General features: G+C 36.5%; 1 non-coding gene across 1 annotated transcript; it reads left to right on the top strand.

The window, feature by feature from the left end:
- The first annotated feature begins 47,632 nt into the window (after nt 1–47,632).
- LOC116274377 lies at nt 47,633–47,829 on the top strand. The gene has a single exon (XR_004183000.1). It is a non-coding gene; the product is annotated as a U2 spliceosomal RNA (small nuclear RNA).
- Nucleotides 47,830–72,089: the final 24,260 nt, after the last annotated feature.

The raw sequence follows: 72,089 nt of genomic DNA, 5'->3' as shown, positions 1-72,089 counted from the left end.
CTACAGGGTAAAAATACTGTTAAAAATAAAATAAAATAAATGTCATTTTTACTTTTATCATCAAGCATTTGGATCAAATTATTTTAACTTACTTAGTATTGCTTCATGGAAATAGATGTTGTATCCTAATCAGAACTTTAAAGTATTTTCTTGAATAGGCTGAGAAATTGTTTCACATTCAAGATTTAGAGTTATTTATTTTCACTTATTTGAGGAAAATTTCTAAAATTCCCACCCGATCGAGGGAAAAATTGAAATTTTAAAATGTCATACTTTATTAGCCAGGTGTAGTGGTGCTCACATGTAATCCCATCTACTCAAGAGGCTGAGGCAGAATTGCTTGAACCCAGGAGGCAGAGGTTGCAGTGAGCCGAGATCAAACCACTGCACTCCAGCCCAGGCGGCGACACGGTGAGACTCCATCTCAAAAAATAAAAATAAATAAATACATACATATATAAATAAATTTAAAAGTCATGATTTATTTTTAGCCCAAAACTAGAGTAAGACTGAAAACTGTCCACAAGTTCAGAGTGAAATTTCTTATTGGCAACTGGAGTAGATCTCATTTTATTCAAAGTTTGATTTCTAGGAGTTAAAAATACATATTTAAAAAAGTCTTCGGATAGGAAGAAGAAAGAAAATACCTGTACAAGTTTTCTACTGAGATATTTGTTTATCTGTACTTAGAGGTAAAAAGAATCATGTTAGGAAATAGGTGAATGTAAATCAAAATGTTCTCTTAATTTTTCTGATTTTCAGTATTGCCTAGTCAACTACACTTTAGAAATTATTATTTATCTGTCTTTGGAATTATATTTTTATGCAGTGATAGATAATTGAAGGAAGATGTTAATAAGTGTTGGTTTTTATGTTACAACATTTCCCACTTGTTTGTCCACTTTTCCAAGTGAAGGAAAGGTAAATATTAGGGGCAAATGGTGATAGAACTGTTGACACACTAACATTTTGAAACATGTTCACTGATGCCGTTGCAATGACAGGCCCATGTTAGAGTGAAGAATGGAGATGGCTCAAAGCCACCTCTCCCTTTTATCTCTTGCCTGCTTTTGTGGGTCTTTTCTAGATGCTAGGAATAAAGTAGGGGGAAACATTAAAAGCAGACATGACATTTTCTCTTGTACTGTTGACATTTTAAAAAACATATCTAAATACTTCCTTAGTCAGAAAATCATATGCTAAAATTAAAGCACAAAATGCCACAAAGTGACTACACAAAAAGTATAGGGTCTGGTTTTCTTCGTATGCCAAATATCATTGAATATGGGTAAAACTTGCTGCATGCTTAGATTTTTACACTTTCTGTAAAACCATCTCCTCGAGAAAAGATGGGCTGTCCACAGTGAAATGCCTGGTTAAGTGTTTTAACTATTTTTAAGTTGTTGGTAACAAGCCTGATTTCCATTAATTTATGTTGACTGCTTTTATCTACCAGGCATTGTGCTAATCGAGCATATTTAATATATAACACCACTTGCTCTCTTCATAAAGCTAATTTTTAATATTGGGGAAAGAATGAAAATAATTTTATTAAAATGAGACAGGCATTAATTAATAGATTAGTTAGTAGGTGATTCCTTAGAGAAAATTATCACACGTCTTCATTTACTTTATTACGCTGTCGTTGTTTCAATTAGCATAGAAGGTAGCATTCTAAGATGCCCTTTCCCAGAATTCACAGGCCCTGCCAGGCACTCTTTTTCTCTCAGTTTTTCAATCAGATGATAATTTAGGTACTGCTTGAAGGAATTTTGAAGATAAAAGTAATATCCCAAAACAGTTGACTTTAAGACAGGGAAATTAGCTGGGTTGGCCTGACCTAATTACATGAGCTCTTTAAAAGCAGGGAGTTTTCTCTGTCTGGTCACAGAGGAGTATGTCAAACAACTGTGCTCTGCTGTTATGAATTGCCTATAGCCACGAATGGAAAGTGGCCTCTAGGAGCTGAGAGTTGTCCCTTGTTTACAGCTGCTGAGAATATGAAAACCCATCCTACAATCACAAGGAAATCAGGAAATCATTATTCTATCAATAGTCACAAAGAATTGGTTGTTCTACCAATAACCAATAAGCTTGGTAGAGGACTTCATGTCCCAGATGACTAGAGCCTCAGCCAGCACCCTGATGTAAGTCTGATGATACCCTGAAGCCACACCTTGCCTAGATTGGTAACCTACAAAAACTTTGAGATAACAAATTTGCACTGCTTTCAGAGGTTATTTTTTTTTCTTTACAATTTGATACTCAACAATAGAGAATGAATACAGTTAAATTTTAAGAAATAATACTGATGAAAATATATACCTGGCATCAATTCTGATTTTCTTGAGGTAAAAGCGTAAATCATTCATAAAAGAGAAACTAATTGAAATTTTGCATTATTAGCATAAACAATAAAATTTACAGAACTTATAAAGTGTCAACCTAAAAAGTATCTTTGTATATATCATTACACAGATAATTTTATTATGTATAGCATATTAAAGATAAATATTTGTAAAGATACAAATATTACATAGAGCATATTAAAATGACAAGATATAAAATGCATCTATTTCTTTTTAAAATGGTCCAACCTGATCCTGTTTTCAAAACTACACAATCTAAGTTGGTGTAATGATGTGGACTCAGTATCTTTGCTTTCTACCACATATTTCTAATGTCAACTTTCTAATTCTCTTTGAATAAAAAATTATGTGGCCTAATTGAGCACCAAGTAGATGTGTCAGCCTTTAGGCAATGGAGTTTAAGTGGAGAGGTCATGATTTTTGGTGTTAGAAACTTTGAAATTGTACAAATTAAATTAATATGTGCTCCAGTTTTCTTATACTTAAAAAAAAACTTCCAGAACTATTTTTCAATTTGTTAGATAAGACAAATAATACCTAGAGTTCTGCTTGTTAGTGAATATGAGACTCAATAGATGGGATGAACATGCATGGCTAAAAAATAACATGAATTAGATTTAAAATGTAACCTCATTAAAAAAACAACAATACTAAAAAGACCCGGTATTGTGGACCCCTCTTTCTTGAATCTCACACTCATTTATGTCTGTTCATTCATACTTTTACAATCCTAATATATAATTTATCAGCTCATATCTGCATTACTACAGCCTCCTATGTCATCTCTCTACCTCAGTTCATATCGAATATACTCTGTCCTAACCTCAGCTATAAATGTCCACACACTTCTGTATTTTAATAGGAATTTTTTGTGAAAATGTCTATAGTTGTTTTGAAAAGTGTGTCTTAGCTTTCAAAAAGCTCCCAAAATCTCAATGAGTGCTTAATATGAAAACTAAGCAGTGGTTGGATACGGCGGCTCACGCCTGTAATACCAGAACTTTGGGAAAGCGAGGCTGGCAGATCACCTGAAGTCAGGAGTTCGAGACCAGCCTGGCAAACATGGTGAAACCCCATCTCTATTGAAAATAGAAAATTAGCTAGGCATGGTGATGCATGCCTATAATCCCAGCTACTGGGGAGGCAGAGGCAGGAGAATCGCTTGAACCCGAGAGGCAGAGGTTGCAATGAACCGAGATCGTGCCACTGCACTGCAGCCTGGGTGACAGAGCAAGACTCCATCTAAAAAAAAAAAAGAAAGAAAGAAAAAAGAAAATTAATCATAAATTATTCTGTCTTAAAATATGATATTCATTATTCAATTTATCTGATCTAAACTATTAGCAGTTCTTCATTATCAACAGGTTAAAGATATTGATCTGGCCTTCTTTATAACTTTTCTAGGACTGATCACATCCTATATTTTCTCAGGTCTCCTTTCCCGTCAGCTGGAACCATGCATGGGCTCACACCTAGTGCCCATCCCAGTGGAACCTACTTTCAAATATTTAGCATAGATATTTGATGCTTTTATTCAATAAATGTTTATTGATTGATTTTATGTGCCAGGCATTGCATACTAGCCTATTGCTCTTCATCTCTCTTCAGTTTGCTTCTCCATACCTACTATGTGTCTAAAGCTAAGATCTGTCTTAGGACCTTGGTGATCATAGCCATCTCATCCAGAATACTGCTCCTCTCCTCTTTACCTATTTTAATATAGTACATTTTTGAATTCAGTTCATAGTTACTTTATTTATACCTGTTCTATCACTATATAGCAAGAGTAACTTTCTCCACATTTCTAGAGTATTTATAGTTAACCCTGCTTTGTACCATTAGTTGTTGTATTTCATATGCATATCTCCTGTCATAATGACACATAAACTAACTTGAACTCTGATCATGCATTTCTAGCACAATTTCATACGTATAAAAGGTACTTTGGTATTTGTAGACTTACATGAAAATAGTAAATAAAGTAAGTATTGCTTCTGTTTAATCATTGCATTTATTTAGACACAATTTCTGTCAAAAAATAAACTGTCAGCGTCCATTGTTTCCCTTTTCTTGTTTTCCTCCACCACACACAGATACATTAAGGTCAGTTTCTCCTATCTTTGTACGTTAAAATAATCAACAGGAAACCTTTCTGGCTAAACTTAATAATAAGATCCCATGAAATATAGGACAGTATTGAGAGGTGATTAACTGTAGAAACTTTGTTATAGACAACTTAAGTTTAAAGTCTATCTTTTCTACTTTCTAAGTTTTTGAGTTCTGGAAGGTTCTTATCAAGTTCGTAGTGACTTTGTTAAACTATAAAGTTAAAAAAAAGGTTCCTGTATAATTAAAGTTAGTGTCTGTAATGTGGACTCTATAAACAGTAACTATTATTTATCTTTATTTTTATTTTTATTTTTTTTTTTGAGAGGGAGTCTCGCTCTGTCACCCAGGCTGGAGTGCAGTGGCCGGATCTCAGCTCACTGCAAGCTCCGCCTCCCGGGTTCACGCCATTCTCCGGCCTCAGCCTCCCGAGTAGCTGAGACTACAGGCGCCCGCCACCTCGCCCGGCTGGTTTTTTTTTTTGTATTTCTTAATAGAGACGGGGTTTCACCATGTTAGCCAGGATGGTCTCGATCTCCTGACCTCGTGATCCGCCCGTCTCGGCCTCCCAAAGTGCTGGGATTACAGGCTTGAGCCACCGCGCCCGGCTATTATTTATCTTTATTTATCATTCTACACATGGATATAGAATGGTTTGGATGAGTTCAGTTTTGTTTGTTTGTGAAGAGCCTCTTCTCAGACAGCACTTGGATTAAAGAACATTTTCTCCAACAGGAATAGATGTTTTGATTGCTTTCCAAACCCAGGAAGCTGAGAATTCTGAAAATAACTTTCATTATTATGACCATGAAGTGTTCTCGTTGTAGTTATTATTATACTACATATGAAAGATATTCATGATTCCCCATAATTCCTCAACACTGACAAGTTTTCTTTATTAGTGTTGGAGTATATTCAAGATTGGGGCCAGCTTGGCTTAAGTTTGAAGGAGATCTTGGAAACCGAATAGAATATACCTGATTTACTTTAATGAAATCCTTCTGACAGATTTCATTTCTAGTAGCCTTACCCACAATTATTTTTCCAGACTCTGTTTTCACAGAAATGTATAACATCTATACCTCATAAGAAGTAAGTATAACAGTTATCTGAAATGACTATGGGATTTATTTTGTAAAATATTTATCTCTATATCAACATCAATAACTCATTAAGTATTCATGTAATAAACTATATAAAAAATAATATTATTTTGAAAAATAATGGTCTTGTCATAGGTTTTCATAAAATAATTCCTTTTAGGTTAAATATTACTTCTACACAAATATTGATATAATATTTTATTTATTGTGATTCAGAAATATCTAATAATTTAAAACTGTGAACCTCATGAGATCCATTTGTGTTGGTGTTTGAAGAACATTTTGCATGAAGAAGACAAAATTTGAATTTTTTTTAATTTTGTTTTTATTATACTTTAAATTCTAGGGTACATGTGCCCAACGTGCAGGTTTGTTACATATGTATACTTGTGCCATGTTGGTGTGCTGCACCCATCAACTCGTCAGCACCCATCAACTCATCATTTACATCAGGTGTAACTCCCAATACCATCCCTCCCCCCTCCCCCCTCCCCATAATAGGCCCCGGTGTGTGATGTTCCCCTTCCCGAGTCCAAGTGATTTCATTATTCAATTCCAACCTATGAGTGAGAACATGCGGTGTTTGGTTTTCTGTTCTTGCAATAGTTTGCTGAGAATGATGGTTTCCAGCTGCATCCATGTGCCTACAAAGGACACGAACTCATCTTTTTTTATGGCTGCATAGTGTATATTCCATAGTGTATATGTGCCAGATTTTCTTAATCGAGTCTGTCACTGATGGACATTTGTGTTGATTCCAAGTCTTTGCTATTGTGAATAGTGCCACAATAAACATACGTGTGCATGTGTCTTTATAGCAGCATGATATATAATCCTTTGAGTATATACCCAGTAATGGGATGGCTGGGTCATATGGTATTTCTAGTTCTAGATCCTTGAGGAATCGCCATACTGTTTTCCACAATGGTTGAACCAGTTTACAATCCCACCAATAGTGTAAAAGTGTTCCTATTTCTCCACATCCTCTCCAGCACCTGTTTTTTCCTGACTTTTTAATGATTGCCATTCTAACTGGTGTGAGATGGTATCTCATTGTGGTTTTGATTTGCATTTCTCGTTTTAAAAAAATAAAAATTACCTGTCATTAAGATAGTCTTTTGATTAACAAAACTTGTATTACCATTTAAATATTCTAATGGTGTTGTGAAGTTAGTTGTTTTAGGCAGTCTTCAAAGTGAAAATATGTTCAAGGAGTATAAACTTAATGATTAATGTAACATATATAGTATGTGGTGTTATTCAGATCTCAGTAGATTTAACATGATATCCTTCCATTACCCCATGCTGAATATGAAATAAATTCCTCTGTGGTTGGAGAATCACATTCATTTCTATTTCATCACATTGAATAAATTATTATCTAAAATGTACTATGTAGATACAACAGTAAAGTACTTGAGTATGCAGAATGCAGGCTTATAGAAATAATTATGGTGGGAGTTATAATTCATTATCTCAACTAAATAAGACACTTCTTCTAATAACTTTTCAGAGGCCAAAGTAGACTATTGGATTTTAATTTGAACCTATCAACTTTTAAGACATAAACATGTATATGTAGAGGACTACGTGCTAGCAAACGAGTTGTTCCCAATACGTCCTGCTCTTGCAAACGAAGCAGGGCATTCCGATAAGTTCTGCTCTTGCAAATGAAGCAGGGCGTTCCTGATAAGTCCTGCTCTTGCAATAAGTCCTGCTCTTGCAAACGAAGCAGGGCGTTGGGGGCTTGTTTATGTGTAAACATCTTGAAAATCCAGAAAGTCAGGGAAAGGTCAGAAAAACAACAATGTGTCTTGTAACTTGGCAACATTCCACAAACGACTGTATAAAATAAAGCAGAGCGCGCCATTGGAGGCGGCCACCATGTTTGTCTTGTCTTGTGTTGTCTTGTGTGTTCATTCCTTTGTTTAGGAAACACGCGGACCCCAACATGTATATACAGATTTTTAAAAGTAATTTTAAGGAGTTGATTGAGACTTTTTTTAATGATAAAAGTTATTAGGACTCTATAAGTAATATTGCTTGATTGGTCCTTTGTGTATACCGATGTGGTTTGTTTGACCTCGCTCTGTATAATCTCATTTGCATATGACTCTTTCTTGACATGAGTGTTTGAAAGAGTAGTTCAAAGTGCTGAAATTATATCAAATTTAGACACATTTCCCTTTTTCAAATTTTGACATATTTTCCTTTTTCAAATTTCAACTAGACACTCTTTGACTATCATTTCTGCTGATACTCCACCCTTGCCAATGTTTGAAGTTGCATTAACTGAAATCAGAATGATAAGTATGCATACCTAATAATTATTGCTTCATAGTTGATTAGTCTCCTATGTACATCTACTTCTCACAAGATAGTTTGGGATACAGTAAAGGTGGAGAAAACTAGTTGTTAACTAAGAAAATTATAAGACTTTCAATTCAATGCTTAAGAGACTTATTAATTAAAATCAGTGGTTTTTGACATTATTTTTTAAAGTTTACTGTTCCCTGAAAAAAATTAAGTTATAAAAAGTCTATCAATGCTTATGGCAAAGTCAGGCATAAAAATAACAGTTATTTTTCCAGTGAATATCTCCCATTCAAAATGTATCCTTAAAGTCACTCCTTCAAGATTTGATGTCAGTGAAAAGCATTTTGTCTACCGATTCACCAAAAGAAATAAAATACATACCACTATTGTTGTTAAATTGTTAAACTAAAAGAGAAAGAAAAGAGAGAAAACACAGGATCAGCAGTATTAAACATGGGGAGTGAGATATAAAGAATTAAGAGATTTGGTGTTGTCTACCAAATACATCATTTCTATTAAATGCAGCTTGCTAGGAATATTGTCTATTATAACAGAAGTGATTTTGATGCTTTAATTGTGTCATTGAGCAACAAGTGGGAAACAGCAATGAATGAGAACAGTATGTAAAACACCTAGATAAAAACAAATTATAGCAGTTTCTCTAAGGATTTCTTAATGACTTCAAATTTTTGTTTAGAATTGAAGACAAAAACATACAGTTAGTTTGGAAAAGGAGGAGGAGGAGACGGGGTCACTTAATGTTACCTCAGTGGAATTAGCTCTAAATGACAAGAGCACTCCAGTAAGAGACTAGAAAACATATAAGGCACTAAAACTGGCTTTATTTCTTACCATACCCTTACATATATAAGGAAAAAGATTGGGTTATATGTCAATATTTTATCAGGTTTCTAAAATATGTTTACATATTGATTCAACAGGGGTGCAGTTATGATTGGCATCTTAAAACCTTGTACTAATAGGACAAAATGTTCTTCTGATTTCTAGGATGAAGGTGAGAGGAAATGAATGCTATTGAGGCAGATTGTAAAGGCAAGAGTCACACCTGGGTTGTGATGAGATTTACTATGCATCTTGACAAACAGTGAAACAAGTGAAAGCAGCTGAGAGTTCAAGCATTCCTTTATTCATATTTCTCTTCCCTTTTCTTCCCTGGGAAGGGTTATCACAAAATGACATTTTTTTTTTTTAGTGTGGAGCAGCATTGGTTTTGAATTAAAAAAAAAAAAAATGACAAGAATTACAGACCTCTTTTCCCTATATTTTTGTTCATTTGTAAGAAATGCATAATAGTAGTAATAACCCTCTAAAGTAATTGTGTGAACCTAATGTCTTGAGTAAGTTTTCATGGTGTTGGATCAGTCAGCGTTCACTCAGGGAAACAAAACTTCTCTTAAAATATTTAAGATAGAAAGAACTTGTCATCTTGGTAGTAGAAGAGCTGTGAAACTAAACTGGAGATAATAAAGTATTAACACCAGCAGAAGACACTGCAGACTCTAAGTGTATTATAAAATATGAAGGTGGTAACACTGGCAACTAGCAAATAGATAAGCCAAAGGCTTACCCATTTAGGGTAACCACTTAGAGCTTGTTTAGTCAGAGCTGGAGCCAAGAGGGAATATAGGACCTGCCAGAGAAAAGAGGAAAAATACACTGGCTTCCCCCTTATTTCTACCCTTTAATCGCTCACTACTGCTTCCTATTGCTTTAACCCAGACACTAAGTCTGCTGCCACAGGGACCCGGCAAATGTAACCTATTGGATCAGCCTTCTGTTAAGTAGAGCCCCACATGGAGGAAGCAAAGAATGGATTCAAGAAAAAACACACAAAGGACTGGTTCATGGTTCACATAATATGTGCTTCGTAAATAGTGCATCTCTGATATCTTCCGTTAATTCATCTAATATCATTCACTTTTAAAGTATTTATATAATTTTTATATTTGTGGCTTTTATTGATGTCGTTGTTGGAGTAGGCTACGAATAAAAATACAGACAGAAAATAGCAGAATCAGGGATTAATTTTAAGCCATGTTTTGATTCAAATTCTCATTGACAGCTGTTTCAAAACGATTGACAAACGCACATAAATTGTTTCTGGAATCACCACGGACCCCAGATTGTCATATCATTGTATGGGCTTTTTCTACATAGGCAAGTTTAAGTAGAAGCTAATTCTGACATTCCCAGCCTCATCTCTTGCCATTTCCCGGCAATTCTCTGTACCATTTTTATTTTTAATCTTCATCTTTGCCGTTACCTAAAGATTTCCCCTGACTCAGTGATTTTGCCTGCAGTGATCTCTTTGTTGGAATGCCCCGATATCCCCTTTCACCTGCCACAGGCCAACTAGTGCTTCAGTTCTCAATTCAAATATCACATGCTTTGTGCAATCTGCCCAGATGTCCCTCCATGCAAAATTAATTGTTCTTTCCATTTAGTTATGATTGTACTTGCTATGAGTCTCCTATTATGCCACTTACTACATTGCATCACGGTTGGCTAGATACTTATTTGTCTCTTCTCATATGACATAAACCCTAAAGTAAGAAATTCCTTTTTATGTTACTTGTATCCTCACTTCTTTCGGTAGTAACTGGACCTTTATATGCACTCAATGAATATTTATTAAAACAAGTTAAAGTTTGGCTGATAAAAGAATATAAAAATCAAAGATAAACATAGTTTGGAAATTACCATTATACTATATTATCTGGAAAACTGTGTGAATTATTTAATTCACATTTTATGTAAAGGCATAACCTTGATTATTCCATGGGCAAACTCATTTAGCCCTCAATCTCCACTAAGCAAATTTATTATGCACCCCAATACCTCTCTTTTGGTATTCATCTAACTACTTTCCCTCCTGTGTACAAATGGATAACCCTCTATTTTACCCCAAGGCATATTCAAGCTTGAAAAGGGCTGTAGTAATCCAAAAAGAGAAGTGTACACTGTTCATTCCAGCAAACCATGACTATCAAAGAGAATGCCAAAGGGCGTTATTCATTAAAAAATGAATTAACAAGGCTTTCTGCAATGTTGCTGCAGATTTTTCTTTTACAAAAGACTAAAAGAATGCATGATGCAGTGAATTCAAAAGAAAAAAGTACATTCTGGCAACCATTCAAATGTAAATTTGGCTATGCTGAGTGTTCAGGTGACAGCCTAGGTGTTTATATATTGCCTATCATTGTAACAGTGAAGCACTCAGACAATCTAATTAGGTTATTAAAATTATCTGTTCGAGAGAGACTAGATTTCCCTGAAAAGCTTCTATATAAAGTTGTTTTTGAATAGCAGAGAAAGATGTACTAGGACCTTTCACGTATAAGGAAGATTCATGAAAAAATAAAAACAAACTAAAACAAATTGAAATAGACCAAGCAACAAACAAAAACAAAATACAAAGAGTCTATTAGATTAAGAATTGTTCATGATTTCTGTATAATTAAATGTGAATTGAAGTTGTTTCATTTTAGCTTATGTATAATGTTTCAAATTTACGATCATCCCTCACAACACATAATAGTTTGAACCATTCTTGCATCGTTGATGTGTTTGTTCTATTATGTGTGTCTTTTCTGTGTTCGCATCACACCAACTATAATCCTCTCTGCTACAAATATCTCTAGAAATTTTAATAATGTCAGCAGAAAGTACAGTTACAGTCTTGAGAGGGGGATTCACTATCTGCTGCCTGAATATAAGAAAATACAAATTATGATGGATCTTTAACAAACTAATACTTTATATAGATTCTGCCTAGAGAAATATCTAATGACTTCACCCTAACATGTTGTTAAAGGAACTTCACATACAGTTTCATTTCTGGTTAGGCAGACCACTAATACAACCACTCTTAAGGAATATCTTCTGTCTCTTGCTTATTAATATTGTTCAAACCGTATGAATGACAACGATAATCCACAAATACTTTCTATTTAATTATGATGGTTGAAATGGGTTCCTTTGTGTCCAGCACAGTCAATGTGAAAATAAACATTTGTCCACCTAATCAGGCTTAAGGAGTCAGCAATAAGTGGAATAATATGTTTACATTGGCTTTAATAGAATTTGGTCAGCCACTCAGTGAATGTTTACTAAAACAACAAAATGTTAATTAATATTTTCTGCGTTTCTTTTTTCTCACTCTTTTTGGGAAGGAAGACATAAGAGAACACATTTGGGTAAGAAAGTTCTATCCCCAAAGTTTTACTTTTCTGTATAAAGTTGGTAGTAATAGCTTGGTCCAGTTTCATACAGAATGATAGGAATATTTGAAATGTATTGATATGCCCAAATGTCCATCAGTGATAGACTGGATTAAGAAAATGTGGCACATATACACCACGGAATACTATGCAGCCATAAAAAAGGATGAGTTCATGTCCTTTGTAGGGACATGGATGAAGCTGGAAAACATCATTCTCAGCAAACTATCACAGGGACAAAAACCAAACACCGCATATTCTCACTCATAGGTGGGAATTGAACAATGAGAGCACTTGGACACAGGAAGGGAAACATCACACCAGGGTCTGTTGTGGGGTAGGGGGAAGGGGGAGGGATAGCATTAGGAGATATACCTAATGTAAATGATGAGTTAATGGGTGCAGCACACCAACATGGCACATGTATACATATGTAACAAACCTGCACATTGTGCACATGTACCCTAGAACTGAAAGTATAATTAAAATAAATAAATAAATAAATAAATAAATAAATTAAATTAAATAAAAACAAATGAAGATGACTCCATGGACAAGTATGTTCTCTCAGTACCCCAATTGATCAGGGTTTTAAAAATATTTTTCTTTCTTTAATAATAAAGTAACTTTAGCTTAAAAAAAGAAAAAAAGAAATTTATTGGTATGAAAATAAGTGAAATAAATCTTTGTCAGTTTAATGTACTTTTTAGAATAAACTGAACTCAGATTATTATATTTATTACAAAAATCATAATTGTATTAATTATTAGAATATAAGGCTGACGTTTACCTTTGCACAATTCACACAGAAAATATATACATAAATAAAGCTTAAGCAACACTGATAAATATAAATATTTTACCCCTTATTAAGAAGAAATAGGCCAGGAACAGTGGCTCATGCCTATAATCCCAGCACATTGGGAAGCTGAGACAGGTGGATGGTTTGAGCCCAAGAGTTCAAAACGAGCTGGGGCAACATGGCCAAAACCCATCTCTCTCTACAGAAGAAATACAAAAATTGGCCAGGCATGGTGGCATGTGCCTGTAGTCCCAGCTACTCAGGAGACTGAGGTGGGAGGATTGCTTGAGCCCTGGATTGGAAGCTTTGATGAGCTGTGATTGTGCCACTGCCCTCCAGCCTGGGTGACAGATCTTGGTTTTTGGGGATGGAGGGGGAAGAAGAAGAATGTTCTTTACCAGTAGCCCATCTCCAGACTGATCATCAAAGCAACACTGTACAATGCTGCCCAATTTGTGTTTGCAAACTTATTACAATTAGAACCTTATATGTATCTCCTCTGCTTCAGTCAATCTGGTGTATTCGGAATTTCCAGGACACAACATACATTCGGTCACCTTTGCCATTTTAACATTGCCATTTTATCTACCTATAATGCCCTCTTTGCTATGCAGTAGACACTACTGGATAGTTTTATTTAAAGGCATTTCAAAATGGTATGCTTTTAGTATAAAAATAAATAAAGCTTCTGTATTTCTTGAAAATGTAAAACTACCATACACTTAACAGTGACCAGTGGAGCGAGAAGGCCAAAATATAAGGAGTTTCCATGGCTCAGAAATCCTAAGAAGACATGAACTTCCTAGTTTAATGTTAGGCTTTAGCCCAGATATTTGTATTGTTGACTAATATATCCCATTATAAGCTGAATTTGTTACCCTCTGACAATTCATATGTTGCAAACCTAACCCCTGGTGTAATGGTATAGGATTTGGGGTTTTTCACAGATAATTAGGTCATGAGGATGAAGCCCTCATCAATAGGATTTGTGCCCTTGTAGAAGGGAACTCGCAGAGCTCTCTTGCCCTCTTACTACCATGTAAGGACACAATGAGAAGTTGGCAGTCTGCAACCTGGAAGAGGACCCTCACCAGAACCCCATCATGCTGGAATCCTGGTGTCAAGTTTCTAGCCTCTAGAACTGTAAGCAATAAATATCTGTTTTTTGTAAGCCACCTAGCCTATAGTAATTTGTTACAAAAGCTCAGACTAAATAAGACATATCCCAAGTACTTAAAGTAGTGCATGAAAATGATAGGCTCTCAAGTATTTGTGGAACAAATAAAAGAAGGAAGAAATCTTATTACATGAAATCCTATTCCATGATCACGCGTGTGTGTGTATTTATGTTTTGTTTTATATCACAGGAGGGTTTGTTATTTGTCATGGGATTTTGCCAAAGACCTAGTTCTTTCTTTGCCAAATTATACCCTTATATACCTACCTATATAAAAAAAGTAGAAGCAATCTATATGTTTCTCAGAATAGAAAATAGTTAAATATAATTTAATCATAAATTGAAATATTATATATACAGATTTATTTTTCATAAGTTAGAATACAGGAACCAAAATGAATAAATCTCAAAATCATAATGTTGCACAAATAAAATGAAGTTATAAGTCTGTATATGCCATAAAATAGCACATTTTTTAAACCCACATAAAACAATAAAATATAGAATAGTTATGTATATGAAGACATAAAACTGAAGGATAAATTCAAATTGATGATGAAAAGTTCTGGAAAAGACAGAAGCTGGATTTCAACTTTATGTGTTGAATTTTACATCAAGTGCTACAGACATACAGAGTGAGAGAAAAGAGGGATCTGAAATAACTATAGAAGATTGTTAATATCTATTTAATCTTTGTAGTGGATTTGTAGATATATTATTTCTACTACTCTGGTAGTTCAATACTGATGACAGGGTGAGTGATCTCATTCCTCAAAAAAAAGTCAACAGATGTTTAGTTTTATGTCACTTTCACTATGAAAGAAGAATAGCGGTATAAATTTCCCAGGTGATGAGATATTTAGCTATTCAAGAATAGTTCGATGAAACTCTAATCTTGTATGAAGTTCATTTCTTCGCTCCTCAAATACCCAGAGAAAGATAATATCCCATGGAATTGAATACTTCAATTCTCTGACTTTCTCACTCTCTATTTAGCTGCTCAAGTTTTCCTGGTAGAATAAAGGTAACAATATCATGAAGAATTAAGCATTGATAAAATTTGCATTTTCTTTCCAAATCATAATAAATTTTATTTTATTTCTCTATAAAGTTAATTTAATATCTAAATTTTGGACTTATTTGGCTTTAAATACAGTTGACAGATTGTCCTTATCAACCATAAATTTAACCCAGACATGATATTTAACCATGTGTTTCTTAATTACGTAATGAGGATAATAATAGTATCTAGCTCAAAGTTTTTTATGAATATTTGTAAAGCACTTGAAAATTACTTGGCACCTAGTCAAGTCTTAGTGAGTATTTGCTAAAATGTTTGGGGATGCAGTCATGATAAGGACATAGAGAGCCACATTGGTGATTTTTAAAAAGTGGGAAAGAAAAATAGGCCAGATGCGGTGGTTTATGCCTGTAATCCCAACACTTTGGGACCCCGAGTTCGGAGGATCACTTGAGTCCAGGGGTCTGAGACGAGCCTGGGCAACAGAGTGAGACTCATCCCTACAAAACAATAAAAATATAAAACAGCCAGGCAGTGTGACTCACACATTTGGACCCAGCTCTTTGGGAAGCTGAGAAGAGAGGTTCACTTGAGCCAAGGACACGAGGCTGCAGTGAATCATGACTGTAACCATTGCACTCTAGCCTGGGCAACAGAGTGAGACTCTGCCTCCAAAAAACATTTTAATATAGTAAAAATTAAAACATTAAAAAGTTGTGCAAGAAAAATATTATATATTGTATAGCTTGGTTGAGAATAGTGTTTACATACTTATAAAATACACACACTACACATTAATCTGACCCCAAATTCCAGCTGTACTGTGAGAAAGGAGGAGGAAATACCAGTGTTCAGTGTTTGTGTAAATGGTGGGAGTATTAAAGAACTAAGTCAATAGCTGATGCCTAAAACTGAAAAATATAAAAAATGAGCTAAAGTGAACGTGTTTGATCATTTGAAAGGTGAGAGGGAGTGATAAGTGTGTTATCAACTGTCCCACAAATGAAGGTAGCCATTTTAACTTTTTAAGTGGCATATCAGAAAACTAAAACATAGCAACATTTTCAAGGATACAATCAATGATGACTTATCAAAGATTGACAATTATTTGGTAATAATAAGAAGCAAAGCTAAAATCCTCTGCCCTAGATGACCTTACAGGCAGATTAGCCAGTAGACTTAGGATACTATCATCCGAAGTTTTATTATTTAGATAGAAAGTTTCTCCATCTAGGCTTCATTTGAAATACAAACATACCTAAGGTTAGGATTATGAATTATTTTTTCTTATTATTAAAAAGTTTATCTGATTCTTTTATTTCATAAAATATAGGAACTGATCATCTGTAAGACATAGATGGCAGAGAAAATAGAAAAAGAAATGTGCTATATGTAGAGCTTAAATTTGCTATCGTTAAAAAAGTATTATTGTATCATATTTGTAAGTTATATCTTTCAAAAACCCATGCAGATAAACAAGAGTGAGAAACAATATCCCAGAGTCTGTGATCTATTGATCAGTTTCCCTGGGAAAGGTACAGGACAAACGTTGTGAGAGAAATGGTTGAGTAGGAGTCAATGCCAGACCCTGCTTCTTACCACTCACTGGCCAAATTAAGCCATTGGCAGCAATAAGCTAAATAGCTCATTTTTATTCCTCTTTTTAAAAAGTCAACCTCTAAATTAAATTGTCTGTATTAAACAGTTTCACACAAACTGATTTATGCTGAAGAAGAGGACTGTTTACAAAATTGATGTGTTAATTTGTTTTTTTATGATGTATAGAAGAATAATTTTAGCAATGAAATAAATATGTGGCTTTGAGCACATAGAAATTCTTGTAGACTTGGTTTCTTAATACATAAAATTAAAAGATTGGAATAAAATCCCAGGGTCTGTGAGTTTTGAAATTCCTTAATTCTGTGAGTCTTTCCTTGTTCAGCTTTTAAGGAGGGCCCTTACTGGTATTAGAAATGCTACAAAGGGTAAGGCCTTTCTTTTAAGAACTACAGGTCACTACCACTGACATCGATGGAAACTGCCTGTGTCCTTTAAGCCTGCATTGCTCAAATATCATATCTCCTGAATTATTCCAAGAACAGAAGGAACAGTTTGAAGTGAACAAGAGGGTAAATGCTAGTGCCATAATTCTCAGATGCCTGTCACAAAAAATTGGAGACCGAGCTCATTGCAATCAGGGATGATTTCTATAAAGGAATAATAAAGAGAAAAGCTGTCAGGGAGAGTGGTTTTGAATAAAGGAGAAATCCAGAAGGAAAGAATTATTATTTTGAAATCTGACATCTTTTTTCTTTCTGAAATTCCAGTTTATATGACTGACTCTCTAGTTTACTTTGTTACATGTAGGCAGAATAATGAAAGCTATAATGTCAAGGACTAAAGAGAAATACACATAAGACTGTCACATCATCATCATCATCAATTATACTGTTGAAAGCCTACAGAGTGTATGACACTATGTTATGAATAATGAGTTATTTTCTCCCTAGCTTAGCTTGCAATGTATTTCCCTGACTGTCTCAGAGGAAAGAAAACTCAATCTATCTCCACCGTTGGTGCTCTATCCCTTCGGATGATAGGGAATATAGCCTGAAAGTGACCTACCATCTTGAGAAAGGTAAATACAGAAGTAAATTTTTTCCTCCTCCTGGGTATCCCTTTGTTTTATGATATGTGATTTTCTTCCCTACTATGTATTCTGAGTACAAAACTGTGATCTAATGAAAATTTATATATAAAACTTTCACTCTCTTATATGTGTGTGGTCCTAAACTGACCTGGCAATGTTAAAAACCTAATTAAAGTGATAGTTAGATAGATCAGTTTGCAAAATTGGTAAGAGACATGATATATTATATTCAGAATTTAATGCCAGGCAGGATAAAAACAAGAGCTAGACATACACTAATAAAACTGTTGGGAAAAAAAAAAGTAAAGAAAATTCATTAAAATAGTCAGAAATAAAAGATTGATTGCTTATTGAGGATATAGGAAAAAATATTTCTTCCAGTATAGTCTCACAACACGATCAGTACAGAAAACTTCTGTGACCTTTGGCTACCAAAAAGTGTGTGGGAATTTCTCCAACACATCAACAACCAAATCAGTTCTGCCGCAGACACCAGCTGGGTGTCCTCTAATTCAATTCAATTTTAACACTATCTGCCTGGAGATAGCATCAGATAATGTCAGACTGACCCACGGTTTGAGGATCAGCCTCATAAAATTGCCCCCTGACTTCAGATGCCAGTTGCAAGTACAGGTTGTTTAACCTGTGCTTTTAACCCATCTGCTATAAGTTGGCGTTCCCAATCTCTCTCCCAGCTTTGAATAATTTCCCAAACTAGCCCACAGAACTCAGTGAAACACTTACTTATGAGTATCAGTTATATTATAAAGGTTATTAGATGTGATACAGGTAAAGAGATGCATAGGGTGAGGTTATGTGGGATGGGAAATGGAAATTCCATGCCCTCTCTGGGCATGCCACTGTCCAAGAATCTCCACATGTTCAGATTTCTGGAAGCTCATTTCAAACCCTGTATTTTGAAGATTTTATGGAAGCTTCATTATGTAGGCATGATTGATTAAATCATCAGTCATCAGTAATTAGCTTAACATTCAGCCCACCTCCCCTCTCTGGTTAGGCCAACAGTCTTAACACTCTAATGATGACTTGTCCTTTCTTTGAGCAACCTCCATCCTGGGGTTACCTAAGAGCTGCCATTCACCAGTCATTTCATTGGCATACCAAATACACTCTTATTACTCTGAAAGATTCTAAGGAATTTAGGAGCTACGTGCCAGTCAGGAAACAGGGATGAAGACCAAATGTATATTTCACAGTATCATGACTATAAAAAAAGTATTTAGACTGATCTCAAACTTCTTGATACAACAACGGAAGCCAGCAATCAGTGAAATCTTTAAAAATGTTCAAGGAAAATAACTTTAAATCTTCAATTGAATACTACTGAAACTTTATTTTTAAAATAATGAGTAATATTAAATAAAGTAAGTTTAAAAGAAACATAATCTATATTTACTATCAACCAATTCATGAAATAGAATACAGTCCTATAAATGATTGCATATTTAGAAAACCCTATTGTCTCAGTGCAAAATCTCCTTAAGCTGATAAGCAACTTCAGCAAAGTCTCAGTAAACAAAATCAATGTACCAAAATCACAAGCATTCCTATACACCAATAATAGACAGAAAGCCAAATCATGAGTGAACTCCCATTCACAATTGTTATAAACAGAATTAAATACATAGGAATGCAACTTACAAGGGCTGTGAAGGACCTCTTCAAGGAGAACAACAAACCACTGCTCAACAAAATAAGAGAGGACACAAACAAATGGAAAAACATTCCATCCTCATGGATAGGAAGAATCAATATCGTAAAAATGGCCATACTACCCAAAATAATTTATAGATTCAATGCTATCCCCATCAAGCTACCATTGACTTTCTTCACATAATTAGAAAAAAAACTACTTTAAATTTCAAATGGAATCAAAACAAAGCACATATAACCAAGACAATCCTAAGCAAAAAGAACAAAGTTGGAGGCATCACACTACCTGACTTCAAACTACAAGGCTACAGTAACCAAAACAGCATGGTACTGGTACGAAAACAGATATATAGACTAATGGAACAGAGCAGAGGCCTCAGAAATAACACCACACATCTACAACCATCTGATCTTTGACAAATCTGACAAAAACAAGCAAACCAAAAAAAAAATGGGGAAAGGATTCCCTATTTAATAGATGGTGTTGGGAAAACTGGCTAGTCACATGCAGAATACTGAAACTGGACTCCTTCCTTACACCTTATACAAAAATTCATTCAAGATGGATTAAACACTTAAGCATAAGACCTAAAACCATAAAAACCCTAGAAGAAAACCTAGGCATTACCATTTAGGACATAGGCACGGGCAAAGACTTCATGACTAAAACACCAAAGCAATGGCAACAAAAACCAAAACTGACAGATGGGATCTAATTAAAGAGCTTCTGTAGAGAAAAATGATCTATCAAAAGAGTGAACAGGCAACTTACAGAATGGGAGAAAATTGTTGCAATCTATACATCTGACAAAGGGGAAATATCCAGAATCTACAAAGAACTTAAACAAATTTACAATTTAAAAAAAAAAAAAAACAAACAAGCAAGCCCATCAAAAAGTGGTGAAGGGTATGAACAGACACTCCACAAAGAAGACATTTATGTGACCAACAAACTTATGAATAAAAACTCATCATTACTGGTCATTAGAGAAATGCAAATCAAAACCACAATGAGATACCATCTCACGCCACTTAGAATGGTGATCATTAAAAAGTCAGAAAACAACACATACTGCAGAGCATGCAGAGAAATAAGAACTCTTTTACGCTGTTCATGGGAGTGTAAATTAGTTCAACCATTGGGGAAGACAGTGTGGCGATTCCTCAAGGATATAGAACTGGAAATGCCATTTGACACAGCAATCCCATTACTGGGTATATATCCAAAGTATTATAAATCATTCTGCTATAAGGACACATGCACACTCATGTTTACTGCAGCACTGATCACAATAGCAAAGACATGGAAGCATCCCAAATGCCCATCAGTGATAGACTGGATAAAGAAATTGTGGCATATATACACCATGAAATACTATGCAGCCATAAAAACGGATGAGTTCATGTCCTTTGCAGGGACATGGATGAAGCTGGAAACCATCATTCTCAGCAAACTAACACAGGAACAGGAAACCAAACACTGCGTGTTCTCACTCGTAAATGGGAGTTAAACAATGAGAACACATGAACACAAGGAGGGGAGCATCACACACTTTGGCATGTTGTGGGATGGAGGGCTAGGGGAGGGAGGGATAGCATTAGGAAAAATATCTAATGTAGATGATGGGTTGGTGGGTGCAGCAAACCACCATGGCACATATCTACCTATGTAACAAACCTCACATTCTGCACATATATCCCAGAACTTAAAGTACAATAAAAAAAAAAAAAAGAAAATTAAAAAAACATGCTTTAATGAAACTAAAGAAGGTTTGATATGTCAGAAAACGGAGGACATTAGCATAGTGATTAACTTTTCTTTTTAGGGAATCTAAATAAACATAAATTACCTACAGCAATAATAAAAAATATTAAATTTGTTGACTTCAAAAGAGTTAGATGTAATTGTACAAAATAATATCACATAAGCTGGGAAGAGGGTAAAACATTCAGAGGTAAAACACTGTAAGATCTTTGTATTGTTCATGATAAATAAGATGTTGATTGAGGGAGCCACCTTTTGCTTAGGATGTAGACTGCCAAAAATAGCATCATTCCAAATCTAACAACAAGAAAAAGCTCTCTGAAGCCATTTGAGAGCAGAGGTTACAGGTCAACCAAGTAACCTGAAATCTAACACCCTCCAAGGAGAGACAGCCTGAGCTCTGGCTGATCTGTAGGAGTGCAAATAGTAGGAAAACATGCTAGAAACCACATAACAGGGTAAGGAAGGAGAATCCATCTATGTTTTTTTTCTTTTCTTTTCTTTCTCCTTACAAATTTCTAGAGGCTAAATGTGGGCTAGAATGAGAATAGAGAAACTATGGAACCAATGACATAAGGTGGAGCTTATATCAACTTTGCAGGTTCTTCTCCATTGACATACACCAAGGTCATGAGAGAGACTGGGTACAGTGTAAGAGAAAAGGAGCCTTACTTTGTTGATGTACTCATAAAGGATAAGTGCAGCCACGGATTCATAAAAGGAATAGATACCTGCCCAAAGCCATCACCCCAACAGAAGAAAAGTCTTCAGGTGTTGGGAAGGGGCAGCAAAGCATATTTTCCCCAAGGTATATATGAAGACAGAAGACAACAGGATGACATCTTTAAAGTGGTGGAAAATAACTTAAAACTGTCAAGTCAGCAAAAATGTCTTTCAAAAATAAAATAAAGATGTTTTGAAACAAAGAGTGAAGTATTCCAGCCTTGAGTGGGAATACAAGTCTTCCTTTCTTCCTGCCCAAAGAGTAATAATTCTCACTTGGATCAACGCCTGATCATTATTCTCTGGGATTAGGCCTGGGAGTTCTGCTTAAAGAGGGGAGTATTTTTCTGGCTTGGCTTAGGTGTTATTTTCGAATGGGATGGTGCTTTGAAATGGTTTGTATTGCTAATCTCTTTCAGACTCATTTTCTAGTGAGGCTGTGTAGTAAGATAGCCCAATGCATCCTTTTTACCTCTTTGAACACTAGACGCCCAAATGGAAACATGACTCACAGAAAAGGTAAACCATATAAAATATTATTTAAGTTTTGCTTTAGATTAATCTTGTTTTCAGAGACAAGAATATTTTTTATGACTTAATTGCACCTCAGACATGTTTGCCAAAGAATGGAAGTACATAGAGATTTGAGGCTAAGACCTTAGAAAATAGCAATCAACAGTTTTAACTGGAACATCTTCAGTGTAAGAAATATACCTGAGATATCTAGAAGACTGGATGACAGTATCTAGGGATATTACTTAAATCTTATTATATCAAGTGCATAGCTAATAATTTGTATTTACTTAATTATAAAGTATTGTAAGACATATTTAGTGTTATAAGTGAGTTAGAAATAAAATGATTTAATAAATTAAAGGAAGAAGAGAGCACAAGTAACAAGTTAAAAAATGTCTACTTAAGTAATGTGTTTATCAATACTGTATTAACTGCATTGCAAATTCACTCAACGTCCTCATCTGAAGAGACCATGTTCATATAAAGGATAACTGTATTAAAAATAATATTTCTTTGCCATGTACACATACACACACACACACACATACGCACACACCCGCTCACTTACAACCATGTAAGCAGCTATACTGTGCTTAACTCCTCTATGTGCAAAGAGAAAAATATGAGGAATAAGAATGATAGATGCAAAGTCAATGTTAGTGCTAATGATATAATTTGTGTCAAGTGCCCTTAGAGCTTGATATGTATTAGGACTGAACTTTTATAGTGAGAACATATGTTTATGACTCCCAATTAATTAGCACATTGTTATTCTTGCATCTCTGAAGCTTTGGAAAAGAATGGATCTAGCAGAATGGTAGAGAAAAATCATCTCCCAATCCCCTAATGCAAAAAATAATACTTTTTACTTATAAGACAGAATTATATTACCATTAATATACCCTCTAAAATAGAGCTTCTTCTAAATAGTGTTAATTTCTTATCAGTAATTGTATACCCTATAATACAAAACAGAGTACTAACAAGAATAAAATATTTTTCACTCATGAAATATTTTTGAATTAGGCATTGGCAAAAGGAAATAGTACAAACTAATAACATGATAAATGATATATTATCTCTAAAGACAATGCAATTTTTCTCTATTTTCAAGTAATCAGCATAGCTTTGCTGTTCTTTTTATTCATTTGTGGTCTCTCTACTCATTAATTAATTCAATATTATTTTCACTTTCTTCTTAAGAATATTTATTGCTAGTAAAATGGATTAAAATAATATATTAAAATGTATTATTGCTTTTAAAAGTAAATGTGGATGTGTGTAGTGGCTCATGGTTATAATCACAGCAATTTGGGAGACCAAGGCAAGAGGATTGTTTGAGGCCAAAAGTTTGAGTTTACAGTGAGCAATGATTGCATCACTGCACAATAGCCTGGGAGACAAAGCAAGACCCTGTCTCAGAGAAAAAAAAAAAAAAAAGTAAACGTGTTCATTTATTTAAATAGCTACTTTCTTTCTTATAGATATGGTTACAGGCTATTGTATTGATTTAATCATTTTTTTTAAAAAGACAGTCACTGAAAATGTCTATCAGTTACCCTCTTGAAATGATTATTCAATTTCACTGAAATGGCTATTCTATTACACAGTTATTCATAGAATGACATTTTTAACTGTAAATAAAATAAAGCCAAGAAAATTTACCAAATGTTAAAAATGAGGGTTTTTTTCCTATATGAATGGAATATTTTATTTACAATTACATCTGATAGGAGGTTAATTTATTACTGAGCTGGTTGATGCATAATAGAGTAACAATTAAGGGCTCCTATTTCTTGAAAGATAAATCTCAAAGTATAACATTATTTCTGGAAATTTGATTTGAAGACATAAGTAACATAGAATTTTAAACAAAGATTGAAGAGATAACATATTGAATTTAAACTAAGATTAAGAAACTTATTGAACATAGGCAGTTACGCTGACTCAATTAAATAATTAAATCAGTTTTGTAGGCAAGGAAATATGCACTTGTGTAGATTGATGAGTCTTTAGGAAAATGACCTAAGATGTCAAGAGAAACGTTAGTGAGTGAAAGCCTTCCAGGAAAATGTTCTTGTGATTACTCTCACATTGAAGTACTGGCTCATCTTTATCATCTGAATCAGCTAGTGACTATTGTTGATAGGAAAAATTATGCATAAGAATTCAGAGAATTTTTTTAATGGTTACAACCATGGGAAACAGAAAATTTATGATAGATTAAGTTAGTAAACACTATCAGGGAATTTGTAGTGTACTACAATTGTTACAGTTCTTCTCCAGGTGTTTTATGTAAAAATGTATATTTTATTTCTAAAAGTAGCTTAGGTCAAAGATTTATTTTCTTAGTCAACAAGCATTTACTGAACATACACAATGAACCAGGTATTATCCTAAATTAAAGAAGTGTTCTGTGTCAAGGAGCTTAATTACCATGCAAAAAATGATAAGTAAATACACAATTATGATACAATGTGATAAGGACCATTATTTTGTAGTAAAATACTATACAAATAAAAACTTAAGTAATTGTATCAAGAAAATAAGAAAAAAATCAATAATAATTTGTTGCATGAATGTACTCATAGTTCATAAGAATTCAATGAAATCTTAAAATATAAATAAAAGTAAGCTTAAAAAGACTAGAAGCATCTCAGAGAAAAACAAATATAAGGAAATAGGATAGATGAGAAATATCTAATAAATAGAGATAAATAGAAAAGGGAAAGCTACAAAGAGCAAGTTTTGCATGTCCAATGTCATGTCATAGAGTCACCAGGTCACCAGTTATTCTAGTTGTTGTTGTTTTTTTGTGTGTGTGTGTGCAAATCCCAAGCATTTCCCACTGTGGATCCCTATTTTTCAATGTGTTTTTGAAGGCAATACGAGAGAAGAGGCTATGATGCTGTATATAAATGTACATATCATATAAACGATCTGCATTTGTCTTGTAGAAAGTAGGAGCTGTTCATTATTTTTATGCAAGAGAAATGACATAACAGTTTTAAAGTCGTTGCTCTAAGCATTTAGGATAGAAGAGAATGGAGTAAAACTAAATGTTAGGAAATATGATAGTGACAACCGGAGCAAGGACTTTTGATTCTTATGGAAGGCAGGCAATGAATTTATAGAGGAGCTTTGAAGGTGTTATTTCAAAATATTTGGACATCTATTGGAATTAGGAAGATCGAGCAGCAGAACATATTTTTTTCACATCTGCTTGGTTATGCATATGTAGTTTAATCCACTTGGGAAACTCTTAACATCTAAGTTGGATCTCCTCTCTGAAGATGCTGATGACCACTTGGCTTTCAATAACAAATAAATGAGCATTTCGTTGAAAACCTTTTTTCTCTAAAGCACTTTTGCTGCTTTTCTGATTACTTTAAGTGCAGGTGTTTTGACATTTTTCAACTCTTTTTTACCATAATTTTGCATGCTGTATAGGAAATAGAATACGCTCATTTTTTTTCATGAGTTAAACTTATTTAACTAAGCGAAAAATGTCAAGAATGAATGACTCCAAAAAATTGAATGAGTGATGATGCTATTACTTAACATTAGTAAAATAAATAAATTGTAAGAGACAGAAGTATTTAGCTCTGCATTGAATTAATTTGTTGTAATTAGGGTCAGATATGACAAAGAAAGAGGCAGTTGAAACTCATGGAGATAGAGGGTAGAATGATGGTTAATAGAGATTAGGAAGAATAATGAAGGGAAAGGGGGTGGTGGTTAATAGATGTAAAACTGTAGTTAGAGAGAAAGAATAAGAGTTAGTGTTTGGTAGCATGAAAGGGCAACGGTAGCTAACAATAATTTATTGTATATTTCAAAATAACTAAAAGTATAGGATTTGAATGTTCAAAACACAAAGGAATGATAAATACTTAAGGTGATAGATGCCACAATTACCCTCATTTGATCATTACACACTGTATGCTTGTATCTGAATATCACAGGTACCCCATAAATATGTACAAGGAACAATTGTTTTAAATGAATTTGTTGTAACATTAACTATTTCAAAGGAACAGCTATGAATATCACTCAGGATATCTGAAGAGTTTTGGGACAGAAGGCATAGATTTAGAAAGCACCAATTCCAAGATAATTCTTAATGCATGAGGATTCAATGTGGTAACAAAAGAACACATAAACATAGCAGAAGAGCTTTGGTCAGAACCTGTGCAAAAACAATACAATGAAATAGTTACAAGAGAATACTAGATACTTAAAATGATAGATAGCAGTGACCATAGACAAAGGAAGAAAATCAAAAAGAATGCTGTCATGAAAGATAAACTATTTTAAAGAGATTGAAAAAAGTGAGTCTTAGGGGCCAAAAATAAAAATATTTACTTATCAAAAATCTGAGGGAGACACTAAAAAGTAGGGAATAAAGCAAGCAAAAAATAAAGCACAACAAAATTACCTAATTTTTTTAAATGGTGATAGTTAATTAGGAGACAATAATTATTCCAACTAGGTGGGTCATAGAAGGCATGTTCAAAGATGTGTTATCAGGATTATTGTTATCAACGTTGTGCAGGTAAAGCTGGAGATCTGAAGGAGTGAGAGCCCCATAAGAAAACATTAGGAGTAAGAAAATCAGAATTCATTTAGGTACCCATAGGTTGTTCAGAGTAAATGGATCATAGAATCTAGGAAAGGGGGCTGGGTAGAGGTGAGACTAAACAAATTAAAGAGAAGTCATACGACGGTCATCCCTCTATTCTAGGCTAAGGATGTTTGGTTTTGTCCTAACAGTTATAAGGAAACATGGACAGATTTTATGCAGAAAAATTTACATGGTCAGATTTTCATTTTATATACTCGCGTATGTTGTAAATATGAGAGTTGAAAATATTGCAGGCAGGGAACATCTTTAGGAGGCTGGCCTTTCTTTTAAAGTATCAAATTAAGGGATTCTGCACTAACATTGTCAGCATGTGGAAACAATGCAAGTCTGTGAAATTGCAGAAGAGAGGGCAAATGGAAGATTTTAGGGAGTTGTATAGAGTCTCTAGCAAGTCTCAATATGTCAGAGCTCTAGGATTTTGAGCAAAACTGTGAATTTTATGCAAATAACTATTCTATTTTTAAGAAAAAGGTTTTGGCTTGTCATTGAGCCCGGGAAGGAATCTAAAATTCTGCAAACTGGACTGCTCTTTATGAACTGGGTGTTATCTGATATAAAAAGTCATAAATATGTGATGTGCCACTGCATTCCATCATTAAATGGAAGCAATATGTACAGATTGTCCTCACTTTGTATGGCTTCAATATGCACAAATTTCAGTCCCCATGGTTTAGTTAAACACCAGTCGCCTAACAACACAGTTCAAATTCCAAGCACCATGGCATATTAACTTTGAGTAATTGTATGACATATAATCTTCACTGCTAGTTATTCAATCCACAAATAACTATGTAAATAACAGATGGGCATTATGATCAGTGACCAGTTATGTCATTTTTTTCAAAGTCTGTTGATGATTGGTCAATGGAACTATTATTTAGTTCATGTTCAGACAGGAAAGAAAATAGTTACATTGCCTCTTTACCTCTCAGTGATAGACCTATTTGGATATTAACAACAATTGATAATTAAGAGGGAATTGGCCAGCTTAGATGAAAGTGTAACAAAGGAATAAAAAGTGATATCCCTGGAAAATTGAATAAGACATCAGTAGAGTTAAAGAAGAAATATCTGAATATTGATACTACTGCCATTGGAAAGACCCTGAATATATGGACAGAGGAATACAACAAAAGTGAATTAATTTATGCAAAAAGAAACGTGATGAAAAGTATGATGATATCCCTGGGGAAGTTTCACATTAAAAGAACTTTCAGAGGTATTCCATGACCCTGAAAGTGTATAAAGCAAAATTCTGTAAGCTGAGACATACTCAAAAAGGAGTATGACAATTTACCAAGACATAGATAAGATGACAACTTTATCTCTAAATTATGCAATGAGAGGAAAGCAAGCACTGTTCAAACTGCTCTTTTTTTTTTATGTTTTTTTTTTTGTTTGTTTGTTTGTTTATTAATTTATTATTATACTTTGCTGTAGGGCATATGCAACGCGGCAGGTTTGTTACATATGTGTATTTCTGTGCCATGTTGCCAGCGTTGCACCCATCAACTCGCTGCCTACATCAGGTATAATCTCCCACGCAATCCCTCCCCCTCCTCCCCATGATAGGCCCCGGTGTGTGATGTTCCCTTCCTGATCCAAGTGATCTCATTGTTCAGTTCCCACCTATGAGGAGAAAGCCATGTCGGTTTCGGTTCTGTGATAGTTTGCTAAGAATGATGGTTTCCAGCTGCATTCATGTCCCTACAAAGGACACAAACTCAACTTTTTTATGGCTACATAGTATTCCATGGTGTATATAAAGCTACATTTTCTTAATCCAATCTGTCACTGATGGACATTTGGGTTGATTCCAAGTCTTTGCTATTGTGAATAGTGTTGCAAATTTAAACATACGCGGTGCATGTCTTCCTTTATAGCAGCATAATTTATATAATCCTTTGGGTATATACCCAGTAATGGGATGGCTGGGTCATATGGTACATCTAGTTTGTGATCCTTGAGGAATCGCCATACTGTTTTTCATAATGGTTAACCAGTTTACAATCCCACCAACAGTGTAAAAGCGTTCCTATTTCTCCACATCCTCTCCAGCACCTGTTGTTTCCCTGACTTTTAATGATTGCCATTCTAACTGGTGTGATGGTATCTCATTGTGGTTTTGATTGCATTTGAGCTGGCCAGTGATGATGAGCATTTTCATATGTCTGTTGGCTGCATGAATGTCTCTTGAGAACTGTCTCGTTCATATCCTTTGCCCAATTTTTGATGGGGTTGTTTGTTTTTCTGTAAATTTGTTTGAGTTCTTTGTAGGTTCTGGATATTAGCCCTTTGTCAGATGAGTAGATTGCAAAAATTTTCTCCCATTCTGTAGGCTGCCTGTTCACCTGATGGTAGTTTCTTTCTGCTGTGCAGAAGCTCTTTTAGCTTAATGAGATCCCATTTGTCAATTTCATTTACGCCGTGCTGCTTTAGTGCTTAGACATGAAGTTCGGTTTCCATGCCTATGTCCTGAATGGTACTACCTAGGTTTTCTCTAGGATTTTATGGTATTAGGTCTAACATTTAAGTCTCTAATCCATCTTGAATTAATTTTTGTATAAGGAGTAAGGAAAGGATCCAGTTTCAGCTCTTTATGAGATTTTACAAAGAAATAAAACACTGTAATTCTCAATGTATTGAATGTTTTAAATTATGATGTATTAAACACATTATTTTTATGATTTTTTTTCAGTTCCCTATGTGTTTATAAGCAAAACTGAGACCTTTTAAATGTTCTAACAAAGAAAAAAATAAGGCTTCAGAATAATCATAACTTTTCAAGCTGATGAGATCAGCCTTTAGTCACTTTCATAGTCCTGTATAGCAAAAATCACTAATGACACAAAGCTTCAGGAATAAAAAGTCTGTGACTCCAACAGGTAATTAACCCCAAACAGCTCAAATACTGACTGAGGAAAGCAGTCACATGGAATATCCAGTGGAAGAATGAAGCCTCAAACAACTACAGTCCGTTCAGAAATGAGCTGAAGCAACAGACACATATAGATAAACCATTAAAACCTTTCACCCTCCACTCCCTAACTTTATTTCCATAGAATCAATGTTGATGTTATCTTTAAAAATTTGCATTACAAAATATTCAGGTTGGGATTGTAAGTGAACTCAAAGGGGAATTAACCTGGTCATAGTTAATATAGAGGCTAATGACACTATGCCTATCTGCTTTGGAAGAGGGAGATAGTGTCTTATGCAAACTATAGTTGCATCATTTTAAATGGAAACATGATATCTTATTATTGCATACAATCTAGAATATAAAGAGAAACAAGTGGTGTGATTGGAAGAAGAGACATGAATAAGTGATGAGTAATAGTGAGTGATTGTGTGGGTCATATGCCTTTTTGCTCCCAACTCTTTGATCTTGGGCATTTTATAAAATGATCTGCCTGGGGTAGAATTGGAGAGTAGTATTTTACCCTGAATGACTTTATATTCTTTTTTTTTTTCCCCCTAAACTTTTCCAAGCAACCTGGATTCTACTTTCCGTACTTATCCCAAGCACTAGGGCTCTTTTCTGTTTGTAAGGGTCTGGGATCACACAAATTACATTTTTCAAGCTTTTTGCCAACTGATTTCTGGTTGTGAACTGACAATGGGAGACACTAGTAGGAGATCTGAATATGTACAAAGTAGAAGAGAAGTGACTCTTTTCTGGGTTTTGGAGGAGACTATGATATCTGTAGTCAAGGCTTCAAAGTTTCTATTAAGGCACAGGCAGCAACAGAACTGACATGGAGCACAGATTTCCACAGAGAAAACCTGAGTTGCACCATGTACCTGGACTCTGTAATTGTATTACTCTTTGTGCTTTTGCATTATTGATCCAAACAACATCTCATCCCTTCTTTTTCCTACACTTTTTTTGAATATTTTCTATTCACATTTTTTACTTGAAAATTTATACTGTGTTCTACTTTCTGATCAGATAGGACTAGTGATTCAATATTGGGCTTTGGGAATTGGAAGGAGTCGATGATTACAAAACTCTCCTACCTTAACAAGTATCTAGATGCTAAAGCATAGGTTTATAAGTGGTAATAATGTGTAATTAATATGTCAAATGTTGTCAATATTTCAAGCAGAATGAAGACTGCAAAGGAAACATTGAATTTGTAATTAGATGCCCAGATTCAGTATATTTACCAAAATACCCTTATGGTTAGTTTAGCATTCTTATTATCTTAAGAGCGAATTGGATATTGAATTAGGATTTCCTTTATTTATAAAAACAAATGCAGGTAATATATTTTTAAAACCTAAACTTTAGTAGAAAAATAAGTGGTAGACCACTCTTTCAAAATGATATGATGAAGGCAAGAGATTTATAGGATAGTATCATAAAAGGTGACAGAGTTTTTTTTTATGATAGGAGATGTGGGAAAATATGTCATATTTTAAAGCAGAAGAAAGAGAATATACAAGAGGGAGAGAATTAAAATGCCAGCAGAAGAGCAGGGAGATTAATAGCCAGTTTCTAAAGGAGAACTGAATCAACCACAAAGATGGAGTCACTAACCCTGTCAAAGCAGAGTCACTCATTTCCAGGAGACTTTATTAAAGAAGGGAAGCAGAAGTAAGATGCTGCTATGGGAATGGGGATGGACTAAGAAATTCATGCAAAATGAATTTAATATCCACACAACCAACCTTTTACATACAAAATATATCTAAAACTAATTCTCAGTGAACAGCAAGAACAAAGTAACTTGAGTTTGGCAAAACAAACAAGAGAATAAAATTGGGAAAAAGAAACAAATATAATGATGGTAAGAAAATAGAAGCATCTAGGCCCATTAAATTAATCAGCTTTTATAACTAGTCATAGGTAAATCCGGAATCTGGTTTACATTAATTGGGGGTCGTGCTTATATCTGGACCTATGTATAACATTATATGTAATCTATAGTATCATTTAACTATTCTACCCTAAGTTAGTAGTGTTTTTAAATAGACAGGGTATAAACAGTTAAATATATATTGCTGTGTATAAACTTTTTCCAAATAGCATTTTTAATCTTTACTTCTCATAAATAAATTATAAGCTATAGAATTGTATCCGTATTAGAGATATTTTGTTATGACATGATGGCACTAGATTGGTAATCCATAGATTTGAAGTATTGTGCCTGCCTATATTTATAAAGCTTTAGACTAATCATTTATTGAATTAGGTTCCTAATGCTGTTGTAACAAATAACCATAAATTGAATACTTTTAAATGACACAAATTTATTAATAGACATTTCTAGAGTTCAGAAATCTGAAGTGGATTTGACAATGCTGAAAACCAGCATATTTCCAGGGCTAATCTCCTTCTGGAAGCTCTAGAAGAGAAGTCATTCTCTTGTATTTTCTAACTTCTCTATGTTGCCCAAATTTTGTGTCTGTAAGCCCCTTTTCCATTTCCAAAGCCAGCATTGGCCAGTCAAATCTTTTTCACACTGCACTACTCCAACATAAATTCTTTTGCTCTGTTTTTCACTTATAAATACCCTTTTGATTACATTGGGTCCACCTGGGTAATCAAGGATAATTTCTCCATCTTATGATTCTTTATGTAATCATATCTGCAAAGTCTCCTTAGCCAGGTAAGATTACATTTTCACAGGTTACAGGAATTAGGTTAAGAACAACTTTGGTAGGGATGGGTGAAGTTCGGGGCATTAGCATGTCTACAACATTTGATGCTTTCTGTGTATCATTTTTTCTCATCTGCAGAATAATAAACTTTTGAAGGCATTTGAAAAGACATTGAGAAAAATGCCGCATATACACACACTTGTGTGTTTGTGTGTATAAATGAGAGAGAGAGGATAAAATGCAATCAGGTATGAGAACATTGTTTAAAGTTAAAGCGTTCTAAATCTCTAAGCTCCTATTACATAAATTTTCTTGGCCTTTCTGGACCAAAGCACTACTTACACTAATGATAAGACAAACTTAGGCATAGCTTTTAAGAACATAAGTGTAGGCCGGGCGCGGTGGCTCAAGCCTGTAATCCCAGCACTTTGGGAGGCCGAGGCGGGTGGATCACGAGGTCAGGAGATCGAGACTATCCTGGCTAACACGGTGAAACCCCATCTCTACTAAAAATACAAAAAAAAATTAGCCGGGCGTGGTAGCGGGCGCCTGTAGTCCCAGCTACTTGGGAGGCTGAGGCGGGAGAATGGCGTGAACCCAGGGGGCGGAGCTTGCAGTGAGCCGAGATCGCGCCACTGCACTCCAGCCTGGGAGACACAGCGAGACTCCGTCTCAAAAAAAAAAAAAAAAAAAAAAAAAAAAAAAAAAAAAAAAAAAAAAAGAACATAAGTGTAAGAAAATATGGGAAAAACACAAGATACAATGATCTCTAGATCATGAGTAATAATGTAACTTTCTCCATGATGTATATATTCTCTGAGAACATTTGAGGTTATGAGTCATATTGTTTAATTTGAATCTGCTATTCAAAGGAAGTGCAATATAACTAAGAAAGAATTTACTATTAGAGGACACAGAGGATTTTACTTTTCCCTCTTTATCTCCCCTCCCCTCCTTAAATGCTTCTAGGAAAGGAAAAACTTTTACTGTCTTTAAAGAGTCCATTTGAAAACAGTCCCTACCACAGTACATGAAGAGTTTCCAATACTACTGAAGTGTTTAGAAATTTGAAATGTTTGATGATGACCTCAAAGAAGAAAAAATGTTTTTTCTTCTGAAAATATTATTTCCTCAACTGATAGCCAACTCTGAAGTTTTCTTCAGCTGCCTAGCTACCAGCTTTGAACTCTTTTCCCATTTAATACTACTCCACTAGTACTACTACTACTGCTAATACTAGAGATCTGTTATGCTCCAATTACATAGTTTAATTAAATATTTAATTATTTGTCTTAAAAAATAAAAGGAGGAAAGAAATTTTAAAATCTATTTTTCATTTAATATATTTAAGGTGTATAACGTGATGTTTATCTATACATATACATAATAAAATAGTTACTACAAATAAGTAAATTAACATATCTATCACTTTCCATAGTTGTGTGTGTATGTATGTGTTAAAAGCTCCTAAAGTCTAATCTTTTTGCACATTTTCAATATACAATAGAATATTAATTATAGTCCTTCTGCTGTGTATGATTTTTAGGCATATTTATATTTAGATTTTAGGCATATTCATCATACATAATGGCAAGTTTCCACCCTTTAACTTACATCTCAGCATTTTCTCCCCTCCCTGTCCCCGGTAACTACCTTTCTACTCTCTCTTTCTGTGTATTGGACTTTTTCTAGGTTCCACATATGGAAGTGAAATAATGCAGTATTTTTCCTACTGTGTCTGGCTTATTTCACTCGGCATAATGTCCTTCACTTTCATCCATGTTGTTGTAAATGGCAGTATTTCCTTCCTTATAAAGGCTGAATAATATTCCATTGTGTTATATTTACCACAGTTTCTTTATTCATTCACCTGTGGACTGACAATTGTGTTGTTTCCATATTGTGCCTATTGTGAGTAATGCTGCAATGAATGTGGGAGTGCAAATAGCTCTACAAGCTGCTGATTTCATTTCCTTTGGCTATATATCTGCAAGTAAAGTTTCTGTATCATGTGAGAGTTCATTTTTCAGATTTTAGAAAATTCTATACTGTTTTATATAATAAATTTACATTTCCACCATGTGAATCAATGGCTCATTTGATTTTCATTTGTATATTTTGACATTGTGATGTTGAGCACGTTTTCATATACCTGTTGACTAGTTACATGTTGTCTTCAAAAAACCTCAATTCAGGTTTGTTGCACAATTTTTAATCAATTTATTTGTATTTTTGCTACAGAGATGGTTTGTGTTTAATATCCTTATATATTTTGGATATTAACCCCTATCAGCTGTATGGTTCACAAATATTTTCTCCCATTTCATAGGATACATTTTCATTTTGTTGATTGTTTTGCTATGTAGAAGCTTTTTAGTTGGATATAGTTCAATTTGTTTAATTTTCTTTTGTTTCAAGTGTTTTTTGTATGAAATACAAAAAAAAAAAAAAAATTGCCAAGGCCAATGTCAAGGAGGTTTAACCTTATGTATTCTCCTAAGAGTTTTATGGTTTCAGGTCTATGCTTAGGTCTTTAACCCATGTTAGGTTGGTTTTTGTGTATAGTGTAAAAGAAGAGTCCCATTTCATTCTTTTGCATGTGGTTACATAGTTTTTCTAACACCATTTATTGGAGAGACCATCTTATCCTCATTGTCTCTTTTTGGTATTTCTTTCAAAAATTAGTTGACAGTATGTGCTTTTGTTTATTTCTGGGTGCTCTATTCTGTTCCATTGGTATATGTGTCTATTTTTATGCCAATACCAAGTTGTTTTGGTTATTATAAGTTTATAGTATAATTTAAATTCAGTAACTATGATGTTTTCACCTTCTATTTGTCTTTCTCAAGATTATTTCAGCCATTTGGAGTCATATGTGCTTATATACAAATTTTAGGATTATTTTTTCTATTTCTGAGAAAAAATACCTTGGGCGTTCTTACAGAGTTCATTGAATCTGTTGACAACTTTGGGTAGTGTGGACATTTTAACAATATTAATTATTTCAATCAATCCATGGACATGGAATATCCTTTTATATATTTGTGTCTTCTTCAATTTATTTTGTCAATGTTTAATACTTTTCAGTCTAGAGATTTTTTATCTCCTTAGTTAAATTTATTTCTAAGGATTTTTATTTTTGTTGTTATTGTAAATGTGATTGCTTTCTTGGTTTGTTTTTTCAGAGTAATTGTTAGTGTATAGAAAACTACTGAGTATTGTATTTTGATTTTGTACCATATCCAACTTTATTGTTTATTAGTTCTAACACGTTTTTTTGGTGGAGTTGTTAGAGTTTTCTATATATTAGATTATGTCGTCAGCAGAGAGACTTTAATATCTTCCTTCCTCATCTGGATGCCTTTTATTTCTTTCTCTTGCTTCACTGATCTGGCTAAAACTTCCAGCACTATGCTGAGTAGAAACAGCTAGAGAAAATAGAAATAGATAATAAAAAACAATCAAAGTTGTTTTCCAATGAGATCTTAGAGATAAAGCTATTGGGTTTTTTTGTTGTTGTTGTTACTATTGATTATATTAGTTGTAGGGTTTTCATAAATGGCCTTTAATATATTGAGGAAATTTCTTTCTATACATGTTTGAGAGTTTTTATCATGAAGTTGAACTTTATTAAATGCTTTTTCTGCATCTATTAAGATTATCACATGGTTTTCATCTTCCAGTCTGTTAATGTGGTTTATCACATTATTTTGGCAGGCATGTTAAACCAACCTTGCATCCCAGGGATAAATCCCACTTGGTCATAAAACTCACTCTAGTATTTCTTATAAGGCAGATCTAACAATGATAAACTCCCTCAGCTTTTGTTTATCTGAAAAAATCTTTTGCTCCCCTTAATTTCCAAAGAACAGGACTTCTGAGTATAGTCTTCTCTATTGGCATTTCTTTCTCTTTCAGCACTTTGAATATATTATTCCACTCCCTTTTGATCTGCAAGGTTTCTGCCAAAAAAATCTGCTGACAGTCTAATAGGGGCTTCTTTATCTGTAACAAGTCATTTTTCTCTTCCTACTTTCAAAATACATACTTTGTCTTTAACTTTTGACAATTTGATTATAATGTGTCTCAATGTGGATCTCACTGGATTCATCTCATTTGATATCCTCTGGGCTTCCTGGATTTTGTTTTATACTTCCTGCCCTGAGATTGAGAGTTGTCAGCCATTATTTTTTTAAAACAAGCTTTCTGTCCATTTTTCCCTTTTTTCTCCTTCGATTACCTTGGTAATGCATACATTGTTACCTTGACTGTATACTGCAAATATCCCTTAATTATCTTCACTATTTTTAATTCTTTTTTTAAAATTTTGCTCCTCAGATTAGATTATTTCCAATGAATTTCTCTTTGAGTTTACTGGTGTTTCTTCTGCTTTATCTAGTTTGCTGTTGAACCGTTGATGAATTTTGCAGTTCAGTTACTGTCGTCTTCAGCTCTATTATTTTGATTGGTCCAGTTTAGTATTTCTTTATGTTTGATAAAATTATCATCAGTTTGTTTATGCTTTTTTTTCTGGACCTCAGTCAGTATCTTTATGACTATTTTTTGTATTACCTGTTGGGTAAGTCACATATGTTTATTTCACTAGATTTGGTTTCTGGGGATTTATCTTGTTCTTTTATTTGGAAAATATTTCCCTGTTTCTTCATTTTGGTTGACTCTCCATGTTGGTTTACACATGTTAGATAATCACTTCTCCCAGTTTTGTCAGTTTGGCATCATGTAAGAAATAGACTTCACTAATCATCCTTGCAAGAGATCCTAGGTTACTTTCAAATTTTTGTGCTAGTTCAAATCATTGCAATTTTTCTTAGTTGCCCTAGGAGATTAGAATGTGGCAAGTCCTATCAGTGTGTGGAGACAAGCATGATAGAATCCAGTCCCTTGAGATGCAGCTGGATAAACTGGAGTGCTTTGTGTGCTCTAGTTCCTTCTGTCTTCAGGAAAAAGATAACCGACAGTTAGAGTTTAATTATAACTCATTCTGCACTAACCCAGAGAGATAATCTGAAGCAAATGCCTGTTTTCTCATTCACACGACACACTCTGGACCTGGGGAGAATAGCTATTGGAAGTGCACCCAAACCGTGCCTTTGTCTCTGTGATCTAGGAAAACTCAGGAATATAGAGCTACATCAACTCTCAGAGCTAGCTGATTCATGAGCCAGGCTTTAGGATGGGAGCTGCAAAAGTTGCAAGTCTCAATGTGTGCACACTCTTTCCAAAGAAAATCTGCAGCCCTTGATTTTTTGCTACAGCAAACCTGGGAAGAAGGTGAGGGAAGTAGCCACACTCTCATTCAGATGTATGGAGGTCTATTGTTTATCTGCCCCATTGGCTCTCAGATGTAAGCTAGCCAGAAGTTCAACCCAGGGGCAGCAGCTGGAACAGTGTGCAAGTAAAGGGAAATTGGGATCTGGGCATTCTCTCTGGACTGATCCTGAGGGAAAGAGCTGCTAGAAGAGAAGTGTTAATATACCCATTCAAAACCACCTCCTCGTTCCCTGAGGATCGAGGAAACTCACAATGCCATGTCCATTCCACTTCTAGAGATGGGTGATTTAAGAGTCAGATCCCCTGGTAAAATCCATAAAAGTTGGGGTTCTACATGTGCGGCCAAAACTCTTCACTCTTTAAGGAGAAGCTAGGAGTTGAGGATTCTTTTCCAATTGCAAGGTGCTGAGTCTGAGGTGGGTTTTGTATGCAAGCGTTTATCAGCTTTTTCTATCTTTTGCTGTGAATATTTTATCAGCTGTACTGTGTGTAGGACTCTCTCAAACTAGTCTGTGGCTTTTTCTCAGAGGGAATTGATCCGTGTATAGATGTTTATTTACTGAGTCTGTGGGAGGAGGGAGAGTCAGGAGCCTCCTATTCTGCCATCTTACTGACATCACACTCCAACCCCTAACCTGAGAGGCACTATTATTTACATGTTAAAGAAGAAGAAATTAAAGCCCAAGAGATAAGGAAATTTGCCCAAAATTGCATACAAGTAAGTGACATAGTCAGAATTGTAACACTTGTAGTCTGGCTTCAGAGCCTTATTCTTAACAGCCTTTTTATTGTTACATGAATAGCAAGGTTAACGACGACCACACAGCATCCAATCTTAATTTTGATTTATGATTCTTATCAGATAACTCCATTACCCTACCTTGACAGCTAAATGAAGAGTGTATGGAATATTAAACATCGCTCTTTTGCATATTAGTAATACACTAAAGGATATAATTTGACTGCAAAATCTCTGGTCTTCCTCAATTGTTCCTCAATGACTTCAGAATAAACCAAGTACATATTGACTCACTGGAAGAGATCAATAGTAACTGTACAGTGGAGATTACACCATTAAACAGCCCATGTTACATCAATATCTGCAGAAAGAGTTAGACAATGCTGTACACTATCTCAGACTGTTCTTTTGTGATCCTAGAACTGCTCTGTAACTAAATCAGCTGGGAACATGGAGTTAGCAGAGCTGGTAAACAGTGAACACAGACTATGTCAGCAGAAGACTTCATGTCATGAGTTAATGACACAATACAATTAGGAAAATAAATATCAGCGCTAAAATACAAACTCCATGAAATTGGATTAGAAAATAAAATCCAAATAGATGCTTTGTCTGGGTACATTTGGATAATTGAACACACATGTTTATTTCTAACAGCTCTTAAAGACTTGCAGAAAGATAATTAAGGAAAATTATTTAAACACACAGGTTCAGTGAGAATAGAAGATGAGATGACCGGAGATGAATAATACCAATGATATTTAAGGAAGGAAAGCAACAAACCATCAGTACCTGGCTTAGCAGAGCAGAGAAGCTAAAATGTAAGTGTTAATGTTGGGAGTGGTGGGAATCTTGCACAAAATTCAAGTTGCATAATCTCAGGAATACGTAACAATTGCAGTCACCAACTTCTCAAAGTGGGGCTGAGGGTGTGGAAATAAAGAAGATAAATTAGTTATATATCTTTATAAACAGCTAAGACACCACCATTTTCTCTCTCTCTCCCATAATGAAGTGGTATTTGCTCCATCTGCAGCCTATAATATATAAATTTTATAGAAAACTTGAGGCAGAGAGATTAGAATCATAGTCAGGTATATTAGAAGACAGAAGTAAAGCAATATGATAAAAAGAGAGATAAAATGAAAGCTGCATAATGAAAAGGGAGATCTCTTTATTTCCTTGCCCACTACGCTCCAAAAGTATTGTTAGCTAGACTAATAAACTTCAGGCAGAAGACCGAACAATTGTTTTACTAGGAAAATTGATTAGCCAAGGAAAAAAAATCTCTAGAAATAAGGACCTGGAGGCAGACAGGGTGTGATGAGGGAGGGCTGAGTGCCAATGAAATGGTAGGATTGCTAGACACTAGGTGTGGTGAAGAACGAAGAGTAAAAATTTTTGCATGTCCATGATGTGCTTCCTTAAATATTGGCAAAATTCTGAGCATTCAGATGTTCTTAGGAAAACAATCTAATGTGGAAGTCTTATACCAAAGCTTATATTATGCAAGTCTTAACAGAATAATACAGTTTTATGTGTCTGTCAACTTTTAAATATATTCTTAAACAGACAACAAATATATATTTGTGTATATTTATATTGATATATAATATATATCATATACAGCAAGAATAACCTCTGTATTAGTCAGGGCTCTCTAGAGGGAGAGAACTAATAGGATAGATGTGTATATAAAGGGAGTTTATTAAGGAGTATTAACTCACACGATCACAAGATCTCACAATAGGTCATCTGCAAGCTAAGGAGCAAGGAAGCCTGTCCATACCCCAAAGCCGAAGAACTTGGAGTGTGATGTTCAAGGGCAAGAAGTATCCAGCAGGGGAGAAAGATGTAGGCTGGGAGGCTAAGCCAGTCTCCTCTTTGCATGTTCTTCTGCCTGCTTTATATTCTGGCCACACTGGTTAGATTGTGCCTACCCCTATTAAGGGTGGTTCTGCCTTTCCGAGTCCACTGACTCAAATGTTAATCTCCTTTGGCAATACCCTCAGAGACACAGCCAGGAACAATGCTATGTATCCTTCAATCCAATCAAGTTGACACACAGTATTAACCATCACCATTCCAAACCTTGTCAATTTGAACCCATACACATCTCCTGAAATCATATATAATCTTCAAAGAAAGATAATAATAAGGTCATAATTATACCTAACATAATACAACTATCCTTCGTACAAATGGAAACACACCAATTACCAACCCAAGTGCTATTACATAAAGTTGACAACACTTAAATGCTGATATGAAGTCAATAAATCTTATGTCACATGATAAACGAAAAAAATGAACATATTTTCTTAGTACAAATGTATACATACACAAACATGTTTTTAACAAAAGGAGGAGGAAATACTCATGGCAATTACAGTCCTTATTTCTGTAGCTGGTCTCATGGATTATAGCTGGTATTGATGACTACCTTCTTCGACTACCCGTTCTGTATTCCCTTTGCCTTTAGCAAGCACCTCAGAAGGTCGTGTTTTTTTGCTTTTTTTTTTTTTTTTTTTTTTTTTTTTTTTTTTCCCGGTGGAGTGACCCAAACTTTTATTCCTGAAAGGTCTGGGCCATTTGTAGTCTTGCTTGGATTGGGCTGTTGTGGTTTCCCAATGACCTTAATCACAGGGCGTAGTAATACTAAGAGACTCCCTAATGAATCTCCTGTATTCCATACATACTCTTCCTTACCTCTGATGTCGAATAGCAGACTGATTTCATCTTTTTTTTTTTTTTTTTTTTTAAATAGAGTCTTGCTCTGTCACCGAGGCTGGAGTGCAGTAGCACAATCTTGACTCACTGCAACCTCTGCTTCCTGGGTTCAAGAGAACTCGTGACTCAGCCTCCCAAGTAGCTGGGATTATGGGCCCCCACCACCATGCCCAGCTAATTTTTTTGTATTTTTAGTAGAGACAGGGTTTCCCCATGTTGGTGAGGCTAGCCTCGAACTCCTGACCTCAGGTGATCTGACCGCCTTAGCCTCCAAAAATGTTGGGATTACAGGTGTGAGCCACTGTGCCAGTCTCTGATTTCATCTTGACAGTCTGTATTAATCACCCTAGCCAACACTGTAACTCCTTTCTTAGCCTGTTGGCTTAAAGTTAGGAGGAGTCCAAAGTGTCCAGGTTACATTCTTAATTTCCAGTTTAATGGAATCGTTGTTGCACCTCCTGGTGGCAGGGTTACTCCCTATGGAATTAAGATCTCTAGGCCAGTTCCATTTCCACCCCTTCATACCTGGACCCATGAATCCTGGCCATGGAAGAAAGAGAACTATGTATTGGATGCTGGTTCAGAGCATACACGGCCTTCTGAAAAACTTTGCCCCAGCCCTGCAAATTATTGTCACATAGTTGGTGTTGTAATTTTGACTTCAAAAGGCCATTCCACCATTCAGCAATTCATCAATCCATTCAGCACCATTAATCAATCCAGCTCCTTCAGGATGATGGGGAACATGGTAAATCCAGTGAATTCCATAAGCACGAGCCCACTGCTAAACTTCTTTAGCCATAAAGGGAGTGGCTTGGTCAGAGGCAATACTGCATGAAATACCATGACAGCAGATGAGGCATTCCATGAGTCCACTGATAGAAGTCTTAGCAGAAGCATTGCAGGTGGAATAGGTGAACCTATATGCCAAATAATTGTGTATCAGTGAGGACAAAGTGCTGCCTTTTCCACTGATAGAAGTCTTAGCAGAAGCATTGCAGGCGGAATAGGTGAACCTATATGCCAAATAATTGTGTATCAGTGAGGACAAAGTGCTGCCTTTTCCACGATGGAGGAGGTCCAATATAATCAACCTGCCACCAGGTAGCTGGCTGATCTCCCTGAGGAATGGTGCCATATCAAGGCCTCATTGTTGATCTCTGCCACTGGCAAATTGCACACACTCACCAGTGACCATAACCAAGTAAGCCTTGTTGAGTGGAAGACCATGTTGCAGAGCCCATGCATAACTTCCATCCCTGCCACCATGGCCACGTTGTTCATGGGCCCATTGGACGATGACAGGGGTGGCTGGGGAAAGAGGTTGAGTGGTGTTCACAGAACAGGTAATCCTATCCATTTGATTATTAAAATCCTCCTCTTCTGAGGTCACCTGTTGGTGATCACTCAAATGGGATACAAATATCTCACAGTTTTTGACCACTCAGAGAGGTCCATCCACATACCTATTCCCCAAATTTCTTTGTCAACAACTTTTCAGTCATGCTTCTTCCAAGTCCCTGACCATCCAGCCAAACCATTAATTGGCTATAGCCCATGAATCAGTATATTATCGCACATCTGACCATTTCTTCTTCCATGCAAAGTACACAACCAGGTGCACTGCTCCAAGTTCTGCCCAAGGGCAAGATTTCCCTTCACCACTGTCCTTCAGGGATATCCTAGAAAGGGGCTACAGTGCTGCAACTGTCCACTTTCGGGGTGGGGGAGTGCCTGCATATCATGCAGAACCATCTGTGAACCAGGCCCTAGCCTTCTCTTCTTCTGTCAACTGATCATAGGAAACTCCCCATGAGGCCATCAGTGCAGGCTTGGGGAGAGAAGGCAGGATGGCAGGAGTGGAGACCATGGGTATTTGGGTCACTTCATCATGTAACTTACTTGTGCCTTCAGGACCTGCTTGAGCTCGATCACACATATACCACTTCCATTTGATGATGGAATGCTGAGGTGCACACCCTACTTTATGGCTAGATGGGTCAGAAAGCACCCAGTTTGTGATAGGCAGTTCAGGTCTCATGGTGACTTGATGACCATAGTTAAACATTCAGTTTCCACCAAAACCCAGTAATAGGCTAAAAGCTGTCTATCAAAGGAGAATAGTTATCTGCAGAAGATGGCAAGTCCTTGCTCCAAAATCCTAGAGGCCTCCACTGTAATTCACCTATGGCGGCCTGCCAAAGGCTCCAAACAACATCTCCATCTACCACTGATACTTCAAGCACCATTGTATATGCTGGGTCATATGACCCAAGTGGCAGATCACCTTGCACAGCAGCCTAGACCTGTTGCAGAGCCTTTTCCTGTTCTGGACCCCACTCAAAACTGGCAGCCTTTTGGGTCACTAGATAAATGGGCCAGAGTAACACACCCAAATGAGGAATGCGTTGTCTCCAAAATCCGAGTAGGGCCACTAGGCATCGTGCTTCTTTCTTGGTTGTAGGAGGGGCCAAATACAGCAACTTATATTTCACCTTAGAAGTAATATCTCAACAGGCCCCACACCACTGGAACCCTGGAAATTTACTGAGTTAGAAGTTCCCTGAATTTTAGTCAAATTTATTTCCCATCCTCTGGCACACAAATGTCTCACCAATAAGTCCAGTGTGTTTGCTACTTCTCAGTCACTGGATCCAATCTGTATAATGTCATAAATATAATGGACTAGTGTGATATCTTGTGGAAGGGAAAAGTAATCAGGTCTCTCTGAGAAAGATTATGACACAAGGCCAGAGAGATAATATACCTCTGAGGTAGGACCGTAAAGGTATATTGCTGGCCTTGCCAGCTGAAGGCAAATTGCTTCTGTTGAGCCTTATGGACAGGAATGGAGAAAACAGAATTTGCCAAATCAATGGCTGTATACTAGGTACCAGGAGATGTATTAATGTGCTCAAGCAATGAAACCACATTTGGTACAGCAGCTGTAATTGGAGTCACCACTTGGTTAAGCTTAGGATAATCCACTATCGTTCTTCAAGATCCGTCTGTCTACTGCATAGTCCAAATAGGAGAGTTGAATTGGGATGTGGTGGGAATAACCACTACTGCATCTTTCAATTCCTTTATGGTTGCACTAATCTCTACAAACCCTCCAGGGATGTGATATTGTTTTTGAGTCACTATTTTTCTAGGTACAGACAACTCTAATGGCTTCCATTTGGCCTTTCCCACCATAGCAGTCCTCGCCCTACCAGTGAGGGAGTCAATTAGGGGTTCTGCCAGCTGCTTACTGTGTCTATGCCAGTTATGAATTATGGCACTCAGGAAGTGACCACAGGATGAGTCTAGGAACCCACTGGACCCACTGTAAGTCAGACCTAAGCTAAAACTCCATTAATTACCTGACCTCCATAAGCCCCTATTTTAACTGAAGGATCACAATGACATTTTGGGTCCCCTGGAATCAACATCAGCTCAGAGCCAGTGTCCAGTAGTCCCTGAAATGTCTGATCATTTCCCTGTGCCTATTGAAGTCATGCTGGCAAAAGGCCATAGGTCTCCTTGGGGAAAGATGAGAGAAAGAAAAACAGCATAAATTGTCGGTAGTGTAGTGAGGTTCTTTCTCAAGGGGATGCTGACCCCCCTTCATTCAAGGGAGTCTGGGTCTGTAAACTGGTTCAGGTCTGGAAATTGATGAGGGGCCATGATTCTCTGTTATTATAAATCAAATTAGTCTTTTGTGCACTCGACCTGGAAGTTTTCTGCTTATATAAATTAAATAAGAATGCAGTAGGCTCCCTATCAATTTCACTTATAGGAGCACCGTGATTAATTAGCCAGTGCCAGAGTTCTGCAGGAGTCAGGCTCTTCTGATTGCTGCTTGGTCTCTGTTGTCCATTATGGTAGCTATGACCACATTGCCTTTGATGGGTGAGTGCCACCACTTGGCCCCTGTCACCTTGGGGCCCAATTATTCCCATTGCATTTGAATTGTATAGTTGAGTAACTGCAGTTTTTACTGTAAGATCTGGCATGCAGAAAAGAGGAATCTCAGAGCTCTTCAAGGATGCAGGTGCTGCCTCACAAATATGGTTTCCAGAGTACTGATCAAGGGTATATCTTCTGGACTCTCCCAGCTGGGATGAGTAGGTCTAAAGTGACTGATCCACTCCAGCATCCCAATCTCCCTAAGCCTTTGGGTTTCTTCTTCTACATTAAACCAAGGGGAATCAGGCATTTCCAGCTTGCTCACAGTGGGCCATCTTTTAATTAATATTTAAGCTAACCAACCAAATACACTATTAGAACCTTTTCTAACTCCCCAAGCTGCAACATTAAATGGAGTATCTGTGTTTAGTGGCCCCAAATCAATAGATTCAGCTTTATCCAATTCCATGTTCCTTCAACCATTATCCCACACCCTTAATATACTTTCTCATGCCTGTTTTCCAGATTTCTGCTTATATAAATTAGAAAACTCAAGCAGTTCTTTTGGAGTGTAGCACAACTCCTTATGGAACAAACTCTGAACCTCATCTCTAGAGTCTTGCTGAGACTTTACTCTAGTTATAGTTCTAGAAGCAAGCCGCGTTGTTGGGGTGGGCCCTGAGGAGAATCAACATTGTCTTGCCTGGCAACTGCCTCAGGAGAAGCCATCACTGTTGACTGAGGCAGCACAAGGTTTATCTTCTCAGACAAATATAGAGCGACTGATGGCAGCATGGGTCCGGGAGGAGATGTTGCCACTACTGGGAATGTGCAAGTTGTTTCTTCTGGGGGAGGAAAAAAAAAAAAAAAAGGTTCATAAGAGTTTACAAGCTCTGTGTCTCCAGGTTCATCAGGGTCCTCCCGCACATCCCCATTCCAAGTTGCAGGTTCCTATTCTTTTCTAGTCAATGCCCTCACTTTAACAGTAGACACCTGGTGAGCCTGTGCATGCACCTTTTGTTGCAGGTCAGCCACTCTCATGATAAGAGCTTGTGTCTGTTTTTCCACAATTTCAGCTCTTTCTCTATAGGAGATAAGACTGTCACTCAGGGAAATCTTAGTAGATTAGATTAGATTAGAAGATTTCAGGCTCTATTTCTGCTTCTGAAGCAGGGAGTTAAAATCCCTGAATTCATCATTTTCTTTCATCACTTTGTCAGTGAACTTAGGAGCAACCAACCAGGTTCATTATGGTCCTTGGTTCTCCACATATTGTCAAAGGTATTATGCATAGAGTAACAAAACTCCTTGCTTCTCATGAGTGGTGAATCAAGAGTGTCAAATACATTTATTTTTCATAACTCTCTGAACACTTCACACCAAGGACGATCGGTGTTCTCCGTACTATTAGAAGTAGATTCCTTAGCATTTGGGGGTCTAATCATATTAAGCAGCCAACTCCAGAAACCTCAAAACCAATGAAAGGACTTTATTCTTAACATCGTTTTCCACTAGCACCACTCTTGGTACCAAAATCTGTATTAGTCAGGGTTCTCTAGAGGGACAGAACTAATAAGATAGAGGTATATATAAAAGGGAGTTTATTAAGGAGTATTGACTCAAGCAATCACAAGGTCCCACAATCAGATGTCTGCAAGCTGAGGAGCAAAGAAACCTGTTCAAGTTCCAAAGCTGAAGAACTTGCAGTCTGATGTACAAGGGCAGGAAGCATTCAGAATGGGAGAAAGATGTAGGCTGGCAGGCTAAGCCAGGCTCATATTTTCACATACTTCACCCTGCTTTGTATTCTGGCCACATTGACAGCTGATTATATTGTTTCCACCCACATTAAAAGTGGGTCTGCCTTTCCCAGTCTACTGACTCAAATGTTAATCTGCTTTGGCAACGCCCTCACAGATACACCCAGGAACAATACTTTGCATCCTCCAATCCAATCAAGTTGACACTCAGGGTTAACCAACATGCCCTCAGAGTATTTAGATCCACTATTGAATGTATATGAAAATACAATTTAGAAATCAAGTAATTAAAATATGGTGAATTATAAATAAAATGGAATGTTTCTTCAATTGCTAAAATATTAAATTATGTAATATAATAGAAAATATAATAAAAAGTCAAAATACAAAAAAATAGAAAAACAAAAAAATTTCAAAGGAGAGATCAAGCCAAGTATTTAACAGGTTTAACAGGTGTCTCATAATGTTTCCAAAAGAGAAGAAATAAAATAAAGAAATATTGAGGATCACTTCTTGGTCTTTTTGCTAAGATCAACTGTGGTATCTGTTTTTGTCAGTTTAATGTGTGATTCATTCCTTATCTGAGACAACATATTAAATGGACTTTTGGAACTAGAAGATGGACTAGAAAGTTGCTCCACCTACTTCATGCCTCCACACGTTGACTTGATATTGCAGTACGTCCACAAAAAAGAAAAGAAAAGAAAGATTGGGGAGAAATGTACAGTGTAAATATTTCCAGAAAATTTCTGAAATGAAGACAATTTTATTTAATGATTTGATGGTATGTTTGATATTCAGATTGACTTTGGTAATGTCAGTCCCAACTATTCAATAAAACTCTAATTTAGATATTGCTATGATAGTGTTTCGGAGATGCAAGTAAAGCCCCTAATCGGTTGATATTAAGTAAGAAAGATTACAGTATTTTTGTTTATCTGGGTGGGCCTGATTGAATCAGCGAGAGAGAGAAGTAATTCCTTCAGTAGATGAGCTCATCTTTCCTATGGATTGTGAACTTAACTTATCCAGGTCCTTGAATCATAGAAATCTCTTTATATGTGTATGTAAGCATGTAAATATGCATGTGCATACACACATATCTCTTTCATGCAGGTTCTCTTTGCCTTCTTGAACCACAAGTGTTATGTCAATTTGGGCTGATTTAGAGACTTCATTAACACAATAATGTAGTGAGCATGCCGTTCAAAAATTTCAGAATACCTAAAGAATTAAAGAAAAATCAAAAAAAAAAGGAAAAAGAAAAGATGAGGTAAATATGTTACACATATACAAGTTCCCAGGACCCAAGTAGCATTAAAACATTCAACAATGCTAAAGTATAGTCTATGATGCAAAAGTGACTTTAATCACCTGAAGTAAAATAATTTATAAACAAAAACTGTATAGTCCATTTTATGGGTTGAAATGCATCATCCTTAAAATGTATATGTTGAAGTCCTTAGTCCTAACTCCCAGTGCCTCATGACATAATCGTTTTTGGAAATAGGGTCAACGTTCACATAATTAGCACTGGAGTTCAGAAAACGATACCCCAAAAAGAAGGCATCAGCAACAGCCCGTAGAAGCAATTTTTTTCTGTAATCTTCCCTTGTCCTCCTGTCTCTCAATTCCATTCTACCAAAAGAGTAGCCAAGAAACTAGAATTTCTGTCTCCAAGGTGGGTCATAGAAACCAGAACCTCTTTTCCCAAAAGCCAGCCATGAAACCTATAAGTAGTCCATGTAAAAACTGGGCATAAAGAAATTATCTGACCTACCTGGTTTGACTATGAGAGAGGCCCTGTCCCATACCCAGAAAAAAAGAAATGCATGCTCAGACAGGCCAAGAAAAATCTAGACAGACAAGTTTTACTGGGTTTCCCCACTAAATCTATTAATCAATTAACCTATCTATTAACATTAGATAATATCCTTTGTATCTAATCATATTTCTACATGGCTGTCCAAACTTTGTTGAACACAGCATAAAAATGGACAATTTCCTCTGCATCTTCAGGTCTTTATTTTTAAGGCTACTATACATATAATGTTATTTAAATTTGTATGTCTTTTCCCATATTAATCAATCTAATTCATATCATTGTCTTTCAGTGAACCTCCAGGGACCCAAGGGTCTTGGCCACTAAATTAGTTAGGTGAGATTATAGTGAAATAGGATGGGCCTCTAGTCCAATATCATGCTTTTATAAAAAACGGAGACTTGGACATAGACACACATATAGAGAGAACATCATAAAGAGATGAAGGCAGAGGCTAAGAGATGCTTCTATAAGCCAAGAAATACCAAAGAAGATCATCATACCACTGGAAGCTAGGCGAGAGGCACGAAGGCTTTTCTTCCTTACAACCTCTAAGACACCTGAAGTGGAACCAACCCCCTAGACACAATGATCTTGGATTTCTAGCCTCCAAAACTGTGTGACAATCAATTTCTGCTGTTCAAACTACTCAGTTTGAGGCAGTTTGTTAAGAAGTCCTGACAAATTCACAGTCTAATAAATTAACAAACAGAAATAAGAAAGATTGCAAACACTTCCAGAGGTGCAAAATATTTAATTTCCCTGTATCCTTCCTTCCAGAAAGCTAATGCAGAATACATTTCACATAAAAAAGAAATAAATTAATGAAGCAAAAAAAGGACTAAATACAAGATAAAGACTAAAGAATTTTCCAGAATGATATTAAAAGGAAGTGTGAGTGAGGATGCCAGCTCTGCAGCTGGCAGTGTTCTAGCCACATGTATAGGAGCCAAAGGACAGAGGACTCATAGAGGAATAGCCACATGATCAAATATGGAAGGATAGATTCCATGATGCGCTTAACATTGAGAAGAGATTTAGAATTCTGTTGAAAAATTTAGGAAAAAATGGGTACTGAAAAACTTAGGCAAGGCTGGGCATGGTGGCACATGCCTATAATCCCAGCTACTGAGAGACTGAGGGAGGAGAATCACTTGAACGCGGGAGGCGGGAGCTGCAGTGAGCTGAGATGGCGCCACTGCACTCCATCCTGGCGACAAGAGCAAGACTTTGTCTCAGAAGAAAAAAAGAAAACTTAAGCAAATGAAAGCAAGGCAGTCATTGGGTGCAAAAACTATTAAGAAAGGATGGAAATGAAATTATACTAGAGTATGTGGCTTCTATCTGTGAACAATAAGAACATAATCATAATTATATAAAAATGATATAAACTTAACAATATGTGAGGTATAATCACATTTGATCATGTGGGGGGAAAGAAGATATGTGTGAGCCTGGGCATAAAGAAATGAAACCTAAAATATCATTATACATCATTGAGAATGGTTCAATAATTTTAGTTTATGAAATCAAGAAATGATAGAAAAATTTCAAAAATATGATGATAGATACCTGAAGAAATAATTCAATAGTGTCTGAAGCTGGGAAATATTATACCAGCATGTAGGAATATTTTAAGTATAAGCTTTGGAATAGTATTTTATTTATAAATTTTATGCATTCATTAAACTAATGGCAAGTATTTTTCTTAATAAACTGCTTAGGACACTCTTCAAATCAGTCAAAAATGAAAAACTGTGTGATTATAACTTTGTTAAAACACTACCTTAAAAGTACATTTACTTGTAAATAAAGCAGAAATAAGATATATGAATATAAATAAACTTATATAATCTTACTCTCTGGGTAGAATTCTGTAATTCTAGAAAGGAAATGTGATAAGGAGTTCTTATGTACAATCTTCAACGCAAGATGAATTAACTGGCTGTTATATAAAGATAAAGGGGGTGTTTTGTATGCAAATTTGACTTTAGGATGATAAACAAAACCTTATGTTTCAATATTTTAATTGAGAGAATATGCATATGTCACTTAAGTCACCATTTTAATGTGTACAATTCAATGGTCTTTAGTGGGTTCACAAAGTTGTCCAGATATTACCACTAATTTCAAAGCTTTTTCATCACTTCCCCCACCAAAAAAAAACCCATCCCAGTTAGCACTCGCTCCCCAGTCCTTCATCTTCCTTATGTCCCACTTGGATGCTGGGAGCGAATATCAACATTCTGTCTTTAGGGATTTGCTTATCTGAACATTTCATATAAACTGCATCATGCAATATATTAACTTTGTCTCTAGATGCTTTTATTTAGCATAATAGTTTCAAGCTTCATGTATATTGTAGCATGTATCAATATCATGTTCATATTTATGACTCAATGATATTTAATTATATAGATACCTAATTTTCGTTAGCTATTCATTAGTTGATGGACATTTGATTTTTTCCCCACTTTTTAGCTTTTATGAATAATGTAATGAACATTTGTGTATAAGTTATTGTGTATACAATATTCGTTTAGTCCTTTGGAATATAAATCTAGTATCATAATTACTGGGTCATATTGTAACTGGGTCAATGATTAAGATTTTCAGAAATTGTCAAAATGTTTTCTAAAGTGTCTGTACCATTTTACATTCCCACCATCAATGTATGAGTATCCCAAGTTCTCAGCATCTTTGTCAACACTTATTAATGTCTGTTCTTTTATTATATTCACCAAGTGATTTATAAAGTTGAATCTTTTGTGGTATTGATTTACTTTTCTCTAGTTACTAATGATATTGAACATATTTTTATATGCTTATTGGTCATCTGCATATCTTCTTTGGAGAAATGACTATATATTCCTTTGACCATTTTAAAAATCGGTTTATTTATATTTTTATTTTAGAGATGTTTTATTCTTGTCAATATGAAAATTAAAATCTTCCTTGGAATATGTTGATTTTTACGAAGAATTGAAATGGTACAAAAATATCTTCATAATCTATAGCTACTTGAAGAGGTCTATCCACCTATGGTTTTTTCAGATCTTCTTGTTACCAGTTTCTCAACTGCCTCTTTTAAGTTACCTGATCTTTAAACCAATCTATTAAACACTTGATATTAATGAGTATGATTTTGTACCTCTAACCATCATGCCTTTTTTCTATTTGTTTTCTATATGTAATAGGTCATTTGTTTTTTTTTCCCTGTGTTCTCCCTAACTGCCCATTTTTGTGATAGATATTCTCTAGTGTGCCATTTTAATTCCATTTAATTCCATTGCCAATTATATGTGCACACACACACAAATTGGTAGTTTCTAGTAGTTTCTGTCAGGATTATAATTTACGGCTGAATTGATAATGATCTATTTTGGACTAATAGCAAATTAATTTCAATAGTATGCAAGAAATTTGCCCTTACATATAACATTCTTTTCTCCCTCCTCCTTTTTGCTGATCTAGTCCTACAAATTACATCTTTTTTTATTTTATTTTATTTTATTTTATTTATTTTTTTTTAATTTATTCATTATTATTATACTGTAAGTTGTAGGGTACATGTGCATAACGTGCAGGTTTGTTACATATGTATACTTGTGCCTTGTTGGTGTGCTACACCCATCAACTCGTCATTTACATCAGGTATAACTCCCAATGCAATCCCTCCCCCCTCCCCCCTCCCCATGATAGGCCCCGGTGTGTGATGTTCCCCTTCCTGAGTCCAAGTGATCTCATTGTTCAGTTCCCACCTATGAGTGAGAACATGCGGTGTTTGGTTTTCAGTTCTTGTGATAGTTTGCTAAGAATGATGGATTCCAGCTGCATCCATGTCCCTACAAAGGACACAAACTCATCCTTTTTTATGGCTGCATAGTATTCCATGGTGTATATGTGCCACATTTTCTTAATCCAATCTGTCACTGATGGACATTTGGGTTGATTCCAAGTCTTTGCTATTGTGAATAGTGCTGCAATAAACATACGTGTGCATGTGTCTTTGTAGCAGCATAATTTATAATCCTTTGGGTATATACCCAGTAATGGGATGGCTGGGTCATATGGTACATCTAGTTCTAGATCCTTGAGGAATCGCCATACTGTTTTCCATAATGGTTGAACTAGTTTACAATCCCACCAACAGTGTAAAAGTGTTCCTATTTCTCCACATCCTCTCCAGCACCTGTTGTTTCCTGACTTTTTAATGATCGCCATTCTAACTGGTGTGAGATGGTATCTCATTGTGGTTTTGATTTGCATTTCTCTGATGGCCAGTGATGATGAGCATTTTTTCATGTGTCTGTTGGCTGTATGAATGTCTTCTTTTGAGAAATGTCTGTTCATATCCTTTGCCCACTTTTTGATGGGGTTGTTTGTTTTTTTCTTGTAAATTTGTTTGAGTTCTTTGTAGGTTCTGGATATTAGCCCTTTGTCAGATGAGTAGATTGCAAAAATTTTCTCCCATTCTGTAGGTTGCCTGTTCACTCTGATGGTAGTTTCTTTTGCTGTGCAGAAGCTCTTTAGTTTAATGAGATCCCATTTGTCAATTTTGGCTTTTGCTGCCGTTGCTTTTGGTGTTTTAGACATGAAGTCTTTGCCCATGCCTATGTCCTGAATGGTACTACCTAGGTTTTCCTCTAGGGTTTTTATGGTATTAGGTCTAACATTTAAGTCTCTAATCCATCTTGAATTAATTTTCGTATAAGGAGTAAGGAAAGGATCCAGTTTCAGCTTTCTACTTATGGCTAGCCAATTTTCCCAGCACCATTTATTAAATAGGGAATCCTTTCCCCATTTCTTGTTTCTCTCAGGTTTGTCAAAGATCAGATGGCTGTAGATGTGTGGTATTATTTCTGAGGACTCTGTTCTGTTCCATTGGTCTATATCTCTGTTTTGGTACCAGTACCATGCTGTTTTGGTTACTGTAGCCTTGTAGTATAGTTTGAAGTCAGGTAGTGTGATGCCTCCAGCTTTGTTCTTTTGACTTAGGATTGTCTTGGAGATGCGGGCTCTTTTCTGGTTCCATATGAACTTTAAAGCAGTTTTTTCCAATTCTGTGAAGAAACTCATTGGTAGCTTGATGGGGATGGCATTGAATCTATAAATTACCTTGGGCAGTATGGCCATTTTCACGATATTGATTCTTCCTATCCATGAGCATGGTATGTTCTTCCATTTGTTTGTGTCCTCTTTTATTTCACTGAGCAGTGGTTTGTAGTTCTCCTTGAAGAGGTCCTTTACATCCCTTGGAAGTTGGATTCCTAGGTATTTTATTCTCTTTGAAGCAATTGTGAATGGAAGTTCATTCCTGATTTGGCTCTCTGTTTGTCTGTTACTGGTGTATAAGAATGCTTGTGATTTTTGCACATTAATTTTGTATCCTGAGACTTTGCTGAAGTTGCTTATCAGCTTAAGGAGATTTTAGGCCGAGACAATGGGGTTTTCTAAATATACAATCATGTCATCTGCAAACAGGGACAATTTGACTTCTTCTTTTCCTAACTGAATACCCTTTATTTCTTTCTCTTTCCTGATTGCCCTAGCCAGAACTTCCAACACTATGTTGAATAGGAGTGGTGAGAGAGGGCATCCCTGTCTTGTGCCAGTTTTCAAAGGGAATTTTTCCAGTTTTTGCCCATTCAGTATGATATTGGCTGTGGGTTTGTCATAAATAGCTCTTATTATTTTGAGGTACGTTCCATCAATACCGAATTTATTGAGCGTTTTTAGCATGAAGGGCTGTTGAATTTTGTCAAAAGCCTTTTCTGCATCTATTGAGATAATCATGTGGTTCTTGTCTTTGGTTCTGTTTATATGCTGGATTATGTTTATTGATTCACGAATGTTGAACCAGCCTTGCATCCCAGGGATGAAGCCCACTTGATCATGGTGGATAAGCTTTTTGATGTGTTGCTGAATCCGGTTTGCCAGTATTTTATTGAGGATTTTTGCATCGATGTTCATCAGGGATATTGGTCTAAAATTCTCTTTTTTTTGTTGTATCTCTGCCAGGCTTTGGTATCAGGATGATGTTGGCCTCATAAAATGAGTTAGGGAGGATTCCCTCTTTTTCTATTGATTGGAATAGTTTCAGAAGGAATGGTACCAACTCCTCCTTGTACCTCTGGTAGAATTCAGCTGTGAATCCATCTGGTCCTGGACTTTTTTTGGTTGGTAGGCTATTAATTGTTGCCTCAATTTCAGAGCCTGCTATTGGTCTATTCAGGGATTCAACTTCTTCCTGGTTTAGTCTTGGAAGAGTGTAAGTGTCCAGGAAATTATCTATTTCTTCTAGATTTTCCAGTTTATTTGCGTAGAGGTGTTTATAGTATTCTCTGATGGTAGTTTGTATTTCTGTGGGGTCGGTGGTGATATCCCCTTTATCATTTTTAATTGCGTCGATTTGATTCTTCTCTCTTTTCTTCTTTATTAGTCTTGCTAGTGGTCTGTCAATTTTGTTGATCTTTTCAAAAAACCAACTCCTGGATTCATTGATTTTTTGGAGGGTTTTTTGTGTCTCTATCTCCTTCAGTTCTGCTCTGATCTTAGTTATTTCTTGCCTTCTGCTAGCTTTCGAATGTGTTTGCTCTTGCTCCTCTAGTTCTTTTAATTGCGATGTTAGAGTGTCAATTTTAGATCTTTCCTGCTTTCTCTTGTGGGCATTTAGTGCTATAAATTTCCCTCTACACACTGCTTTAAATGTGTCCCAGAGATTCTGGTATGTTGTATCTTTGTTCTCATTGGTTTCAAAGAACATCTTTATTTCTGCCTTCATTTCGTGATGTACCCAGTAGTCATTCAGGAGCAGGTTGTTCAGTTTCCATGTAGTTGAGCGGTTTTGATTGAGTTTCTTAGTCCTGAGTTCTAGTTTGATTGCGCTGTGGTCTGAGAGACAGTTTGTTATAATTTCTGTTCTTGTACATTTGCTGAGGAGTGCTTTACTTCCAATTACGTGGTCAATTTTGGAGTAAGTACGATGTGGTGCTGAGAAGAATGTATATTCTGTTGATTTGGGGTGGAGAGTTCTATAGATGTCTATTAGGTCTGCTTGCTGCAGAGATGAGTTCAATTCCTGGATATCCTTGTTCATTTTCTGTCTCGTTGATCTGTCTAATGTTGACAGTGGAGTGTTGAAGTCTCCCATTATTATTGTATGGGAGTCTAAGTCTCTTTGTAAGTCTCTAAGGACGTGCTTTATGAATCTGGGTGCTCCTGTATTGGGTGCATATATATTTAGGATAGTTAGTTCTTCCTGTTGAATTGATCCCTTTACCATTATGTAATGGCCTTCTTTGTCTCTTTTGATCTTTGATGGTTTAAAGTCTGTTTTATCAGAGACTAGTATTGCAACCCCTGCTTTTTTTTGTTCTCCATTTGCTTGGTAAATCTTCCTCCATCCCTTTATTTTGAGCCTATGTATGTCTCTGCGTGTGAGATGGGTCTCCTGAATACAGCAGACTGATGGGTCTTGACTCTTTATCCAGTTTGCCAGTCTGTGTCTCTTAATTGGAGCATTTAGTCCATTTACATTTAAGGTTAAGATTGTTATGTGTGAACTTGATCCTGCCATTATGATATTAACTGGTTATTTTGCTCGTTAGTTGATGCAGTTTCTTCCTAGCCTCGATGGACTTTACATTTTGGCATGTTTTTGAGATGGCTGGTACCGGTTGTTCCTTTCCATGTTGAGTGCTTCCTTCAGGGTCTCTTGTAAGGCAGGCCTAGTGGTGACAAAATCTCTAAGCATTTGCTTATCTGTAAAGGATTTTATTTCTCCTTCACTTATGAAACTTAGTTTGGCTGGATACGAAATTCTGGGTTTAAAATTCTTTTCTTTAAGAATGTTGAATATTGGCCCCCACTCTCTTCTGGCTTGGAGAGTTTCTGCCGAGAGATCTGCTGTGAGTCTGATGGGCTTCCCTTTGTGGGTAACCCGACCTTTCTCTCTGGCTGCCCTTAAGATTTTTTCCTTCATTTCAACTTTGGTGAATCTGGCAATTATGTGTCTTGGAGTTGCTCTTCTCGAGGAGTATCTTTGTGGCATTCTCTGTATTTCCTGGATTTCAATGTTGGCCTGCCCTACTAGGTTGGGGAAGTTCTCCTGGATGATATCCTGAAGAGTGTTTTCCAACTTGGTTCCATTTTCCCCCTCACTTTCAGGCACCCCAATCAGACGTAGATTTGGTCTTTTTACATAATCCCATACTTCTTGCAGGCTTTGTTCATTTCTTTTTCTTCTTTTTTCTTTTGGTTTCTCTTCTCGCTTCATTTCATTCATTTGATCCTCAATCGCTGATACTCTTTCTTCCAGTTAATCGAGTCGGTTACTGAAGCTTGTGCATTTGTCACGTATTTCTCGTGTCATGGTTTTCATCTCTTTCATTTCGTTTAGGACCTTCTCTGCATTAATTACTCTAGCCGTCAATTCTTCCACTTTTTTTTCAAGATTTTTAGTTTCTTTGCGCTAGGTACGTAATTCCTCCTTTAGCTCTGAGAAATTTGATGGACTGAAGCCTTCTTCTCTCATCTCGTCAAAGTCATTCTCCGTCCAGCTTTGATCCGTTGCTGGCGATGAGCTGCGCTCCTTTGCCGGGGGAGATGCGCTCTTATTTTTTGAATTTCCAGCTTTTCTGCCCTGCTTTTTCCCCATCTTTTTGGTTTTATCTGCCTCTGGTCTTTGATGATGGTGATGTACTGATGGGGTTTTGGTGTAGGTGACCTTCCTGTTTGATAGTTTTCCTTCTAACAGTCAGGACCCTCGGCTGTAGGTCTGTTGGAGATTGCTCGAGGTCCACTCCAGACCCTGTTTGCCTGGGTATCAGCAGCAGAGGCTGCAGAAGATATAATATTTCTGAACAGCGAGTGTACCTGTCTGATTCTTGCTTTGGAAGCTTCCTCTCAGGGGTGTACTCCACCCTGTGAGGTGTGGGGTGTCAGACTGCCCCTAGTGGGGGATGTCTCCCAGTTAGGCTACTCAAGGGTCAGGGACCTGGTTGAGCAGGGAGTCTGTCCCTTCTCAGATCTCAACCTCCGTGTTGGGAGATCCACTGCTCTCTTCAAAGCTGTCAGACAGAGTCGTTTGTGTCTGCAGAGGTGTCTGCTGCTTTGTTATTGTTTACTGTGCCCTGCCCCCAGAGGTGGAGTCTACAGAGACAGGCAGGTTTCTTTGAGCTGCTGTGAGCTCCACCCAGTTCGAGCTTCCCAGCAGCTTTGTTTACCAACTTAAGCCTCAGCAATGGCGGGCGCCCCTACCCCAGCCTCGCTGCTGCCTTGCCGGTAGATCACAGACTGCTGTGATAGCAATGAGGGAGGCTCCGTGGGTGTGGGACCCTCCCGGCCAGGTGTGGGATATGATCTCCTGGTGTGCCTGTTTGCTCAAAGCGCAGTATTGGGGTGGGAGTTACCCGATTCTCCAGGTGTTGTGTGTCTCAGTTCCTCTGGCTAGGAAAAGGGATTCCCTTCCCCCTTGCGCTTCCCAGGTGAGGCAATGCCTCGCCCTGCTTCAGCTCTCGCTGGTCGGGCTGCAGCAGCTGACCAGTACCGATCGTCCAGCACTCCCCAGTGAGATGAACCCAGTACCTCAGTTGAAAATGCCAAAATCACCGGTCTTCTGTGTCGCTGGCGCTGGGAGTTGAAGACTGGAGCTGCTCCTATTCGGCCATCTTTCTCCGCCCCCCCCAAATTACATCTTTATACTTTCCATTCTCTGTTAGTTTATTTTGTGTTGCTAGAAAATAAAATCTGAGACTGGATAAATTATAAGGAAAAAAAGTTTATGTAGCTCACAGTTCTAGAGGTCGAGAGGTTCAAGGGCTTCTGGCCAAGGCTTTCATGTTGCAACAAAACATGGCTGGGAAGGTCAAAGGGGAAGTGAACACATGAGAAGAGGGAAAACCTGAAGGGTGTCCTCAGGCTTTATAACCATCCACTCTCTCAGGAACGAATCCATTACTGTGAGAACAACTGCAGTCTCGTGAGAGCAAGAAGTCACTCACTACCTGGAGAACAGCACATAGCCATTCCTAAGGGATACATACCTGTGACCCAGATACCTTTCTGTAGGCCCCACCTGCCAGCACCACCATTTTCGGAATCAAATTTTCAACATGATTTTTCGGTCTGGACAAATAAACCATAGCCAAGCCATACCACATGCCCAAGAACACAGACTAATATTTGCTGCTTTATTCAATTGTCTCTTAAATCAAGTAGGATAAATAAGTTGTACCCAAAACATCCATTATGTTGTCTTGTATGTTTATCTGTGTCGTTATCCTTACTGGTGCTCTTCATTTCTTCATATAGATTCAAGTTACCGATCAGTTTCTTGTTATTTCAACATTTCATCCTTAGGAAATTTATCTATTTAGTATTTCTTGTAGGGATGGCTTGCTAGTTGCAAAGTTCCTCTTTTATATTGGAATATCATAATTTATTCTTAATTTTTAAAGGAAAGTTTTGCAGGGCACATAACTTCTTTAATGTTAGTGTTCTTCTTTTGGAAATTAGAATATATCAACCCACTATCAATGGTCCCTATATTTTCTGGGTCAGGATTTATAGTTTGTAAATTACAATGTTAATATTGTATTTGAATAAAAAGAGCTGGCTAAGTAGTGACTTGTTTATATGGTGAAAATCTTGAGGAATTGAAAACAGGTGAGCAGCTGAAATGATAAAATATGCTTTGGAGTTTCAAATCAGGAAAATAAATTTGCTTCCTCTTGTGTTAAGAGGATAAAGGATGTGTGTTTTGAGAGAAATGGGTAGGAAAAGAAAGAACTGTTAAATAACTATGATCTTGTTAAGTAAGTTAAGCTTGTGTGCTGTAATTGATTATAAAATAATTCAAGAAGATAAGCCAAAGGGTAACAATGACAAGAACAGCTTCTTGATTTAAAAAGTATATTTTCCAAGAGGAGGATAGGTTGTATAAATAGCATCTTGAGATTCATTTTGAGTGAGTTTGAATAAATAATACATAATGAAAGTACTTATTGAGAACAGATTATACATAATATAACTGTAAAAATGTCCCATGTGGTCTGGAAAAAAAAAGAATGTGAAAAAAATTACAAAACACATATATATGTATACATTAACTGTGTCTCTTTATTCTGTATTTTTGATATTTTAATATCTTGGGGACTCTGTAAGTGTGTTTTTCATATGCAAACCAACCAATCCACAGTGCATGGCCCCAACTACCTCTTTTATTGGGCTCTTACACTCTGGACTACTATCTTCCTTCCCTAATCATTCTAGGACCAGGTATTAGACAACTAGGGATGCTCAAAGTCCATGACAATTATTCAAATGAGCCAGTTCTAGGCTTGCTTACCTTGTCTAGCCCATTTCTTCTCAGAGAAACTAAAATAAAGGCTCTTGCACCTGTTTTCCCTCATTTACTCTGCTACTTGAATGATCCTGGTGCTTTTCTATGTGGCCCTGTGTGGTATGGCGTGTCTCCTGTCTCTAGGGACCTGTGACGGAAAACATCTCTCCTTATGACAGTCATTTCTGTGTCTGCATGTCTTAAAATTCTGGTTTAAAAAAATTACTGGGTACCCTAAAAATAATACACACACACACACACACACACATAATATATACACAGATATATATGTATATATAAGTGTATGTGTCAACATATGCATATATATACACATATATATGTATATAAGCTATGTATGTATAATTTGTATATAATACTATGGTCCAATAAATAACAGGTCAAAATTGAGATCTTTAGCTTGTAGTACATCATCTGTTTGCTTTGAGTATCCAGATTGCTGCGACAGCTTTTTCTTCTTGTTTGCATTTGAAATATGTCTGTCCTGTGGGAAAAAAAAATGCACATTCTCCATCAAAATGCTATTTAAAATCTGATGCTTATTGATACATATTTCTATATGAGAAATCTTTATGGAATATAATGGATAATACATGACTTTTAATATATCACTCAGTTGTTTATATTTTAAAAAGAAACTATGTTAATTCACTTTGCTAGAAGATCTAAGTAATAAAAAAGGTGACTGTGACAGAATCTCTACCCTTGGGAAACTCAGCAGGATGTCAGACAAGAATATAAGTTATTAAGCAGGCCATGATAAGTGCACAAAGAGAGGTATAATGTGCTAGGAGGGATCATATGCTGTCCAGCTGTGATGAATCCCAAGAGACAACAAGTAGAAAGTAATAAGATTTGAAATCAGCTTAGAATAAAGAGTTAAACCTTGACAGGTAGCCCAGTAGAAATTAAAACAGAGGCAGGAATGTGACCAATAATAAAAATAAAGAAAATATGGGCACAGGCTCATTATGCTGCTGGCTTACTAGAATGTTAGTCAATGCTAAAGGAGAATTGGATGATGATTTTTGGGACAAGTGCCAAGTACAAACTGAAGAGGGCCTTGAAAGTCATAGAAAGCTGCCAGGAATGGTGGCTCACGCTTGTAATCTCAGCACTTTGGGAGGCCGAGGCAGGTGGATCATGAGGTCAGGAAATCGAGACCACGATGAAACCCCGTCTCTACTAAAAATACAAAAAAAAAAAAAAAATTAGCCGGGTGTGGTGGCGGGCGCCTGTAGTCTCAGCTACTCAGGAGTCTGAGGCAGGAGAGTGGTGTGAACCCAGGAGGCAGAGCTTGTAGTGAGCTGAGATCACACCACTGCACTCCAGCCTGGGCAACAGAGTGAGACTCCCTCTCAAAAAAAGAAAATAAAGAAAGAAAAAAAGAAAGTCATAGCACGTTTTTGAAATGAAGAAAAATATCCTGGCTGGGCGCGGTGGCTCAGACCTGTAAACCCAGTGCTTTGGAAGGTCGAGGCAGGCAGATCACTTGAGGTCAGGAGTTCAAGACCAGCCTGGCCAACATGGTGAAACCCCGTTCCTGTGAAAAATACAAAAATTCGCCAGGCTTGGTGATGGGCAACTGTAATCCCAGTTACTCAGGAGGCGAGGTAGGGAGAATTGCATGAACCGGGGAAGTGGAGGTTACAGTGAACTGAGGTCGCACCACTGCAGTACAGCCTGGATGACAGAGACTCAGACCCTGTCTAAAAATAAATAAAAAGAAAGAAAAAGAAAGAAAGAAAAAGAAAAATATCTTTATGTGGTTACTGTTTTAAGGATGATCAAATCTCACCCTGCTTAATTGTTATGATAAAATATCCTGCTTGATTGATGGCATTAAGGAGTTCACTACCTTTTTCTTGAGCCACTATGACCTTTGCCATGGGATTCTGCAGTGTGTTGCAGGTTACATTCTCTGGGAAATAGACGCTGGGGTGGAGATTAGAGCAGGAAGTGAATTAACAAATGCTCTTGGACTCAACACCTGTGGAATGTGATGACGAATATAAGTTATTAAGCGGCCATAATAAGTGCACAAAGAGAGGTATAATGTGCTTGGAAGGATCATATGCTGATCTGAAGCAGAATCAGACAGAAGGAGATGTTGAGCAGCAATGGAGTCTTCATGGAAATCTCAAATAACCTTATAGGGAGATCTGAAAATTGAATCACTTTTCAGAACTGTTCCCTGTTGGGGTTAAAGTGTCAGATTTTAATACTCCTGTGTAAACCAGTCATTAAATACTAGTTGCCCCAAGAAGGCATAATCTTTTCGAGGTGGCTGTCTTTTGCTGAGGCAACTATTAAACCAGGCTAACCCTTGTGAGCTTCCTGCCAACAGCTCTCAGAACAACTGGGATAACTTGTCCTTCACTTCTAAAGGAGGAACTAAATAGCACATGATAGCATCTACCACGCAGTGTCCTCCACTCTAACTCTAGGCCCAGCCATCTGACATGATTTGGCCAATGGAAGTTAGTAAATGTGACAAAAACACAAGTTGGAAAAGCACTTGCATGATTGAGCTTGTCCTCTTATTTCTTCTACTCTGCAATTAATGTGAGAACAGGCCTGGGCTTGCATTCCAGAGATAAAAAGGTGGCTGATCCAAGTGCTACAAACTATCTATGCTGAGATCATGCTAAATCAGCACTCACTCAGCTGACCCCCGCAAGGCATGTGTGTGAGGCAAGAGCTACATGGTCACTTGCATGACCTGCAGTAGATGACTGCATGTTTGTTGTGTGCCATTGGGATTTTGTGATTGTTTGTTATTCGGCATTATTATTGTAGTAAATAACATATTAGCTAAATACAAAATATTATAATAATAAACTTTATATTTGAAAGGATTTTGATATAAATATTTCTATATGGATAATTTTATGGCTTATACGCCATTTCAAAGAGAGTCTTGTCTGAAGTAACGTACCTCAAAAATTGATCTGTGGATATTTGCTAATGGCAGATAGGAGCAAAAGGTATTACACTTGTCAACCAGGAGGTGTGCATTGCAGCATATCTGCTCTATATTTCTTCCTTGATAGAGGTCGAAGAATATATAAATCATGATACAATCAAATGAAAAGAATAGCATGCAGGTAAAAACCAAGAAGTTATTGCTTAAGTGTTCTACATTTTGTCTTGATGAGGAAACAGAAAGTTGATTTGATTAATTTATAAGTGATCAGTTTATATTTCACATTAGATATTCCTGAATTTAAAAAAAAATAGACTTTAGGCTTTCTAGACAATTAACTCAATTATTAAGTAACAAGACTTATATTATTCCAGTCATTGCTATTCTTTTTTGTTTGTTTGTTTGTTTGTTTGTTTGTTTGTTTTTGAGACAAAGTCTCACTCTGTTGCCCACGTTGGAGTGCAGTGGCACGATCTCGGCTCACTGCAACCTCTACCTCCCATGTCCAAGTGATTCTCGTGCCATAGCCTCCCTGAGTAGCTACGATTACAGGCGCCCACCACCACACCCACCTAATTTTTGTATTTTTAGTAGAGATGGGGTTTCACCATATTGGCCAGGCTGGTCTCAAAACTCCTGACTTCAGGTGATCCACCTGCCTTGGCTTCCCAAAAGTGTTGGGATTACAGGCATGAGCCACCGCGCCCAGCCTATTCTACTTTTAATCAGAATGTCAGATTTATTCTTTCTAGATTGGATAAAATGCATAACAGAACTTTGAAAAGTGTCATAGTTAGAAAGGCAATCAGAAAGCTAGTTTCAAGGACCACGTTTCTCAATTCAACTTTATCACTAAATTAAAGAAAAATCAGTTAATGCCAAAGTATCTGTCATCCCAATAGAATACTAAATAACTATTGGATACATGTATAATTATATTACCCTTTTTTGACTCAATTTCATTAGAGAAAGGATGAGTGTATTTCCCTCCATTTCAATGCAGGATAGTCAGGAGGTAGTGGTCAAATGATTTATTTATGAGTTACTTTACAGAAACTAAAATTATATGACAATGGTCTGGTTAAATCTTTAGTTTTTATGATTTGGACTATCTAAAATTAAATTAGCTCACAGCCTTTCATTCAGATACAGAGTATTATTTAATGTTTGAAGGTATTATTTCTATCATAAAAAGCAGTTTATCCACCTAGGATACTGAAGATTCCTTTCTAGAGTCCTAGAGCCTTTTTCCTTTCACCTAAGCCACTCAACCTCACATTAGTAGATGCAATTTCTTAAAATAGGCATGCGTATGTAAACCTCAGGCACAAATCTTAAAATATGAGAGAAAGCCAAATTTCTTTAACATAAAGACTCCATTTAGCCTCAATTTTTTTTATGTTTAATAGAGTCTAGTACTGTAAACTATTTTTTGGAACCTTTTGATGATAATGATGGTGATAATGATTATGACAATCATGATCTTTTAGCAAATCACTTCATATAATTGACAGTTATACAAAATGAGAAGTTCTCATTACCCCATATAAAAAACAGAAATAGCCTATTATCATAATTTTTTTTTTAAGGCCAGTTGATCAGTCACATAATGGTGTCACAAACACTTTTTTTTCTAAAGCATTGGTTTTAAAAGCTGAACACTCTAATATTTCCTAAGTAGCAATAAATATTATATAGTGTAAAAACCGTCAAAGTACTGGGTTAACATTTACCGATCACATTTAAATTTGATGAGCAATTTTTCTTTCTTTGTTAAATAAAAAAGTTTGCTCCTAATAATTATAGCCATATAATTACTGTAATATATTTTATTAATTATAAAATACAATAAATATACATATAAACACATATGTACATTTGTGTGTATTATGTATATATAAAAACCTTTAACTTTCATAATATTATAGGTAATTAAGAAAACAGTTACATTTTTGTAATCCGGAAGCCTTCATGTCAACGTTAGGTATTGACTATATACAACAGTGTTTTAGGGAATTCCTAAAAGAAATAGCCAATAAAAGCTGGACACGGTAGCTCACACTTGTAATCCCAGCACTTTCGGAGGCCAAGGAGGGCAGATCATGAGGTTAGCAGTTTGAGACCAGCCTTACCGACATGGTGAAACCCTGTCTCTACTAAAAACACAAAAATTAGCCAGGCGTGGTGGCACACACCTGTAATTACAGCTACTCAAGAGGCTGAAGCAGGAGACTCACTTGAACCCAGGAGGCAGAGGTTTCAATGGGCTGAGATGGTGCCACTGCACTCCAGCATGGGCGACAAAGCGAGACTCCAAAAAAAAAAAAAAAAGAAGGAAGGATGGTGGGAAGAAGTAAGAAAGGAAGGATGGAGGGAGGGAGGGAGGGAAGAAAGAATGAAAGAAAGAGAGAGAGGAAAGAAGGAAGGGCCAATATTAAAAGATGCAAACTTTTTAATAAAGCCCTGTATAATCTTAGTAACATGGTTTGGCTGTGTCCCCACCAAATCTCATCTTGAATTGTAGCTCCCATAATTTGTATATGTTGTTGGAATGACCTGGTGGGAGATAATTGAATCATGCGGGCAGTTTTCTCCATACTGTTGTCCTAGTAATGACTAAGTCTCATAAGATCTGATGGTTTGATAAGGGGTTTCCCCTTTCACTTGGTTCTCATTCTCCTCTCTTGTCTGCCTCCATGTGAGACATGCCTTTCATCTTCTGCCATGATTGTGAGACCTCCCCAGACATGTGGAACTGTGAGTCCACTAAGCCTCTTCATTTTGTAAATTGCCCAGTCTTGGGTATGTCTTTATTACCAGCATGAATATGGACTAATGCAATAAATTGGTATCAGTAGAGTGGGGTGCTGCTGAAAAGATACCCGAATATGTGGAAGCAACTTTGGAACTGGGTAACAGGTAGAGGTTAGAACAGTTTGGAAGGCTCAGAAGACAGGAACATGTGGGAACGTTTGGAACACTCTAGAGACTTGTTGAATAGCTTTGACCAAAATGCTGATAATGATGATATGGACAATGAAATGTAGGCTAAGGTGGTCTCAAATGGACATGAGGAACTTGTTGGGGACTGGAGTAAAGGTGACTCCTGCTACGTTTTAGTAAAGAGACGGGAGGCATTTTGTCCCTGCCCTAGAGATTTTTTGGACTTTGAACTTGAGAGAGATGATTTAGGGTATCTTGCAGAAGCAATTTCTAAGGATCAAAACATTCAAGAGGTGACTTGGGTGTTGTTAAAGGAATTAAGTTTTAAAAGGGAAACAGAGCATAAAAGTTCAGAAAATTTTCAGCCTGACAATACAATAGAAAATTCCATTTTCTGAGGGGAAATTCAAGCCAGCTGCAGAAGTTTGCATTAGTAAAGAGGACCTGAATGTTAATCTCCAAGACAATGGAGAATATGTCTCTACGACATGTCAGAGAACTTTGTGGCAGCCCCTCCCATCCTGGCCCAGAAGCCTAGCAGGAAAAAATAGTTTTCTGGTCTAGGTCCAGGATACCTCTGCTGACTGCAGTCTAGGCATTTGGTGCCCTATCTCCCAGGTGTTCAGACCATTATTAAAAGGGGCTAAGGTACACCTCAGGCTGTGACTTTGGAGGGTGCAAGCCCCAAGCCCTGGCAGCTTTCATGTGGTGTTGAGCCTACAAGTGCACAGATGTCAAGAATTGAGGTTTGGTAACCTCTGCCTAGATTTCAGAGGATTATGGAAATGCCTGCATGTCCAGGCCAAAGTTTGCTGCAGGGGTGGGGCACTCATGGACAACTTTGCTAGGGCAGTGAGGATAGGAAATGTGGGGTGGGTGCCCCCACAGAGTCCCCAATGGGGCACTGCCTAATGGAGATTTGAAAAGAGGGCCAACATCCTCTAGACTCCAGAATGGTAGATCCACTGATAGCTTGCACCATGCACCTGGGAAAGCCAAAGATATTCAATGTCTGCCTGTGAAAGCAGCCTGGAGGGGCCCTATACCCTGGAAAGCCACAGAGGCAGAGCTGTGCAACACCATGGCAACTCACCTTTTTTATCAGTGTAACCTGGATGTTGGACATGGAGTCAAAGGAGATGATTTTGGAGTTTCAAGATTTGACGGCCCTGCTGGATTTTGGACTTGCATGGGGCCTGTAACCACTTTGCTTTGACCAATTTCTCCCATTTGGAATGGCTGTCTTTACCCAATGCCTGTACCTCCATTGTATCTGGGAAGTAACTGACTTGCTTTTGGTTTACAGGTTACAGGCTCATGGGTGGAAGGGACTTGCCTTATCCTGAATGAGACTTTGGGCTGTGGACTTTGAGTCATTTTGAAATGAGTTAAGACTTTGTGGGACTGTTGGGAAGGCATGATTGGTTTTGAAATGTGAGGACATGAGATTTGGGAGGGGCCAGGAACAGAATGATATGGCTTTGCTGTGTCCCCTCCCAAATCTCATCTTGAATTGTAGCTCCAACAATTCCCATGTGTTGAGAGAGGAACCTGGTGGGAGACAATTGAATCATGGGGCAGTTTCCCCCACACTGTTGTCATTGATAGTGACTAAGTATCACAAGATCTGGTGGTTCTCTAAAGCATTTTCCCTTTCACTGGGCTCTCATTCTCTCCTCTTGTCTGCTGCCATGTGAGACATGTCTTTTACCTTCTCCCATGACTGTGAGGCCTCCCCAGCTATGTGGAACTGAGAGTCCTTGAAACCTCTTTCTTTTGTAAATTGCCCAGTCTCAGGTGTGGCTTTGTCAGCAGTGTGAAAACGGCATAATATACTTAGCCTCCTATCTCTGCAGCCTCACTTATGCCAGCTTCACTCTAAGCCCCCGTCAAATCCTTTAGCATACCAAACTGATTGCAATTCCTAGCCTTTCCCATGCTACATGTATAATGATCTTTCCATTCCTTGGGTTCTAGCTTGAAGCATCATCTCTTGGGAGAAGGCTTCTCTACCATCCTTGTCTAAATGCTATCTTCTCCCACCTCATCTGCCAGATAGTTTGCTTATTCACAATACTACTTACCCAAATTCTCAATTCTTTGCTTTTTATCACTTGTTTCTTCTATTAGAACTATAAATTTAGTGTTACAATAGCAGTGACAAGTATATTACTTAGTGCATAATAAATGCTCATTAAATATTTGGAGAATGATTGGAAAATAAGAAAGAAAGGAAGGAAAAAGGGAAGAATTAAATGAAGAAATGAAAAAAAATAAGGTTAGATATAAAATCTCCTAGTGAAGACCTGGCGCATTGGCTTACACCTGTAATCCTAGCACTTTGGAAGGCTGAGGCTGGCGGATCACTTGAGGTCAAGAGCTTGAGACAAGACTGGCCCATAGGGCAAAATCTCATCTCTACAAAATATATGAAAAATTAGCCAGGCGTGATGACATGCATCTGTAATTCCAGCGACTCAGGAGGCTGAGGCAAGAGAATCACTTGAACCCAGGAGGCAGAGGTTGCAGTGAATTGAGATCGCATAACTGTACTCCAGCCTGGGTGACAGAGCGAGACTCTGTTTCCAAAAGCAAAAAAGAAAAAAGAAAATCTCCCAGTTAACACTAAGTGAAACAATTGCAAATATTTCTTACTCTATTGTTTTCCAGAAAATAATTCATAGAAATTTAAGTGTAAGAGAAAAATGTGTCTGACAATAAAATAAATTTATACTTGAGTTAAAGAGAAAACATTTCAAGGACAAATTGATCTCTGAACCATGGTACTTCAGCAACCACCTTTTTGGAAAGCCTGTTGTAAACTCTTCTCCTGGACTCAGTATTCACCTATTCACCTGGTCCATTTCACCTGTTTGAATGAATCAACTCAATTAATTCTTCAATCACATCACAGCCACCAATTCACTCCCAACTATTAACTTTATCATTTTCTCTCCATAAATCAATCTACTTATGTCCTTCTATCTCTATTTGATCAGTTTGGATTCATTGATCCATCTTTATGAACAGTGTTTATCTACTCTACACACCTGGGAAAGGCGCACTCTACATAATGCCATGTCTCTGTTTACTCTGTGCTTGTCCTGTGTAGCTGAATACTGTTGGTGAACAGCCACAACTACGCTGAGAATTATTGATTTTAATTCATGGAATTTTAATATTAAATGACTTCTTAATATGGGTTAGCATTGCTACAACACTTCCCCAGTACGTTTGCTTTATCTGTTTTCCAAAAGATATTTTCCATGCCTCTTTTTCTCTCCTAAAAATTCACTGGCTATCTCCTCCTTCCTTATTCTTAAATAAAAATCTTGCTTCCTATCTTATTAAGAAAAATAATTTTTAAAAATCAAACTCAAACTCCCTTACCTTCCCTGAAATCTATTAACACATCTGAATCTGTGCCTATGCTTTCTGCCTTTCCTCTTTTTCCATGGATAACTTTGAATTGATGATTTTCCACACTTCTATTAATGGCTGACCTTTTTACTTATTCTAAAGATTTCATCCCTTTTTATCCTATCTAAGCTTTGCTTCCAGAATTAATTTCTTTTTTTCACATAGCCAACTTTTCTCTCTCTCTCTCTCTCAGAATTCTGGAAACAGAGAATCAATGACACCCTATTTGTTATAATCATTATTTGACTAATTATTATCTTTAGATATCATCTAATTTCTCTGCTCCCCTTCACTAAAAAAAAAAAGAGAAAAAGAAAGGGATAGTGTGTGTGAGAGAGAGATGGAGGGGGAGAGTGAGAGAGACAGAGAGAGAGAGAGAGAGAGAGAGATAATCTGTTACAGTGACTTGACTAACTCAATTATGAAAATCAACTAAGTTGTCTCTCTAAGGCTGCTATCTCCATACTGGAACATGAAATCCACAGAGGAGTCAGTCAGGAAGAGAAGGTTATGAGCAGGGCGGATTTTGGAAGCATAAGCTAGAAATCTGCAAAAACACACCGAATTCTATGTGGTTTCTTGTTGCCTTTGTTTTTGGTGACAAGGATGAACTGCAGAAACTGGAGCCCTTTGTCACAGAGCTAAACATATACATCTGATCGCAGAAACTGATGAAGGATACAGGGAAAAGTGGAATGATTGAAGGCCCAGCTGCTGCTTCAGAGCAAAGAGGTGACTCAGCAGATCTGCAATAAGTCTGTGAACTACAAAATGACCATTGTTTCTCTTCTGCCTTTCAAATCTTCCAAGAATATCCCTTGCTGATCACTCTAATGAAAACATGCAATAGAAGATATTCTGGGAAATATTAATTTCCCAGAAATTCTGGGAAACTAGGTTGACATATTGCAAAGCCATCACAATTCTCTATCTACATTCTACCTTCAATTATAATACACAGATTAGGCTCCTCACCTAGCACTACTTTGAGACTGATTTCTGTTCTTATTTTATAAGATCTCTTAGAAGTTTTTTTTGTGTAGTTATTGTTTGAAGCAATTAATTACAATTGAAATTTTGGAGGATGTGTGGGGATTAGGTTTCTTTCTGAAACTAGTAATTTCCCCATGGAAGGAAAAATGACTGCCAGAGAGAAATTTTCAGACAGTTGTAACAGAGTTACAATTTTCATCTAAGGCAAGCTGGAAAGCAATGTGGGCCCTTTATTATTATCTTCCCAGGAATATACTAGGATGATATACAAGTACATTCTAGAAAGGCAAAAGAATTGATATATCATACTTCCTATTGGAATTCAAATACTGGCCAATCCTGACAGCTGTTCCTAATAGACAATGGATTGCGACTAATGCCAGAGTCATATGCCTCCCTTAAAGTCAATACAAAAACAAGTTGAGGCTAAAATTACTATTCATATACTGCTAGCTGTTGGTATAAAGTTATTTATGAAAAGTTTCTTAGATAATATTTCAAAATGAGCTAAGGAAAATTATAAATATTGAAAGGAAGAGGATATATTAAATTTGTACAAGGAAGTCTTCACAGAGAAATTATAATTACAAAGGAATATCTGTTAAATGAAGGCAATGGAAAGCTAACGACTTATGGATCAAACAATACTTAACCAAGAGTGCATAAAATATTTCATATTATTTCTCTTTAATGGAAGTGTCTTTTTATATTCTTGTATATTACTTGAATTTTGAAAGTGTACATTATTTTTCACTTAAAATATTAATTTTATTTCTAGACTATGTAGTTCAGAAGAAAATAGATGTAACAAAACTTAGATAAGACTAAATTGTGTGTGTGTGTGTGTGTTTGTGGTGTATTAATACTCACTATGGGTTATGCTGTAGCCAATAAAATACAATATATATTACTTATACCAACCTGGAAATATGCTACATATTTATTGCTGGCAAATATGTGTAGCATTTTCCTATTTTCTTGTAAAAGATGTATACATTAGGTCCATGTATATTAAAGTTTTAGCCAAAGTGTTAGGAATGTCAGAGAGAGATTAACTGAAAAGAACATAAGATTATGAAAGTAAATAACAAATTTATTAATTTATATAATTTATAATATAAACTTAATATCTCAAAATAACTTGTAATTATAAATTAATAATAAAATAAGCAATTCATTGTCTTCATTTGTAAAAAGTCGGCATTCTTTGTAAAAGATCTTGGTCTATGTTTTCCAGTTGCGTTAGACTTGCATGGACCCATGGGATTTATTAACGAGCCTCCAAACTAAGCAGGAAGTGCATTCACTTGGGATTCTGGGAGAAAATCACCATCCTGAAAGAATTTGGTGGGAGTGAACTGCAGAGCCTGCAAGTCAAATTGGCTGTAGGTGCATTATGTTGCCTACCTGAACTCTCTCTTAGTTACTCCCACCATTCTCACAATCACCACATGTGAGCACCTATGTGGAGGGGCAAGGAAAAGTACCTCTATGAT

The sequence above is a fragment of the Papio anubis genome, chromosome 3 (assembly GCF_008728515.1).
Source record: "Papio anubis isolate 15944 chromosome 3, Panubis1.0, whole genome shotgun sequence".
NCBI classification, from domain to species: Eukaryota; Metazoa; Chordata; class Mammalia; order Primates; family Cercopithecidae; genus Papio; species Papio anubis.
Note: the sequence above shows the minus strand (reverse complement) of the source record. Positions and strands in the feature narration are given on the sequence as shown.